Raw genomic sequence first — 72,089 nt, 5'->3', positions numbered from 1 at the left:
AATGACGCTCCAGCATCTATGGCTCCTTTAACAGAATTTTCAAGCCATTCTAAGCTCTTCAATGAGGCATTCGCCTCGTCTATCAAACTCTTAATTATCTCTTAGCCATATTCTGTTTTTGCTTGATGATCCATTTCTCTTCCTTCCATTCGTCGTTTCATTCTTCTATCCTGAATTAAATTTGCGGCTTCCCTATCCTCGGGAAATTTGTGCAGATACGGTCCTAGAGTAGCCATACCAACTATCTCAGCCCTAAGCCACTCGTAGTAGTTTTCATCATGACTTTGATTGTTTGGATCTTCATCCAACTCATCTTCCCTTATCACATTCTTCCAATCTTTCTGAGCATCTTTTATACTTTCGATATGACCTTCTTCATAATCTCGTACAAACTCTCCTATATTACTCATATCCGGAATAACCTGTCTCATGCCAAACTGTCTAAGTACTCTCAATGGTACGTAGGGTCTAATTCCCCTAATGCCCATAAGCGGTAGATATGGACGCCTATGGCTCTTAACACAAACAGTCTTGGAATGAAAATCAGGTACCCTCCACCTGATATGTTCTTCTCTTAGTCTGGAAAATATGTGAGCCCATCCTCTTTTATCTTGAACCCCACAAGCCATAGCAGCGACTCCCAAATCATCCTCTCTCAGGACCGGATCTCGGCAGGTAGATAAAATGCTCTTATCTAAATGCTTAAGTATCCACCATTGGACTAAGAGGTTGCAACCCTGGAAATAATAATAATGGTTGCGGTACTTTCCCAAAGCTCGGTATATATCTAATACGATAATAGGGATGATGTTAAAATATTTGGTTAGCCTATTCGTTGTAACTCCCGTAGGAACAGCATGGGCAACAAAGACAACTCGGGTGTCAATAGTTAGGGAAGCATTTAGTGGAAATACCATGGTTCCCAATAGGCATGTGATAAAGGCTAGTGTTTGGTTAGCTTCCCAGGACTAGAGTTAAGAAAACTCAAGAATGTGATTTGTGCACCCCTGTTTGGATGAATACCTCCCATATAATTCTCTAAAGGCTATAGTGAGTCCCTGTGCCCAATCGGCTTTGTTGATAGCAAACATGTCTTTGATTTCTTTTGGGGTGTGTTTGTGAGGGATAAGGATATTTTGAGCTAACTTCTTTTTGGATATGTTAGCACTTCCTACGCTTTCCGAGACATCTCTAATCTCTTCTAAAGTGGGAGTCATCTCTATTTCTCCAAATCTGAACATCATTCTATCATTGTCCCAATAACCAGTAACAATCTCTAGCAGACCCGGATCCCCAGTCATACCCATCAACGAAGTAGATGCCTTATACAACCCTTTATCTTTTTTTTCTAATCATTAGTCAAACCTTCCCACCACATCACTAAACCTGGTGGTGGACCCACAACCATATCAAACTACACATCAGGAGGCATCTGTAAGACAGAACACTGTTAGTTCCCCGCCCCCAGGAACAGTAATTTATTTCACTCATGGCACAATAATGCTTCCAAATAGAAAATAGTAGGATACATTGTCTTCAGGTTTTGACACCATCTGAACACAGTAAGGTGTCTTTCCTGTCCGATTCAGGTAGGTCTGAAATACTCAAACTGGTCCATGGTCAGCATGTGCTATATCAGTAAGGATTTGGCTTCGCTTTATGCTAATTATTCTAAAGTGATTTTTCAAGCAAATGACACAGGTTACCCAAGCGGACAAGCTGGGGGTGGGCTCTCTAAGGATGTGGGATGACCGCATGCCCACTCGACCTTAGAGAACTCCAAAGAGTATAGCAAAAGGTTGTTTAGTGAAGGTATGACCGCAGCTCATCCTGCGTCATCACCCTTAGAAAAAATGTAAAATAAATGCCAGGAGTGGCGAAGTATGCATGCATGAATGACACTTATACATTGCGAAAAATTAAACACATAAACAATTTATATCACTTAGATAATTTATATCATACAAGACACACAAATTATTGAAAACCTTATGGTTAGAACCTTAAATTGTCCCCAAAAGAGTCGCCATCTGTAGCGGGTCGTATTTTTTCCGATTCATTTTTGCACTTGCCTCATTTAAAAAGGAAAGTGTCCCGGGAAAATACGGTTGTCAATCGTATCGGAAAAAGGGAAAAAATATACTTCTACGTGGATGGTGCTCTAAGTGGACTTTATTTTAGAGTCGCCACCTAATTTTTAGGAAATTTGGAAAACCAGTTCGAAAAGGGTTAATTCAAAACGGTTCAATTTTAAAAGAATCCTAATCTAACCAAAGTTCGAGTAAGGGTTCTGGTGATCTCCCGGGGAAGGTGTTAGGCACCCCGGTATTAAGGATCCGTACAATATTGTTACACCCCGTACTTGTGGAGAAGCACTTATCAAATTTGAGCGTAAGTATGTTGGACTATGGCTAAGTAAAACAACTTTAGAGTATAAGAGACGAAGCATTATTAAGTATATTTTATAAGTAAAGGATGCATGTGAGGAATTCCGGGAGGTCCTATAAGGAATTGAGTGGAAGGAGATGAGTTAGTATGACTTTGGAAAAAGATGAGCGTTACTTTGAACAACAAAGTATGAGCCAACTTGGGGAAAGAATATCTTTTAGTATATGAGGAGTTTTGAAGTAAAGTAAAATCCTAAATTGAAGTTCATGAAGTCTAGTTTCCAACGCAACAAATCGCGCATCAATCCGGCAACAGAATCAAACGTTATGAACATTTTAAGACAGGCTGCCAGAGTAGAGATTAACTCTGCGCGAACGCACAAAGGAGGCAGGGGCTAACTCAACGCGAACCCGCCTCAAGGTGGCGCGAACGCACTGAGCAAATCCTAGGTCGGTGCAAACCGACTCTAGAATGATATAAAAGGGGGCTTACCCCCCTTATTTCCTCCAAACCACCCGTGAAAAACTTTCCAAATTCTCTGGAATGTTCTTCCAACTTCCATTTATAAAATTTTAGCGCGAATTAAGCGGAATTCTCCGGATTTAGGTTCTGACAGCGTATAGTTGCGATTGTAATATCATCTTGCGAGAGATATTGGCTTGAATTCAAGGCGGATATTGAAGATATTGCGGTTATAGCGGGAGTAAGGTATGAATCTTCCCTTATTGATATTAATTTAGGTTATTTATGGAGGTAAAGCTACTAAATGATTGTATATTGAATTTGTTGGTTGAGAAATTAGATAAACATCGTGTGGGATGTTTTATGGAATATTTTGGTGAGAATGATGATGTTGTTGGCGTTAGAGTTATTGTTGTTGTGTTGGTTGTCGGTATTGTGATTTCGGGCTAGGGATATAAACAGGGGAGATGCTGCCCGAATTTTAACAGATTTTTAAGGGGATTTAATTTGAAAGCTTAGGATAAGTATATGACAATAGGTCTAACCATAGTATGAATGGTCTTATATGTAGATTGCGAGACCGGAAGTAGGTGGGAAAGTCGATAAGTGAACTTCCAGGTATGTTAAGGCTAGTCCCTTTCTTTCAAAAGGCATGATTCCTATGTTATGATTCCATACATGTTTTCCAGAATGTCCTTATTTCCCAAAAGTTAAAGTTTCATGATTTTTAGAGTTTCTTATGATGTTAAAGATAAGATGTTTTCTATGATGACAGTGATGATGATGATGATTCCATTCTAGAAACTCTAAAAGCTTATGGTCTTGATGCTATCATGAGATTATTGAGTTTATTTCATGAATTTCTTGACTTTATTCATTGTTGTTGATCTCACCTTATGATAATTGTTCCTTCAAGGTGAGATATAGCGATGATGATTGTTCCATAATATAAATCAGAGGTTACCGACCTTACGTCACTCCGATAGAGTTGTATCTTTAATTGGGCTCTCATGTATGCTTGATGTATTTCAATAACACCATGCCTATATGGCCGGGCAGACACCACTACGGTAGGGGGCTATGGATAATGATAATAACACCGTGCCTACATGGCCAGGCAGACACCACTAGTGGGCGGCGTGAGATGATTACCACAGCACTATTATGTTATATATGTATGAGAAATGTTTTTTCTTAAGGAAAGCTAAGCATGCATGATATATGCCTTATGAGGCAATGAGATGTACAGGTTATCTTTATCTCATATTATGTTCTGTATCTCTTGTTATGTTGTTATTCATGCCTTACATACTCAGTACATTATTCATACTGACGTCCTTTCTTGTGGACGCTGCGTTCATGCCCGCAGGTTCAGGTAGTCAGCCAGATGATCCAGCCCAGTAGGACCTCCACTCAGCTGCAGTCAGTGCGCTCCATTTGGTTCGGAGCTGCAACCCTTTTTTGGTACGCTATTTTGACATGTAAGTATAAGGGTATGACGGGGCCTTGTCTTGTCTTTTCTACAGTTCATATTTCATAGAGGTCTGTAGACAGTCATGTATAGTTGGGATGTTGTGTAGTCTTGTCAGCTCTTATTTTTGCTATATAGCATATGTAGCGGCCTAGCCGGCGTGCACTCTTATCCTTAGCACGTATGATTACATATATATATATTTACGCATGGGTTATGAGTTTTCGATGCAGAGTTTATTGTATTAAATTTACAGAAGATGGTATAGCTCAGTTATAAGCTATATATGGGCCAGCAGGTTACTCAGTGAGATACAAGTACGAGTTTAGGGGTGCTTGGTCAGTAGTGGTCGGGCACTCGTCACGGCTCATCGAATTGGGTCGTGACAAATATAGTTGACCTACGGGTTCTAATAGTATATCTTTGTAGATATGAATTGTTTATAGTGAAAAAATTGTTTCGGCTTATATTTCCACAACAAAGAATTTAGTCATTCATGTGAAATATATCACGTTTCAAGAAACGAAAGTGGTAAAATTTTGCCAAAAATTGGGTGTTTGGGTGTCGGACTAGAGCACTTAGGCTAATACCCGAAGGCTCTTAACCTTAAGTAGGACTCTACATAAGTCCACCCAAAATAGTTTTAAAAAATATTTTTTAAGAATAGAAAATAGTTTTTTAGAAAAAATAATTTTTAGGCATACTGTTATAGTCCGTATATTAATCGTATTCTATAAAGTCTGTTTTATTCTATATTTTTCAAGTTTTATTTTTTAGTCTAAGTCTAAATAATCACGATTAGCCCCACAAGCTCTGAACATTAATCCAAATCAGTCCATATGCCACAAGTCCATAGGTTTCATAAATGTTCAATTTGGTCCTTAATTTCACAAAATCGGCAGTTTTCGTCCTTCTATCCAAATCCGCCCCAAGTTTGCATTAACGCCTCAAAATTAGTCTTAAATTTGTAGCGAATTCATTTTTGGCGACTTTAAAATACGACAATCTCATAAGAGCTCCAATTGACACAATAATTACGCAAATAAATATTTAAAGTACATAATTAATGGAGATAAAGAGTTTGGGCCGACCAAGCCCAAAGGTAAAGTATTTATACAATCGGGTTCGCCTTAAATCCAACGTATGCTCCATCTTTCTCCAAGAGAAAGGTTGACTCGATCTAGATATGTTAGTGGGCCTCGTTGGGACCCACCAACGGGTTTGGATGGACAAAGATACAAACGAGTAAAAAAATCCATTAGAATACACTCATAAATTAAACTAACTACAAAAATTAAAGCCTAGAATAATTATTACACAGCCAAAAATGAATTACAACATTATTGGGTCGAGCCCATCTATTATAACTGTCAGCAGTAGATAATCAGACGGCCCAAGTAAAAATAGACCCAAAATAGTAGTAATACTAAGTCAACCATGGAAACGTGGATAACTGGCCCAAGACCAAACCATTTTCCTCTTAAAAAATTTCCTAAGTGTCATACCATTTGTATACAACCCCCATTTTACTCAAATTTTTTCTATGTGTCAAAAAGCCATGATATACACTCGATATCATCAAGTATACATTCAATGGAGAGCAAAACCTTATTGGCATATCCCCAAATATACTTGATATACATCCCACTTAATCATTTCAATTCCCAGAAATCAAAACTAGAACAGGACCCCAAGAAATTTCATTTTTTAACCCAAATTTTGGATTTCTGAAGGTTAACAAGACTAATCAGTGGTCCACAACATTCAAAGAAGCTACTATAATTCATTTGGATTCAATCTAAGGTCTCAGCACTGATCCCAGGATGCAAACATAGGTTGAGGGAGGTGTCAAGCTATAAACCAAGTAGGGTAAAGTATCAGGAAGTTGCAAGTAACACAGAAGACACAACAGTAGGAACATAGAAACCATAGAGGATTTACGGTGATAAAAGGGGCAAACAACAACAATGCAGAGAAAGGATAGGGGAAGATCATGTCACACCAAGTCAAAGAAGCAAACAAGAAAAGGCGTAGGTCCTACACTGGTTCCCAGAAATGAAGCCAACAAATGCACACAAAATCTAGGCCACTTGAACTCTTCTAGGATCAAAATAGACTACAAATCTCACAGTTTTCATGATTTAACTAAATTTTCCCCTAGACAGTCTCAAATTCATTAAACAGGTTTAGGACAGATCATTTTTTATCTTCCTACGCCTAGCAAAGTTCAAAAATGACAAGGCAAGGCAAACAAGTAAACAAACAAGTGACTAGGCTAGTCTTAATCAAAGCATGTAATGTCAAATGGTTTCCAGGAATCCATCTTCTAGATCATTCTTAAGTTAACTAATGGCAAAAATAATTTTTGAGTTTCATTCATGCCAAAATAAAGGGGCACAGAATCAAGTAGCAGGTCTAAAGCGGCTTCTCCTAAACTAATGTTATCTTTAAGCAAGTATGGGCCATATCACAGAGTTGTGCTATTTTTCCAGGCTCCTAAGTTCTAGTTTTAATCCCTTATTAAGTTGCAAAGGTCATAAATAATCACTTAAGATCACTTCAGCACATATCCAGTCTTATAGGAAACATTGAAGAGCTTTAACATGACAGTTTTAACTTAGTTTCAATCCCAGAATTAAACAAATAGGTCCAAACACCAATGCAGGATCAAGCAGGGTTCTTATTGAACACACAGAGTAATCAAGAAAGGAATCAACAACAAAGTTTGAGCCATTTTAAACTAGTTGTAACCTTAAGCAAGCTCAAACACTAGGTAAACAGGTCTGCAAGTTCAGCCAGCATTCCAGATTTTAGTCAAGGTTTATGATGATCAACTTCTAACCATTTCAATTCTCTAAAATCACCCTAGCACATAACATGTATAACAAGCTATCAACAGTCTCCAAGACCCTATAAGCTGATTCTATTTCCTGAATTTACACAAAAAAGAACCACATATACAAGTGAAAGTCTATGAAGATTCACCATAGGTGCATGAATGTTGTCCTAAGTCTTTGACAGTATCAGACATAGTTCAAGAAAATAGGTGGGGGGGGGGGGGGGGGGTTAAGAACACATATGAGGCAATCTCGGATTTCACAAAAAAATAAATAGAGGGAGATATGTTTCAAAAGCAAGTGTCACACTCAGTCCTTTAGAACAACTTTAGTCCTAGTTTAGAGTTCCTATACTTAGTCTATTAGGTGATAATGTTAGGCAAAGAGAACCAAGAAAACTGTAAGCAATACAACTATCAAATGCAAATCACAAGCAAGTCAAGAAAACAAACTTCTCACACCTCTTAGTCCTTATTCCTCTTAACAGGTTAACAGGAAGAGCAGCATCAAAAATCATACAATGTTCAGACTTCTGGATTCTCTAAAAAAAAACTAACAGGACAAGTCACAGGTCTTTGAGGCCCTTATTTTAAACAAGTATCCAACTCATCAGTTTCATAATCCAACTAGGCAAGTTCAAAGGAGTAATTTTTGGATTTCAAATAACTAGTAGGATTCAAAAGGGCAATTCACTGTACAAGCCAAACAAATAGTAGTCACAAGACAATAAATTCCTCTCCTAAATATTTTAAAGTCACAGAGTCAAGAACGAGGGGGTCAAAATACATTTTAGAGATTCTCAGAACTAGTAAAGTTCTCATATCAACACCCATAGTCCAAACAAAACAGCTTTTAGGAAAAATCTTCAACATACCAGTTTTAAAAGAGTTTGAAAGCCATTTTTCCTAGTTCATACGACAAATATTGAAAACAACAACCTCATATTATGAAGATGGGTTCAACATGAACATGACAGGCAGAGGTTTAGATTTATTCCAGTTCCCAACAGACAAGACAACACAGAATCACACAGGACATAATTCCAAGTTTTAAATCATTTTTTTAAGTTTACTCAACCTTTAAAGAATACATCAAATTCCCAACCTTGGTCTTAAAAAACCAACAAAAGACTCATAGAAATACTCAAACAGACCCAGGCACAGACTACTTATGTTTTGAAAGTCATTTTTTATCTAGTTGCTTCCTAAAGATTCTTAAATCTTTTCAAAAGAAAGAAACATCTCATGCCATTTTCAAACCTAATTTCAATTATCTACAACAAACAAAAAAGAGAGTCAATCCATTTTGGATCCAACAGTTTTCAAACCAGGGTGGTTATCCTTCACATACCAAGAACTTTAAACAAAAGCTAAAAGACTAATGAAATAGCAGCAAAATCTAGGAAAAACACACTCCAACAGCTTCAACACAACACAGAACCTCTCAAGAGTCACCTCTCATATTCATAACTTAAATCTCAATGTAACAGTAATCACAAACTAAAACAGACCCTTCCCTACATGTTCCAACTATTTTTCCAACACTAATATCAACTAACAACACCGTAAACCTCATAATATCATCATTATAACATAGATAATCTATTCAACAGTTGATAACACAAGAAAAATACCAAACATAATCCAAACTTCCACAAACAAATTTCAACACATAAAAACCAACTTAAAAATAGAATAAATAAAATGAAATAGGAATATTACCTTATTGAAGGGCAACCTAAAGATCAAAAAGGGATTGATTCAACATTCCAAGCTACAAAACCTTTCCCAATAGTTAAAATCACTTTTTTTGTATCTTATCTCTTTATCTTCTTCTATATATGTTGTATATATTTTGTTTGTATTGCTAATGTAGCTGAGACATAGGTTTTGTTTAGGGAATAAAATCTGGACCCTTTTCTTCTTTTTTACTTGCTATTTATAGCACATATTATATGGGAATCCTAGGACAAACAACAAAGGACAAAATCAAATGCTAACTAATTGTACGCTAAATTTCAAATAAAATCCACAAAAATCAGATAAATATTAGGATAGTACAAATGCCAGCATACACTACGTCTATTGTACAATCTAAATGGTATAACTATACCAACTTAGTACCAAGGGGATAAAAACCCTCAAATTCGTACCCAAAACCAACGGACCCACGTGGAAATTACCCTAGGCACCCATGTAATCGCGTGTGGTGCACAAGCTGGCAAGGGACTCGAGGTCCCGCCCATGGCAACCACACGCATGGGTAACTTGAGCAACATCCATAAAAAAATGGTATAACTAATGCAATTTCATGAAAAATTAAACGCAATTGAACCTGGAGTCGACATAAACAAGTGAAATGACATAAAAGCCCTTTCAATTTCAGTCAAAAACCACCGTGAAACCACCGTATTGCGGTGGCAAAACCCCAACCCTAAAAATGGCCTTTGACGAAGAGAGAAAGACGGGTAAACAAATGAAAAAATTGGGGGGATGGGGGGGAGGGGAGGGAGAGGGGGTTTAAAGTTTATTTCATTAAACTTCCCCACCCCACCCCCACCCCCCCTCCTTTTGTTTCAAATATAACCCCCTCCCCCCCTCCCCTTTTTATTTAAAATATCAAAAGACCCCTTCCTATCCAATTTGAATTAAATAAGACTAAGTATTATAAATACACATATAACTAAATAAAATAGTTATTTAGGCTAATTAAAATTTAAAACTCGTAAAAAAAATATTAGCTTCAAAACAAGCCTAATATTGATATAGTTCCGAGGAATATTTAAAAATGTGAAAAATGCGGTAAAAAATGAGTCGTAATTCATACGTCATCTTGATTAACAATTTTTCGAGTTAAGCAGAGCGGGATATGTATTTCCTTTTGAATTATATTTATGGAAGTAAATATCTCGTAATTTTCTTACAATTGTCAATTTCTACAGAATAATAATTAAATGTCAATTTTTGCAATTTTCTCGGGATCTTGAAATTTTAAATTTTTTGAGGGTGCATCCTTGCTCCTTCTTTGACTCAGGAATTTTAAAAATTAAAATACGCGTCTTATGATGTGAAAATTAGATGTCAACAGTGAGTATGAATACGATGCAATGTGATATCAACAACCAATTCAATCCCAAAAAGTAACACACATGGCACACAAGTAGTATCAATAAATCAGGCTACACAATAAGCCACAGTGGAATCACAATTCTCATCTCAATATCAAATCAAAGTAAAGTCTCGCAATATCATAATCATGATATATCAGTAATCACCAATACCGAATGTCTCAACGTGAAAACGAGCCAATAAGTAAATAGATCAAGATAAGTCAACAACACAACGGGGTGGCTAGCTCCCAAATCATTCAACAAGGCCCAACCTAAGGCAATGTCCAATAAAAATTCATACCTGAAGGTTTACATGCATTCTTCGACAATATCATCTAGACATACGTTTCGCTAATTGAAGTCCCATCATAAGGTAAACCATAACCTACCTGGAAGGCTGAACAGCAAACTCGAAGTGTTAATCATGCGCCTTGCCCTTTTGTTGCACCTCAAAGTGATGAAATTCTAGCCATATCCGAATATGGAATTAGAATCAAGAAGAAGGCACCCAAATAACCAAACTCCTATTTAACCCCCAAATCTTAACCCAAGGAATGGGATTTATGAACTAACAAGATGAATTTAGGAATTTATAAGTCTCAACATGAAATTAGCACTCTAGGTGATCAATTCCAATCAACAATTAACTTATTTAATTCATAGATTAGAGAAATTCAGATTCTAGAAGAAACCCCCAAATTTGGGTATAAACCCTACCCTTAAATCCACAAATTTATCACTTACAACAAAAGATGTAAGCTTATCAACAATGATTTCATCCAATCCTATGGTTACATTATCCAACTTCATCATCAATTTGTACTTAGGAATTCTAGAACTCATTTTAAGAAATTATCATAAAACCCATCTTCCCTCTGTAATTCATCAACAAGTAATGGGTGATTCAAGTCTATTAATCATTATCTCAACAACTTTCATGCTTAAAGAAGGTAAACCCACAATGATTCTCACTTTGAAAGACTTTTTTATTATTATTATTTTTATGTAATTTACGCCTTAAGGAGGCGTGGTCCTTTTATTTCATAACCAAGAATATACATGAGTCATAGATTACAGCAAAGAGCTAAACCTTTGACGAGTTTACAACAACCAATCTACTTGGCTACATTATACAGAGAGGTAAAAATCTCAAAGTAAAACATTTAGCTCCCAAAAGTTATACATAGATATTTTTCCTTTGCTTATGTCTTATGGATGCCATGTTATCCTTATCCGAGATATATGCCCCGATTGCTTCCTTGGGAAGATCCTTGACTTCATAGAATAGTTCTTCTTGTCCCTCCATAATTCATTTGGCCAAAGCATCCGCAATTTGATTTGCTTCTCTAAAACATTGTTAAGCAATGTAGTTTGTTTGCGAGAGCATCTAATTAATCTTGTCAATCGACTCTTGAAGCTGCCATGCAATGTTGGATTTGCCTTTGGCCATGTTGATGATGATGAGTGAATCACTCTCCAAAATAATATTTTGGAAGCCATTAGACAAACACCATTGTAGACCAAATATAACAGCTTTAGCTTCTGCTAAGTTGCTGCTCCCTCTGCCTAGGAATTTTGCAAATGCCATTATAATTTCCCATTCTTATCCCTGACAATGCCTCCGGCTCCAATCAAGTCCTTTCTATTATAACTACCATCAGTGTTTAATTTGATCCAGTTCAAAGGTGGTTTAATCCACCTTACAATCAAGCAATCAATTTTGTGAGAAATAAACATGATTTCCTTGCTAAGCTCCTGCCAAGTCCATTTCCATAAAATGTTTGAATTAGTCTTAGAAACTATCCATCTGATGTGGTAGTTTACTTGGTATATAATTCTAGCTTTAGAAATTTTTTATTTTCCATATCTATTTGAACACCTAGCTTTCCATATTTCCCAGAAAATGACAATGGGAATAACTTTTAACAGGTCCTTGTGTAAACTGTTTCTTGCCTTAGTAGACCACCACTTAGAGATCATTGTTCTGATAGTGCCATGCTCCCAGGGAATTCCTAGGGGAGCTCCAAACACATTCCATATTATTCTTGCAAGATCACCATCCAAGAAAGTGTGGTGGATAGTCTCATCCTTAGCAACTGAGCAGCAACAACACTTTGTGTGGACTTCAATCCCCAATCTGCTAATAATGTTATCAAAAGGTAGTTTTTTCTTTAGCATTTTCCAACCCATTTAGAGAAGAAACCATAAAAACCCCATTTTATCCTTCAAGTTCTAAAGATTTCCTACCATGGATTCTTACTCAGGGAAGGTAAATGAAAGAGATTAAGATTAGGGAACTTACTCTCATGAGAAATCTGACCAAACCCTCCTCAAATCGCCTCCAAGATGCTAAGGAAATGTAATTTAGGAATGGGAGGAAGAGGGTTTTCATAAGGCATTTAAATAAAAATCTGGTCTCTCAGCCGCTTCCGCGGTCAGGCCACCGCTTCCGCAGGTAGGCCACCGTTTTCACACACTGCTTCCTCGCCAAAGCGGTTACCAGACACCAGAAAATTCTGGTGTCTTCCAAACTTGAAATCGACCCCCAAAACCATCCCGGAACCTCCCGGACACAAACCAAATATGCAAATATACATAAAAACGCTCTACGAAAACACTCGTGGCCTCATAATTCTTAACAGTGGTCTTGTTAACCAAGTCAACTCCCACAACCCCAAATTCAACTTCCCAACCCAAGTCCCAAAAGGCACCCGAGCGCATTGGGAACCGAACCAAATGTACAACTATGTTCTAAATGAATATCCGGACCTCTCGGAATTGATGAATTCACGAAAAAGGTCCGTTTACCCAAAAGTCAACTTTGAGTCAACTATTTTTCGGTTTAAGCTAATTGTTTCCAAAATCTCACCCAAATCATGTCCAATAACCTCGGGAAGAGTGTCAACTATCCCTGCGGGTCAAATATGAGCGAATAAAGCTCTAGAAAAGGTCAACACAACGTCCAAAGAAAACGGACGTCAGTACGAATATTGTACTGAGTATGTAAGGCATGAATGAAATGAACATATTAGAGAAATCATATGGCACAAGATGAAGATATAACCTGCGTAACTTTTAAGAGTGGATACCTTTCATGCCTATCTCATATACAAACATAATACATATATCATCATAGCGTATACGTCATCATACCATATGTATATCATAGTACCGTATCTGCGCATACACATTAAACATTATCCGTATTCAGCCACGTAGTGGCTCGACAATATCACATACATGTCTTTCGGGCTTTTCATACATTTAAATATATAGTAATATCGTACCCGACTATATAGGTTCGGTATCTTATGTGCCCTGCTATAATAAAGCTTGGTGTTATACGTGCCTGGCCCTACCAAGGCTCAGTGTTGTCCGTGCCTGGCCCTACCAAGGCTCAGTGATATCCGTGCCTGGCCCTACCAAGGCTCAGTGGTATCCGTACCCAACTGCAGTGGTGCGCGCGCATCATCATATATATATATATATATATATATATATATATATTCTACCCGGCCATATAAGCTCGAGGTTTCACAATAGCCATACATAGGCACATATACATAAAAGCCCATAAATATCTTTAGCGTGATCACTATTATCATCGTCATCATTATCATCATCACTATTCCCACATTCAAGACCCATTTTCTATGTCCCTCTACAATCCAAGTGTTTCAACTTCTCAATACCTTATACAACATAGAAATACCATAAAACTTACCTTAGAAGGTGTAGGAATAAGCCTTGGGTGGAAATACTTCTTTTGAGCAAAACCCTAGTTCCACTTCCAAAGAGATTTCTTGTCTTGGATGAACCCTAGTGAGCTTCTTACACTTAATTCTCTTGGATTTATGATATGAACCTTTGATTTGTCTTGAATTTGTGTTGATGAAATATTTAGAACTCTCTAGAAGTCTTGAGAGAGATGGAGAAGTGGAAAGAATGAGAAAATAAAAGTGGGAACATGTATTTATACTTGCAACTAAATCAGTCCGTCGGGCATTATACGGACCACTTATACGGCCCGTATAAAATTGTATGGTCCGTATAAGTGTCCGTGGTTCACCACCATGGAAAAAAATATTTCTGTTGGGTGTTATACGGACCCTTATATGGTACGTACAAAATTCCACGGTCCGTGTAAGGTGGCCGTGTAATCCACTACTTTTCCGAAGTTGTCCTCGTCGCTTCATTTGATCTCCAATCCTTATATAACCTTCTTAACACTTGTTTAATACTTCATTAAAAATATAAGAGACATTATAACTCTTCTCCAAAACATCATTAATCCATCATTAATTTGATACTCGTAAATCTTTCCAAAACACAACATATGCTTTTCCTTTCTTAACATCTTCCGTCTCCCACCTCACATATCTTTGAAATCTCATTTAGAATCATCAGATGTTATTTCTTACTCATCAAAACATCGTATACATCATGCCCTTCGTCAGTCTATTCACTGTGCATGAACGAAAATTTTTTTGAGGTGTAACATTCTTCCCCCCTTGGGAACATTCATCCTCGAATGTTAAGCTATTCGGAATTCTACGAAAATTTTGCCATATATTTTCCTTCAACTGACCCGGAGTATCATGAACACACTATTCTTACTTACCTCTTACTCCTCTTTTTAACTACCCACTTGGTTTCATTGGCGACGTACAAATACTTGCAAGTTACATAATCGTTCCTGCGTGATTCCTGTACATACACATCTATACATATACATGTATCCATATCCGTATCTGTATTCCTAATCGGACTCATCTACATATCGTATCCATAGTCATATTCATATACACATCATTTACATAGCATCCCCGACCACGAAGGTTCGGTGTTTCGCGTACCCGACCATGGCTAGGCTCGGTGATTATATATATACCTAAACTCTTTGGTCTATCTGTAGTAACTTATCTCATCATGCTCTCTTCCTTCCTTTATTTTTCCCTTGATTATCATATCTTAGGTTCTACTATAGAAAACCTTAGGTCTCTTTCTTAATTGTCGCTTACAAATCGCAATATCATTACTTACGACTTTACCTTTAGTGCCTTTGCCTCTTATTCTGGTTTAACCTCGCCATCCTTTACAATACCCCTTGAGTTATTTTCTCTCAATGTCACGTGGTTCAAGGTCTTCAAGAATGATTTCCCGTACAGTCTCAGATGCTTGCTCAATTCGTGTTCGTTTATTTACTAGTTATTAGACTCATTTATACGTAACCCTCACTCTTTGTTTTAGAGTCTATATCTGTCACATCTTAGGGTCCATCTCTTTAATCTCTACACTTGTATTCTCTTTACTCGTTTCCCCCTTTTAAGGGTTTTACTTGTACTATTCTCAAATCCGTTGCCTCACCTTCAAATCTTGAATTCATATATCCCTTACTATACTATTTCTTATTCATGCCGTTTCCCATAATTTATAGCTACGATAATTCATGTGTGAAGTCTTAACATACTTATCTTGCAGCTTTGTAATCAAGTAATACAACCGACATAGCAATCCGAACAAGAATGTGTTATGAGTCAATGTCTAAATCCGCTCCAATTAACAACTTTTTGCCCCATAGGGATGCTCACAATAGTAGTATGTCTAGTTATTCATACCATCCATATAATGTCACTTGCCCTCTTCTTCGGTGCTCAAAGTTCACTTGTAACGTCATCTTTGTTTTCCAGGGCCTAAGTCTTATGCGCAACTAATACCCTTTATGCCTCATACTCTTTTACTCTTGTGTTGCACTCAACATTGGTTTCAAAACCAATCATAATCATATTGTATTTGTCGTTGATGATAGCTTTACCCTATCGCTTTATCGTTGTACGGTAAACTCATAACTCATGGCCACCTTTTTCTTTTCCAACTCATTACTTCATATACCTTACTCATTCTAACTTGGTATAGGATATTTGGAGGAGATGCATCTTTCTTTAGCCACAACACGACTACTTCTTAAGCGCGTATACTTTGCAGCGCATTTTCCTTTTCTTTCTATTCTCATTCTTATTTCTTTACATTCCTTCCCCCTCAATTTATCTTATTTCCTCCTGTTTTATGATCAATCCTTTATTCTTCGCACGAGGAACCCTATTCTTAACTTAGTACCGCTTTACCCTTTAGAATATACTACCTTTGTACAATCCATTCTTCGCTTTCAAAACTTATTCTGTTCATTCTGATCATCCCCGCGCATCCTGATTGTGCTGATCCTTTTTCTAACAATCGTCCTATTTCGTTATTCATCTTTCTGTAGTCTTGGTATTTTACATCTAGCTAAAGATATCACTTATACTCTTGATTATATCAATCACAAACTACTACTACTCTGCCATATCACTTTTCTCTAGTTTCTTTTTCAAATTCGCTTGCTATCATTTCTATCATTGCGAAACCTCTATGCTGGATTTTTCTAACAAGATCGTATAAGATTTCTCATCTATTGCCCCATGGCTCGCTTGCTGGTTTCACACTTGCATTCATTCTTTATTCATATAAAACAGGTCACATCTTGAGTCGTTCCCTCACTATACTTTACTTATATTGTATTACAGTTCTTGCCATGTTCTCATTATGTCTTGGTCATAGTCAACGCTATAGAGTGTCACTTCTTTACCTCGTTCGCAAGCCTGCTTGTAAAATAGAATAAACCTTGCGAAGTAAGCATATTCAACCTGTTACTCTTTTCTAATCAGCCCTATTACACTCACCATATAAGTCATCTTTTCAAGGTATCTTCATTCGTTATACCCTTTTGTACTTCACACCCCTGTCTCAATCATGTTGTTACTCTATTTTGCTAATAAACTTGTCGTATTTTACTTGTACTTATCCATCTAATCAATACTTCAGTATCACACTCTATTGGGGTTACCCTTTCTCTTCTATGTCACGTTTTAGTACTACCAAGCATTTCTCTTTACCGTATCAATGTCGATCTTATAACTATTGTTACTATCAATTCAATAGTATTTAACTTATCTCTTGTAGTTGTTAACGAAACTCCTAACTTAATCTCGTCCTGCCATTACTTTTTGCACAACATCTTTTCCCGTTTAGGACATATCACAAGCTTATATCTTATCTCCTTTTGATTCTAGGAAAATTTCGGCAGAGTTTCCTCTATATTTCTTACTATCTCAAAACCTGCACACAGAAAAAACCAACAATGCCTCACAGGGCCAATATATATATATGCGACATATCTCAGCCACACAGGGCTCCCACTTTCAAGTAAAGCACAAAGATGTCGAAACTTACCTCATATATCACGCTTCGAGATGTACCTGATCCTTTAGCAATCTGCCTTGTTATCTATTTCTATTTACTTTCTTTTTCATCCTTCAGCTTTACATTTCAATCATATCTCAATATTTTTACTTTATTCGACACACATCTTTCGTACCGTCGCTTACCTTTGTTCTGATTCATTCAATTTGCTTAGTCTTCAACTTATAACTGAACTTATCATCAAGAGACACATTTAATCAATTTCTCTGTCATATGAACACTAACTTGCCTCTATGACAATCAATTCATTATCATATAAATACATATTCCGATAATGTAGTCTCAGTGAAGTGACTTACCTCTGTAACTTCAACATCATCAATCACTTTCTTCGGTCAATACCGTTCTTCTGCTGCAATCAGGGGTTAGTATAAGGAATCTCATTTCCTATGGCTTAGCTCTATCGCACGATCTTATAGATGAAAGAAGAGTAACCGTCCTAAATGCCCTGTAGCCTCCTGTTTAAAGATATGATGCGCAACACACCATAAACAAGACTCTACTAGACACGGCTCGTAGACACTTCCTAGGACTGAACCTGGCTCTGATACCACTTTTGTCACGACCCGACTAGGGGCCATGACGGGTACCCGAGGCTAACCACCGAGCACCACTCATTCTACTACTCATCATACTTATTAAGCGTACATTCATTAATCTCATACTTCTATACATAGGAAAACCATTTTCATTGGGGACATATTTACCTTTATATACATAAGCCATTTGGCTATCCACATAATACATATATCTACATAATACATATATACACGTGGAAAATCGTGAGACCATACTACCCACACATACGTATCTCGAGCCTCTACTAGAGTACTAGACATATGGACGGGACAGGACCCCGTCGTGCCCAAAACATATATGTACACCAATAGTAAATCAGTGGCACCTCCGGAATAATGGAGTGCTCCCAAAAGTCTGCTTATCGGCCTCTATAAATCTGGGTCGCCTCCCTGCCTACCTGTGAGCATGAACACAGCGTCCAAAGAAAACGGACATCAGTACGAATATTGTACTGAGTATGTAAGGCACGAATGAAATGAACATATTAGAGAAATCATAAGGCACAAGATGAAGATATAACCTGCGTAACTTTTAAGGGTGGATAGCTTTCATGCCTATCTCATATACAAACATAATACATGTATCATCATAGCGTATACGTCATCACACCATATGTATATCATAGTACCATATCTGCGCATACACATTAAACATTATCCGTATTCGGCCATGTAGTGGCTCGACAATATCACATACATGTCTTTCGAGCTTTTCATATATTTAAATACATAGTAATATCGTACCCGACTATATAGGTTCGGTATCTTACGTGCCCAGCTATAATAAAGCTTGGTGTTATACGTGCTTGGCCCTACCAAGGCTCAGTGTTGTCCGTGCCTGGCCCTACCAAGGCTCAGCGATATCCGTACCCAACTGCAGTGGTGCGCGCGCATCATATATATATATATATATATATATATATATATATATATATATATATATATTCTGCCCGGCCATATAAGCTCGAGGTTTCACAAAAGCCATACATAGGCACATATACATAAAAGCCCATAAATATCTTTAGCGTCATCACTATTATCATCGTCATCATTATCATCATCACTATCAACATCGTCATCATTATCATCACATATATCTCATAAACTTATCATAACTTTTCATAGAGCATGCATTTGAATTTAAAGACAATTTATGAAAATCGTATCATATTCGTAGCATGAACTTCGTAAACATATCGCATGATAGACTTTATAATATCTAACTTAGGCTCATCATTACCATCATCGTATCTATGTCATATCTCTTACCTTTATCTCATATGGAACCCCCTATGAACATAGACTCGTAACGTTTTCGGAACATTGGTCATAGGACATGCATTAGAGCTTATAGACAATCTATAACAATGTCGGGGTGACATAAGGTCGAGAGCCCCCGATTCCATTATGGAGTAATCATATTCATCATATCTAACCTTGAAGGAACAAACATTTTAAGGTGAGTGTACACCATGAACAACATCAAGGGATCGTAAATAGGGTCATCGACTTCATAGACATCATTTCTTGCTTTAGAATATCTAGGCTTAAACTTATCATCATTATTATCATATTCATGCCATATTCTTCATCTTTATCTCATATGAAGCTCTTTATCAATGTTGACTCATAGTTCCCGAAATGTAAGAAAGTCGTAGAAAGGTAGGGAAATAATATCATAGGAATCATATAAGGATCATTAGCTTCGTAGGAATATCGTATCATGAGCTTTAGGATTTCTAGACTTAGATTCATCATTAGTATTGTCATGCTCGTAACGTATCTCTTTTCTTTATCTCGTATGAAGCTCTTTATACTCGTAGATTCATAATTTCCGATATGTAGGAAAATCATGGAAAGATAGGAGGATTCATACCATAAGAGTCATGCCTTAGAAAGAAAGGACTAGCCTTACATACCTCTTTCGTTTAACAATTCCATCGCTTGATTGTACTCCTTCAATGCTCACGTTTCTACCTTCAAAAGAATTCGCATTACCATTAGCTAATCGATTATATGAATGTGCTTACTAAAGCTAGAGAAAATTGGGCAGCATTTCCTTTATTTATACGACTTTCCCCATATCATCTATCAACTCCCAAACATCTATAATAACATTCTCAACATTATAACCAACAATCTTCATTCATTTACATTATCCACATTTCACAACTTCACTTCAATTCCTCCATAATCATGGTCATGGTACACTACTACATTTTCTTACATATAATTCTTATCCTATGTCCTTAATATCATTTATAGCATAATCATAATCACAATATATCAAGAATCAATACTCAATCCAAGCTACTACTCACCAACATCACTATTCTCAAATTCAAGACCCATTTTCTATATCCTTCTACAATCCAAGTGTTTCAACTTCTCAATACCTTATACAACATAGAAATACCATAAAACTTACCTTGGATGGTGTAGGAATAAGCCTTGGGTGAAAATACCTCTTTTGAGCAAAACCCTAGTTCCACTTCCAAAGAGATTTCTTGTCTTGGATGAACCCTAGTGAGCTTCTTACACTTGATTCTCTTGGATTTATGATATGACCTTTGATTTATCTTGAATTTGTGTTGATGAAATATTTAGAACTCTCTAGAAGTCTTGAGAGAGATGGAGAAGTGGAAAGAATGAGAAAATAAAAGTGGGAACATGTATTTATACTTGCAACTAAATCAGTCCGTCGGGCATTATACGGACCACTTATACGGTCCGTATAAGTGTCTGTGGTTCACCACCATGGAAAAAAATATTTTTGTTGGGTATTATACGGACCCTTATACGGTACGTACAAAATTCCACGATCCGTGTAAGGTGGCCGTGTAATCCACTGCTTTTCCGAAGTTGTCCTCGTCGCTTCGTTTGATCTCCAATCCTTATATAACCTTCTTAACACTTGTTTAATACTTTATTAACAATCTAAGGGACATTATAACTCTTTTCCAAAACATCATTAAGCCATCATTAATTCGATACTCGTAAATCTTTCAAAAACACAACATATGCTTGTCCTTCCTTAACATCTTCCGTCTCCCACCTCACATGTCTTTGAAATCTCATTTAGAATCATCAGATGTTATTTCTTACTCATCAAAACATCGTATACGTCGTGCCCTTCGTCAGTCTATTCACTGTGCATGAACGGAAAATTTTTCGAGGTGTAAAAGTTCCAATTTCATTTCTCACCACTCTCAGACCCTAGATACCCCTATAAACTCTCCCTAATCAATCCCAAGTAAACCCAAGGTTATTCAAAGGTTAAGAGTGCAAGTAAGGTGTTGGAAGCTTCGGATTGTGTATCGGATTCAAGTATTGCTTCTTGTGGTGGATTTCAAAGGTACTTCTGTGTTGAGGTGTTCTTGAGTGATTAAGGTAAGTTACCATCTCATCTCCATGTTTATAGTATTGTTTAGTCTTTAAACAACTTTATTGAAGGACTAAAGTATGAATGGAGGTTCAAATATGAGTTAGAGACTACATTGAGTTCATGGACTATTTTGACCATGTGGTTGCTGCGTTATTGAGATGATTTCCTTGTAGTTGGATAGTAGTTGATGTTTTTATCATGTTGTTATGATTTACTAGATGGTTAAGTAAGGAAGAAGTGTAGAAAGTGTCATATACGAAGCGTATATTGGATTGTTTGATGTATATCTTGGAATACTTGTGAAGTGAGTATAAGGGACTTATATGACCTTCTTGTTGTTGTTGTTGTTGGTTGCTGAATATGTTATGGATGTTGAAGAATAAGGGGAAATGTTATCCGTTTCACTTTAGAGTCGAGTTATTGTTTGGTATACATGATATACTAGTGTATACCAAACAATAACTCGACTCTAAAGAGCTAAAGGCACAGTTGAAAGATTTGCTTGAGAAGGGGTTTATTAGACCCAGTTCGTCACCGTGGGGAGCACCAGTCTTGTTCGTGAGAAAGAAAGACGGTTCCCTACGAATGTGTATTGATTATAGGCAATTGAACGAGGTGACAATAAAGAATAAATATCCTCTCCCAAGGATAGATGATTTATTTGATCAACTACAGGGTGCCAAATGGTTTTCTAAAATAGACTTGAGGTCGGGTTATAATCAAGTGAGAATTAGAGAAGAAGATATTCCCAAAACAGCTTTCAGAACGAGATATGGCCACTACGAATTCCGAGTAATGTCGTTCGGGTTGACTAATGCTCCGGCAGTGTTCATGAATTTGATGAATAATGTATTCAGGCCACTCTTGGATTTATTCGTGATAATATTCATTGATGATATTCTGGTATACTCTCGCACGGAATCAGATTATGCAGATCATTTACGTATTGTTCTTGGAATTCTTCGAGCCCGAGAATTATATGCAAAATTTTCAAAGTATGAGTTTTGGCTGAATTCTGTAACATTTATGGGCCATTTATTTCAGATGATGGCATTCGAGTCGACACTCAAAAAATTGAAGCCGTGAAGACTTGGCCAAGGCCTACGACGCCTACAGAAGTCCGTAGTTTTCTGGGATTGGCAGGGTACTATAGAAGATTCGTAGAGGGATTTTTCTCTATTTCAGCCCCATTGACGAAGCTAACCCAGAAGTCAGCTAAATTTCAATGGAATGATGCTTGTGAACGCAGTTTCCAAGAGTTGAAGGATAGATTAACCTCATCTCCAGTCTTGACACTCCCAGAAGGGCCAGATGGTTATGTCGTGTATTGTGATGCTTCTGGCGTTGGGTTAGGGTGTGTATTGATGCAGCATGGTAGAGTTATTGCTTATGCTTCGAGACAGCTACGGAAACATGAAAAGAACTATCCAACTCATGATCTCGAATTGGCTACAGTCATCCATGCGTTAAAAATGTGGAGACATTACTTGTATGGTGTACATGTTGACATCTATACCGATCATAAAAGCCTTCAGTACATTTTCAAACAGAAGGAGTTAAATCTGCGGCAGAGGCGGTGGTTAGAATTATTGAAAGACTATGATGTGGATATTTTATACCACCCCGGAAAATCAAATGTAGTAGCTGATGCGCTTAGCCGCCGATCTATGGGCAGCTTATGCGAAGTCCCTCTGGAAAAGAAAGAGATGGTTCACGAGCTCCGTCAATTAGCTAATCTTGGAGTACGTGTGATTGATTCAGATAGTGCAAGGATTAGTATTAAGGATCCCACAGTTTCATCCCTGAATGTAGAAGTGAAAGAGCGTCAGCATGAAGATCCTCAATTATGCCATTACAAAGACATATCTTATGAGAAAGAGAATTCCCCATTTGAAGTCTCCGCGGATGGAATTCTTAGATACCGAGGCAGGCTATGTGTGCCGAATGTGGCAGAATTACGCCGACGAATCCTAGAAGAAGCCCATTATTCTCGGTATTCTATTCACCCGGGTGCAACCAAGATGTATCATGATCTCAAGATGATATATTGGTGGGATGGAATGATAAGAGACATAGCAGAATTCGTAGCTCAATGTCCAAATTTCCAACAAGTGAAAATCGAACATCAAAAGCCAGGAGGATTATTGCAAGCAATGGAAATCCCTACTTGGAAATGGGAAGTAATCAACATGGATTTTATTATGGGGCTACCTCGTTCTCGAGGCAAGTATGATTCCATATGGGTGATTATGGACAGGTTAACGAAAGCAGCTCATTTTCTTCCAGTCAGAACCACATACTCGGCTGAAGATTATGCAAGGTTGTATATCAAGGAGATTGTGCGACTCCATGGTACACCACTATCCATTATCATATATTATCACAGATAGAGGAGCACAGTTTACAACCAAGTTCTGGAGGTCCTTCCAAGAAGGTCTAGGTACCCAGGTGAAGCTTAGCACAGCATTTCATCCGCAAACTGATGGACAAGTCGAACGTACTATACAGACCTTGGAAGATATGCTCCGAGCATGTGTGCTAGATTTCGGTGGTAGTTGGGATGATCATTTGCCTCTAATTTAATTTGCATACAACAATAGTTATCATTCCAGTATCCAGATGGCTCCATATGAGGCTCTGTATGGAAGGAAGTGTAGATCCCCAATCGGATGGTTTGAAATAGGAGAAGTACAGTTAATAGGCCCTGAATTGATTCAGCAAGCGGTAGAAAAAGTCAAGGTGATCCGAGATCGATTGTTGACAGCCGAAAGTCGCCAAAAATCTTATGCGGACAATCGCCGGCGAGACTTGGAATTTTAGGTTGATGATTGGGTATTCTTGAAAGTGTCGCCAATGAAAGGGGTGATGACATTTGGAAAGAAAGGGAAGTTAAGTCCTAGATACATTGGACCCTATAAAATTATCCGCAAGGTGGGTCATGTAGACTATGAATTGGACTTGCCTTCGGAGCTTGAATCAGTCCATCCAGTCTTTCATGTCTCAATGCTCCACAAGTGTGTTGGAGATCCCACGAAGATTGTCCCAATTGATGATGTGAAAGTGATAGAAAAGCTAACGTATGAAGAAGTACCCATTGCCATCTTGGATAGACAAGTGCGAAGACTTCGAAACAAGGAAGTAGCTTCAGAAAAAGTCTTGTGGCGAAACAACAACCTAGAAGAGATGACTTGGGAGGCGGAACAGAAAATGAAATCCACATACCCGCATTTATTCCAACCCCCAGGAGAGATTCAAGATGAAATGCCAACAAAATAAGGTATGTATGCTTACTTTTCATGTTTTTGGTCATGTGTGGCCAATTTATAGTTGTATTGTGTTGTGGCCCTGTAAGGCAATGTCATTATGGGTTGTTGTGACAGGATGGTCGTGCCATATTACAGGGGAAATTCTGGCGAAATTTTCGTAGAATTCCCGAGTGTTTAACATTCGAGGACGAATGTTCCGAAAGGGGGGAAGAATGTTACACCTTGGAAAATTCCCCGTTAGCATATAGTGAATAGGATAGCAAAGAGCACGAGGTATACGATGTTTTGATAGGTGAGAAATAACCTTTGATGATCCTAATTGAGATTTAAGGACATATGACGCAAAGGAATAAAGTTGACAAGGAAAGCAAAGGATATGTTGCGTATCAGGTAAGAAATATAAGCGACGAGTTAATGACGATTTAATGATGCCCTATAGAAGAGGGATAACGTCCCTTATATTGGTATTGAGGTGTTAAACAAATGTCAAGAAGGTTCCATAAGGATTGGAGATCAAACGAGTCGACGAGAACGAGAACGGAACAGCTGGGCACTATACGGCCCAACATACAGATCGTATAAAATATACTGGTCGTATGTTAGGCCGTATATTTAGCCAAGAGGGACACCATCCACTGGACCAAAGATAGGGTCCAGACATACGGTCAGTGAAAAATATACGGACCGTATGTTGGTCTGTATGTTCTGGTCGGGACAGATTTTGAATTAATATAAGGGACCTCTCTCTCATTTCATTTTCATTTCATTTTCACTCCACAAGTCAAGAAACCTCTAGAATATTCTCTCCACTCTTCATCCACAAGAATCCAAAGGAAATTGATGATCAACTTCATCAAACCAACAAGAATCAAGAGTGTGAAACCTATTAAAGTCATCCAAGCCAAGAAATCCCAAGAGAAGTGAAATAGGGTTTTGGTGCTAGAAGAGTATTTCCATTCAAGGCTTGTTTCTACACTATCTAAGGTAAGTTTTATGGTATTTTCATGATGTTTGAATATTGATAAGTTGAAACACTTGGATTGTAGAAGAGAATAGAAAATGGGTCATAAATGTGTGAATAGTATCATTGTTGAGTAGTAGTTGGAATGAATCATGAATATGGATATGTGGAGATTGTAAATATGTTATGAATGACATTTAGAACATGGGATGAGTATTATATATGAAAGAACGTAATAGTAAAAGATGACCATGATTATGGAGAATTTAAAGTGAAATGGTGAAATGCGGGCAATGCAACTGAATGATGATTGTTGTTGCTATATTGTGAATGTTGTTAGTAACGTTTGGGAGTTGATATAGAATATGGGGAAAGTAGTATAAACAAAGGAAATGCTGCCCAATTTTCCCTAGAAATAGTGACACGTTCTTATAGTCGATTAACTAATGATAATGTGAATTCTCTCTTGAAGGTAGAAACGTGGATATTGAAGGAGAACAAGCAAGCAATAGATTAGTTAAGCGTAAAAGGTATGTGAGGCTAGTCCTTTCTTTCTAATGGCATGAATTTCCTCCTTCTTCACGAATTTCCTATCTTCAAGAAAACTAAGAGCCCTTGTTCATGAATATTCATATGAAATAAGAGATACACTATGAGTACGATAACGATGATGAGAAGTTGAGTCTAAAGAATCTAGAATCCACGATATGATGATCCTATAAAGCTAATGATGCTATCTATAACCCATTGATGTCATTATGGTATACACTCACCTTATATGCTAATTCCTTCAAGGTGAGGCAGAATGTCAATAAATGCTCCATAATGAAGTCGGGGGATCACGACCTTACGTCAACCATATAGAGTATAGTTTTCCTTGAGTCTTTATGCATGTATTATGATGATGATATAACACCGCGCCTGTATGGCCTGACAGTCACCGCTACGGCGGGCAGCGCATACACCATTTCCAGATGACATGGGCAGACACACCACTAGTGGGCGGCATGAGATGGTACCCCGAACACGGGAGGCCTGGACGCAGGCTAATGATTATCACACCGATCCGATATGGACGGGCAGCTTATACATTATCACACCGATCCGATATGGACGGGCAGCTTATACATTTATGCATATATGACATGATGATGATTATGAGTAAGCCAGCATGCATTATTTCTACTATGATTGACAGTCAGATACAAATGTTTCTTATTGTTGCTCTTCTATTTCATTGACGTATCATTCTTGTTTATGCCTCTCATACTCAGTACAATGTTCGTACTGACGTCCGTTTTCTTTGGACGTTGTGTTCATGCCCACAGGTAGACAGGGAGGTGAGCTTGATCCAGACTCGTAGTAGCTGTCAGCTGATTTGATAGCACTCCATTGTTCCGGAGGTGCTTATGGTTATTCTTTTGTGTACATGTATATTTTGGGCATGACGGGGTCTTGTCCCATCCATATATCTAGTACTCTAGTAGAGGCTCATAGATACGCAGTGTGGGTTATATGGTCTCACGAAGTTGCTATTATGTATGTGTATATATATTGTTTTGATAGCCGAGAGGCCATTGTATATAAAAGTATTTATGTTTCCAAATGAAATATTATTTGAATATGAATTTGATAAAAGTGCATTAAATGAGTATGATGAGTAATAGAACGAGCAGTGCTCGGTGGTTAGCCCCGGGTACCCGTCGCGGCCCCTAGTTGGGTCGTGACAATGTCGGCCTTGTCGGCCCTTGTATATATATATATATATATATATATATATATATATATATATATATATATATATATATATATCTTTTATGGATTTTCTGCCTACAAAGATGATGTTATGTTTATAGGGCCTCCTTGGCCTAATTTGTCTTTCGAGAGATAGAGGATATGAGTTACATCTTAATTCGCTTGGGCCTAGCAAGGCACCGGGTGCCAGTCACGCCTCTCCAGATTTAGGGTGTGACACTTGTATACTCTAAGCCTTTGAATGTGGTGAACTGCACAACCAAGGGTAAGAGTTTGCACAGACATGCTTCCCAAAAGACTTTGAATGTCTCGTCGTCCGATTTTATAAATTATTTCGGTATGAACCTGACCAGCTGCGGGATTTCAAAACAAGTTTACTTCCTTAAAAGAAAGCAAAAAATAAAAAAATAAAAAAACAAATGTGGCTGAGTGTGGTGTGACGTGATCCCAACTCTTGTCCAGAGAGCTTAACTCTCGTTAGGGCTTTATCTCGATTCGCTGCCTAATAAAAAGTTTCACGTTTGCTCTGCATTGACCTGGATTTGATCTTGATTGGCATATGTTTCACCTTCTTGATGGCTCCAAGACCTGTCCTTTGTATGTTTGGTAGTAAAAATGGTCACCATCTTGGTCGATGTCGTCATCCCTCTGGGATGTTCAATATTTACTCTGCATAGTTGTTTGATTGTTTATCCCTTTCGCTTTAAATTGTCGTGGATGACCCTCTTGGCATCATTTGACTTGGATGACCCTCCCGGCATCGCTTCATATGGTCCTCTTGGCATTTGTTCGATTGTGAATATGTATTTGGTATGCACGCTAGTTTGATGTGGTTGAATGTTTGTATGATTTAAATGCACATTTGTTTGATATGACCACTTTTGATATGAATGACCCTCTTGGTATGCTTGTATGAATGGCCCTTTCGGCACGTTTGTATGAATGGCCCTCTCGGCAATGTTTGTATGGGTGGCCCTCTCGGCAATGTTTGTATGAGTGGCACTGTCGGCATGTTTGTATGAATGGCCATCTCGGAAATGTTTGTATGAATAAATGGCCCTCTTGGCATGTTTGTATGAATGAACGACCCTCTTAGCATGTTTGTATGAATGGCCCTCTTGGAAATGTTTGAATGAATGGCGGTCTCTGCAATGTTTGTATGAATGAATGACCCTCTCGACAATGTTTGTATGAATGAACGGCCCTCTCGGCGTGTTTGTATGAATGACCCTCTCGGCAATGTTTGTAACAATGGTCTTCTCGGCAGTGTTTGTATGAATGAATGGCCCTCTTGACAATGTTTATATGAATGAATGGCCCTCTTGGCATGTTTGTATGAATGAAGGCCCTCTTGGCATATTTGTGCATGTTTGTATGAATGGCTCTCTCGGCATGTTTGTATGAATGGCCCACTCGGCATGCAGATGAATGAATGATATGAGAGTCTTGATGTCTTTAACAGATATGGCCCTTTTGGCTAGATCATCTTTCTTTCATACTTTGTGTCGGCTATGGCCCTCTTGGCTAGATGTGCCGCTTCATTCATTATGTAGCCCTCTTGGCTAGATCATACCGTCATTATGATGCTTTGTCCATTATATAGCCCTCTTGGCTAGTTTTTCGTGCTTATGACGATTTGTCCATTATATAGCCCCCTTGGCTAAAAAAAATTAAGGATGATAGATATAAATAAATGTACGGTGGAGACTACAAGATTGCTAAATAAAGGAGCCGTCCAGATCAATTCCTATGCAACTAAATAACAGTTCAACTGAAACGAAATTGCAGCTATTCCTCTCTCTCCCGTACTAAAGTCTCTTCCTTATTCATTCTTTCACCATTGAAGTTACCCATTCGAGCTGAGCTTAGGAATTGTAATTACAATTGGATCTGTATTGAAATTTCTTCCGTGAATATTAATAAAATCCCCAGTTTCACCCAATTTCTACTTTTACAGTCCGTTACATTATAGTACTGATTTTCGGAAATTCTTTTTTATTTGTAATCGCCCTAACCCAATTCAGTAGTCCTTCATTGTTGCATTCATTTCTTTTTGCCAATTGTATATGCATAACAAAGGGATGAACGCATAATACGACTGAAAATAAGTTTAACATTGCAGGACCAATAAATAAAAGTGGTCAGTAGCGGGAGTACTGACAATAAAAAATAGGGATCATGGTCGATTCAAAAATTGGGGAGTGCGGAATGGAGATATAGAAGTAGAAACAAGAAAAGAGAACTGCATAAGAAAAGAATGACCAAACAAAAGTGATAAATTGACCTGAATGATTTATACTGTCAAAGTGCAATCAAAACCATTAGGATTACGAGTCTTAAAAGTACATCAATGTGTATGACCTGAGTATTTCATTAACCAAATGGTGCAAAGCCTACTACGAAGAGAAAGGATAACACACAACGAACAGGGCTTAACAAAAGTTAACAATTACATCCAGATAAGTTATCTGATTTTAAATGTTGCATAATAGCACTATTCTCTCTTTCGACTCCATCCGCTTCCTCACACATTTTTCACAAGATACCCCAAAAGAGTGTTAAATTCAGGATTTATGGGGTAATACATTAAATCCAGCATATGAAGCAGTGCCTACGAAGCTAATGGACATCTTTTGAAAAACTGTTCTGTTTGCATCAGGTTTATCCAATAAACATACCCCTTCTTTGCAAAGTGGGGGAGTGGTGGAAGGAATAAATAAAGTTGGTGAATTTCACTTAATTAACTTGAAATAAGCTTTATTAGGAGCCACGGAAATGTTAAACACATTATACATGCACTGCTACACGCATGACACCTTTCTATATTTCAATTACATCCTGTTTCCAACACTAGGTGCACACTGCTTACATGCGTGACCTTGAAGCTGAAGACGTAGAAGCAGGTGCACTCTGCAGCACAAGAAATGATACCAATCAGTAATGATTCTAACATATACACACAACAAAACAGCAGGCAATCCGAGTTAAAATGCACGTAATTGCAAGCGGACAGCGGCAACTTTTTGTCCCATATTGACCGCATCGATAATGTTGACAGATAGTGGCAGTGCAATAGCTACATCATCATGTCCTTTTCCTATAGTTCATTCTCCCTCCAAAACATGATTACTACCCTTTTTATTTTGTTTGGTTTGCCAACAGAGGGAGCTCAGAACTGTGATTTCTAACTAGTTATTGACACTTATGGTAATCTGATAATACCAAAATCATCAATTATTGAAATTCAACTGCATATGCATATTGATTTTTAAAATTAATAGACAGAATGATCAAATACCAATACAGTGGACAGCTAGAAAGATCTTAAAATGCTAATGGTGATGAGATCTAGCTCTTACCAAGGGGATGCCCTTTGTTGCTCTCTCTTCCAAAAACCTTGAGGGCTTGAAGAAATTACCATATAGTTCTGACCACTTCTTAAGACTTCTATAGATATAGCCAGCACCAACAGTGTCAGCCCAGAAAACGATACCACCTCTGCCAAAAACAGAATCATTGTCCAAATCACTTTGTAGAAAAATGTTTAAAATTTTAACAGAGATAATATTACCAGATACGAAATGTTAGCACGACGGTTAGAAAATCAGGTCATGATTTCTCATATTTAAGTGTAGGGGAATTAAGGATAAATAGTAGCTATTTAAGTTTTCAAGTAGACTCTTCTTTCATCCTTCCCACTCTACCTCCTCCTTTTCCTTTTTTTTTTTTTTTTGGTAATTATCTTCATGTCTTTTGGTTAGCAGTTCTATCTTAAGGATGCACAACTACTCTCATCATATTGAAAGCTTTAGTAATTAGCCCATGAAAACATTGCCTGCCCAACCCGTCCAAATTTGGCCCGCCCATTTATTAATTTAGTCCATTTTGAGCTGCTCAATTCAGGCGATCTAAAAGTTGGGCTGATGTGTAGCCCAAATTGACCCATGAGAAACCTTGTCAAAATAATTTTTAAAAGACTTTTTTGTTTGATAAGTTATATCTCGCCCCAATAAAGAATAAAAATTTATTAGGTACTTAAACAAATTATAACAAAACAAAGACAGAAATTAAAACTTAATAAAACTTGGGCAGGTTGGGTTATAACCCGTTTCTTAGCCCATTTCAGCCAAGTACCTTTTGGGCGGGTCATTCACACATTTATTAACTCAGCCTATTTTGACCCGCCCAAATTTAGCCCAACCTACCCATTTGACACCCCTAATAGCAGGACGGACCCACGTAGTCCCGTTTGGGTGCTTAAGCACCCATTACTTCCGACGCGGAATCCATCAATATACATAGACATTTGAAGAAAAAAAAAACAGTACAAATGAAGAAGCGAGCACCCACAGGCACAAAGACGCGCTGGGTGCTCTGGTTTGAGCTACAGTAGATGAATCTCTTTAGCGTCTTTGACGCTAGATCGAATCCTATAGTTAGTATTTTAGTAGCCTTTTCATCGATTTTCCTTTCCCTTTTCTTCTGTTTTTCTCCTCTTTATTTGGCTTCTTTTTCTTTTTCTTTTATTTTTATTCCTAATACTAGAATCCACCGTGTTAGGCTCTCAAAACATTTGAGGTAATTTTCCTTTCCTTTATGTTTTCTCTTATGAATTTCAATTTAAGACTGTTTTTTGTTAAAAATTTATTTCTTATTTTTTGTAGATAAATCAAATTATACAATTTATGTTCAATTTAATACCAATTTTGTAAATAGTTGATTTGCAAATAAAATTGGTGTAAGCAATGATGTTTAAAAAATAGTTATGCACTTATACTTGATAGTCGTAGTGATTGTGCCTTATCAATCGGATATAAGCTTTAAATTTGATATAAAAAAAATGTAGGATTCAGTTGAACCCATTGATTATATGCTACAATACGCCATGTGTTTTAAATATAGCGAGCACCCATTACTTTAAAATCCTGGATCCGCCACTGCCTGGTAGTAATCAATTGGCACAAATTTCAAGAAGTAATTTGACTTTAATATGGAGGGTGACTTCAATATGTGGGGGTTGTTGTGGGGGGGGGGGGGGGGGGGTAACAAATGGGTGCTGATTTCCAAAAGAGCTTAGACAAACTAACCGGTAAGATGGGAAACTCATTCCAAGTACAGATGCGACATCAAGATCAGAGGCTCGGACTACTATCCCTTCATCCAAAACACGACATGCCTCATTCACAACTGGAAAGAGTATCATCTCAACAATTTCTTGGTCAGTGACAGATATTGGCTGCAAAACAAATTCCAAATGAGACAAAACTGGTTATTCTCATAAAGTTAGAACTCAACAGGCCCCTCTGAACAAATAGTTAATTCCTGCATCTTTAAACCCATTTTTACTTTCATAGAGATTTTTCTTTGCAAGTATTTATCTTAGATAGAGATACCTTTCCTCCAGGCATTATGTTGGTGAGCCTTCTTGATTCCTCAATAATTGGAAGCACTGAAAAATCGGGTCTTGGTTTCCTTCCCTTCTCGTAAATATAGTAGCCTTTTCCATTGTTTTTACCTGCAAAAGCAGTGTCAATGGTGGAACCGTGGAAAGCAAGACAATGAAGCAACAACACAAAGGATTCAAACTTGCAACATTACCATTTCTACCACTTTTTATAAGAAGGTCGATCAATGGAGACTTAAATATGCGATCAGAAAAAGCTGAACCAAATTCTTTCCCCACAGCAACAGCCACTCCATATCCTGTTAAATCCTGAAGCCTGCAAGATCCTCAAGCAAGTTAGTTTCATTCCTAACGAACTTAACTTTGGATAGGAGTACCAGGCATGCCATGTGAGCCAACAAACACCTTAATACAGTGACTAACAAAGAAGTTGATTGTTTCCCTCTGTGTACCTTCCAAATTTCTAAGCAAGCAAATGCAGTATATTATAGCAATCATCAAATGCCAACTAAACTAAAGGGACAGGAGACTTTGCACGTATTCAATTTCTCAACCTATAATATATAATAGAATGCAACTATTGCGCTCTCTAAATTTTTCTTGTGTTTTGTGGTAGCATGGGAAGAACTATTCTCCGAGATACTCTGAATCTTTTTTTTTTTTTTTGTTAATAACTGTGGTGCCCATTGTGTGCATCTCGACTAATTTGACGGGGTACCTATTGCCTCCCGCCAACACAGGTACTGGGTAGCTCTATCCATCAAGGCTTAGACAGATGAAAGAAATCACCCGGTATTTTTGCCTCCGCTTAGATTTGAACCTGAGACCTCATGATTCTCAACCCACTTCATTGACCACTAGGCCATACCCTTGGGTGATCTTACATAAATCAGTAAAACCCTCTTAGCAATCCAAAATACCTGCACAACCTTTTTACTACGTTGATGTATAGAAAACTGGATTTGAACAATATTGTCACTTATATTTTACTTATTTTCAGTCAATGGATGCATTTGGGAATTTGTACCATTGAAATATAATATTCCCTTCATTCCATTTTATATGACGGTGTTTCACTGAGTACGAAGTTTAAAGAAAGAAGATTTTTGACACATAAGCTAAATGAATATAACCTACCAAAAATACCTTAAAATCTTGTGATATTTGTCATACCGTGTCATTCCTTATAAGACCATGACATTAAAGGTAAGATGGAAATGTGCAAATTAAAGCATATCCAAATAGAGAGATGTCAATCTTTTTTAACCAAAGCAAAAGGATGGAGTAGCGTCATATAAAATGGAGCAGAAGTACTAGTCATCTTAAAGCTGTTATAAGATAAAGAATTGCATCTGCAGATATTAGGTGCCCAGTTTGTTTTAGATATGTTTCCTCTTGTATTAAATAAATATTGCAGCGACATCTGATAATTTAATAAGGAAGAGAATTACTGGAAGGGACCCATAGGGAGACCAAAGCTGGTGATTTGCGCATCAATTCTGTAGACATCCACTCCTAGATTGACCAGAACATGTGCACCCTGGGAGTAGGGAAAGAAGGTTCTATTGACAGCAAAACCAGTACAATTTCCCACCACAACAGGTACTTTCTTTATTGCTTTGCCAACAACCATAAGGTCAAGAATTGCTTGGGCGGATGTCTTCTCTGTTCGTACTATCTCCAGTAAAGGCATAATGTGAGCAGGACTGACCACAGAAAAACCAAGTTAGCAGTTGGAATAGAAAAAGATGTTATCATTGTAAATTAGAAACTGCCTGCACTTATATCTCAAGGATATGTTACATAACTTAAAGATAAGAATTACCCTCTTCTAGAAGGATCAATTACGTTGCTATTCATTTTATCGATATTCAGACCCAGTAATATGCTTCCTAGGTGTCAGTGTAAATTAGCTTTTACTTTAAAAATCCCCATTTCCCACATCCGGTAAGTGCAAATGATAAAGAGTAAGGGAAGTAGAAGATACATGAAAAACACTCTTGTTCCTCCAAGCAAGTTTCACGAGTAAGTATACAATATCACATTGTTATATTTTATTTTTGAAATTGTATGTACGTCCTCCTCTTTTAGTGGTCATATTTGTCAGATTAGTCACTACTATACAAAAAATTTCCATGCATGACTTCGTACCTGAAAAAGTGGGCCCCGATAATCCGATCCTTGGATATGGTATTTTCTCCAATAATGTTGAGGTCGATAGTAGATGTGTTAGTTGCCAAAATACAATGTGGAGGGCACAACTTCTCAATCTCGCTAAATATTTTCTGTTTTAGTGAAACATTTTCAATAACAGCCTGCAAAAACAAGACGAGACCACCACAAGTAAAACAAATTAAGAATAAATGCTGTTACAGTAGTAGTAGATATTAGATAGTCATACTGAGTGTCCCACATTGGTATCTTAGATAGGCATTATGTATTGTGTAAAATTTGTATATAAATAGGATTCAGTGTAAGACAATTGTTTTACGCATCTAATAATATTTTTCCTGAGTATTTATTTCTCACATGGAATCAGAGCATTGGTAAGAAAATGCCGTTGTGCAATATACCAGCGACATCCGCGACGAACTAGTTACCGTGCAATTTTCCAGTGAAATAAGTGCATGTTTGCGTCAAAAACCAATACCACCACAAGATTCCTTGGCCTTCGGCAAGAAAACCCCAAAAAACCGCTCCGGCAGATCCACCGTCACACACTCTCGTGCGCCACCTGAAGCTGCAGCCCTGGCGAGGTTTCAGATCCACGCGCCAACGCGTGAAGTCTTCTCTGACCTCCCTTCAAAAGCAGACTGGTTCCTTGGAGGTTTCCTAGCTGTTCGGAGCCAAAATATCTCGTTTTCATCGAATTCTGCTCACCCGAACCTAATACGTCCACTCCAGTCAGCTTTTCTGGTGAGTTTTTCATTTTTCCCGCCACGTTCGTGTTTTCCGGCAGTCTTTCAGAGAATCTATTGCACTTTGGAATTCGGTTGAGGTTTTTAGAGCTCTCTTCACTATTTTTAGAATATTTTCAGGTGACTTTCCGGCCAACCTCTGTCAACCAGCAACTTCTCAATCACTTTCTTCTAAGCTATGTTTTGTGATTATTTACTTAGAACTCTCTTCAATCCAACCATGTCTTTCGGAATTGATGCGTTTAATTCAAAAGATATAGGAGTTGAAATTTCAAGCCTTATGATTACTTCAGAACCCTTAATGGGAAGTTCAAATTATTTAGCTTGGGCTTCCTCAATCGAGTTGTGGTGCAAGGGTCAAGGTATTCAAGATTACTTAATCAAAAAGGCTAGTGAGGGAGAAGAAAAGGCCCAAGCATAGTGAGAGAAGGTTGATGTCCAACTATGTAGTCTATTGTAGCGATCAATCGATTCCAAATTGATGGCTTTGTCTCGTCCATTCCAGATATGTTATTCAGTTTGAGAATACACTCGCACTTTATAAACCTCATTATACCAGCCATTCGTTATAACAGCATTTCACTATAACAGCCTGATTTTCAGAACCGATTTTTCATGTTATATTTTTACATATCTATAACATCATTCTACCTATAACAGCAGTGACATTCATTATAGCGATACACTCTTTGTAAAATTACCGAGTTTATCTGCATGAATCATGGTGAAGTTGGTGACTTTGTGTTTATCGACATATTGCTCCAAATCTGTGTATTTATTAGGTAGCTTAAGTTGACCATATCGTTATTATTAGCAATGATAAGGATGGTATCACTAATTTGAAGAAACATCTCTTTCAGCACTTCTAGACTAAGGATTTGGGCAGATTGATGTATTTTCTAGCTATTGAGGTCACTCAGTCTAGATCAGGTATTGTTATTTCACAACAGAAGTATGTTTTAGACATTCTTGAAAAGACAGGAATGACAGATTGTAGACCATTGAAAGTCCATGGATCTGAATGCTAAGCTTCTGCAAGGACAGCGGAAGCCTCTTCGCAATCCTGCAAGATATAGGCGCTTAGCCAGTAAATTGAGTTACCTCATATTGATTAGACCTTGACATTTCCTTTCCTATGAGTGTTTTAAGTAAGTTTATGGACTCTCCCTATGTTAGTCATTGGGATGCGATTGTCCGCATTCTTCGGTATATAAAATCAGCCCCACGCTAAAGACTATTATTCGAGGATTGAGGCCATGAGTAGATCGTTGGATACACAAATGCCGATTGGGCAAGATCACCCTCTGATAGACGTTCTACGACTGGATATTGTTTAAGTAGGACGTAATTGGGTGGTTACTCGATCTAGTGCAGGAGAACAATATTGAGCAATGGCTGAGGCAACAAGTGAGCTAGTTTGGATCAAACAGTTTCTCAAGGAATCGAAATTTGGAAAAAATCACTTAGATGGAACCTATGTGTGATAATCAAAATGCCCTTCATATTGCATCAAATCTGGTATTCCAAGAGAGAACTTAACACATTGAGATTGATTGTCACTCAGGAGATATTGTTACAAAGTTTGCGAAGTTAAATGATTAGCTTGCAGATATTTCCATCAAGTCCCCTACGGGTGCTCGTATAAATTACATTTGTAACAAGCTCGGTACATGTGACTTATATGAACCGACTTGAGGGGGAGCATTAGATAGTTATACTGACTATCCCACATTGGTAGATAGGTATTATGTATTGTGTAACGTCTCTATATAATACGGCTCAGCGTAAGACAATTGTTTTAGGCATCTGAATAATATCTTTCCCGAGTCTTTATTTCTCACAGTAGGGTGGTAAAGAAGCCTAGTGAAGAGAAATGAGAAAAGAAGAAAAAATTATGAACATTTAACAGCAAAACATAAGTTCAGCAGCTCACCTCTATGACCATATCCACATCCTTAAAATCTGAATAATCCAGAGCACCTTTAACCATTGAAAGGGCTTTATCTGCTTTGTCCTGTGGCAATTTCTTTCTAGTTACCAGCCCGCTGACATTTGCTGTCATATAAGATACATCCCCATAAGTTTCTACATTTCAAGACAACTAAAGGACTGTCAATAACAAACTGGGCAAGACCATTACGATCTCGTGATCCTCACAGTCATTGACTAAATGACTAGAGGTATGTAATTTAACTGTAGTCAAAGCATGTATCAACAACCTTCAATAGCTTTCATCCCCTTCTGAAGATACTCAGAAGTAATTTCCTTAAGTACGACAAACGTGTTGCTAAGAGCAAGGGCTGTTGCTATGCCAGAACCCATTAAACCTCCACCTATTACAGCAACTTTCTTGACTGTCCTAGGTTTGAGGCCAATATCAGTGACGTTAGGTACCTGGCCAATTATGAAACCAAAGGTCATCCAGAAGGAAGAAAGAATTGATCAACTCACAGGGACTGCAGATATCAAATTACATATTTCAAAAAGTCAAAAGTTGGGAGAGGATCAAAAACAAAAAGAACACAAAATTAATGAAGCTGGTATAAAATATATATATATATATAAAAGTAACTGTACAGTTCAAAACGTAAAAAAACCCTACAATTAAGGCACATCATGAAGATTCATTCCAACGTCAAACCTCAAGAACTAACCCAACTAAATCAGCAAAAGAAAAGGATCAACGAACTATAGCTTAATCACATATATAATCATTCTTTATAGAGACTTTTTACATAAGCAGATAGTTATGCATGTCACAGCTAATGCATTAACCTCTTGAGCATGCAATTACTGATAGATAAGAAATTTTTGACAATCTGCAATCAAGAATACAGTTTAATAATAAATAGTAATTTCATGACAATGAGTCAACTCTAAGGGTGTGTTTGGTATGAAGGAAAATGTTTTCTCAGAAAATAAGTGGTTTTGCTACTCATTTTCTTGTGTTTGGTATGCAGTTGGAAAATGTCTTTTTAAGAGCATTTGCATATACTCAAAGCAAAACCACTATGAAGTTTTTGAATAAGGAGTGCGACTTTTGGGGGTGGGGAGTACGGGTTGGGAGGTGGGGTAGGCAGGTGGGGGTGCGGGGTGGTGCAAAAAACCAAAAAATAAAAAGAAAAAATTTTAAAAACTTTTTTAAAAATGAAAACTAATTTTTTTATTGGGTGGGGGGGGGGGGGGGGGGGCAGGGGTGGTAGTGGGGGGTAAGAAATTGTTTTCCATTTCTTATAAACTTTATATGGTCACTACCCAGTGTAATCCCACAATAGTGGGGTCTGGGGAGGGTAAGATGTAGGCAGCCTTATAAACTTTATATAAAAGTAAAATAAAATATATAAAAAGAAAATTCGAAGGGGGTGGGGTGGAAGGTAGGGGTGGATGGGGTTTGGGATGGGTGGGTGGTGGAAGGTGGGGTGCTTGGGGTGGGGTGTTGGGGTTGGTGGGTTTTGGGGTGTGGTTTGGGGTGGTGGGGAGGGAGGGGTGGGGTTGGGGTTTTTGGTGGAGCGGTGGAGTTGGGGATTGTGGGGGTGGGGCGTGCAGGGTGGTTGGGGAATGCATTGGTGTGTTTTTGTTAATCCGGAAAATGTTTTCCCTCAAATTTTTATGGAGAACATTTTCACCTATTTAGAGGAAAACATTTTCCAAGATCTTAATTGCCACTAAATAAGAGAAAATAGGAAAACATTTTCTGTCATACCAAACACACCCTAAAGCAGTTAACTAGAGGATAGGCAAGACTGAGAGGGTGCATAAGTTGTTCTCATCTCGGCAATTTTCCTGTTCATCATCCCTACTCAAATAAAGATGCTTACAAAGAACTCCAAGCTTCAAGCTAGCATAACAAAATCACATAGTATAGATTCATACCGTTCACGGTTCAGGATTTGCCAACCATACCTTCGATGTTGCCCGTTGGGCAAAAAAAACATGAACAAGGCCCTTTGATGTATCTGACAATACAAGGTCCTTGAATACCTTAGCTTCCTGAAAAACATCCAAAAAGAGTTGTTATGCCATCTGGAGAGAAACGTGTTTAGGACACAAAGCTATTGTTGACTGAGAAATAATACTTTGAGAACCCCACTATATCCTCCATGGATGATGCCTTCTTCAATTACATCAATGCATGCCAAGTGCTGAGGCATATTCTTAGCTGTCTGTTTCACTTGTTCCCTAGCCACCTTCAGTACTTCACGCGCATCTGGCAGGGAACCAATCTTGTCTGTCTTGTGAAGGGAACGCATCCAAGGCTTGCGCCTTTCGGCAATATCAAGTGCCCACTGTCTAGATACTTTTAACAACTCTGATGAAGGGACAATCGCATCAATAAGGCCAAGCTTCTTCCCTTCCTCCGACATTAATGGTTTAGATGTCTGCAAAAATTGTTTGTAATATTAAGGCATTACAATGATTCATTTGATTGATAATAAAATTTAAGTAAGAACAGAAGCAAGCTAATAAATTGAGCACATAGTGGAAACTAAAAAGATGTCATTGCCAGGTTAAGCCGATAAACTTTAGAACCCAGAGATCAGCAAGCAACCAGAAGTTGAACAATGCTCACTTCTAAGGAGGACATTACGTCATAATCTCTCTCTTATGTTTAGGAGTTTCTATAACAAAGAGAACTCCAATAACTATATAATGACAAGAATAACTGTAAACATTTCTATGTAACATGGTCCACGCAGGACATGCATTGATTCCCCAACAGTTACTTTGGAAATGAATTGATAGATCAAATAGACTAGCCTGGGGATCTAACAGAGTCTAGAACACAAGTTTCAGCTTGTTTACTGATAAGAAGATAAATGACTTACCATCATCATTTCAACAGCTTTAGACAACCCTATAAGCCTTGGAAGACGCTGTGTACCTTAAGAAGAAGTATTATCTCTATGCTTAGTTGGTAACAGAAGAGAATTCAAAACCTACACTCAAACGCAACAAGAATTATATGGCAGAGTTACCTCCGAAGCCAGGCATGACTCCAAGACTGAGCTCTGGCAACCCCAGTTGTGCTCGTGGTGCAGCAATTCGTGCATGGCATCCCTGCAAAAAGCATACAACAACAACAACATACATTACTTAATTGACTCACCAATAAAAGAGATATAAAGACAGCACAAGTTATAGAGATGACAAACCAATGCCAATTCTAAACCACCTCCGAGTGCAAGTCCTTCTATGGCAGCAACTGCAGGCTTTTTACCATCTGAAATTACAAAAACAACAGGATTGATAGATTTGTAAATAACAATTGACTACGGAATGATACAGGGGAGAAAAGAGCTCTATAACGGATCAGAAATTGTGATTTAAATAGTGTCAACCACCTTCCATCGTGTTGACCACAAGATCAACAGAAACATCAGGCATTTGAGAAATATCCCCTGCAAAAATAAAATTCCATTTTCAACAAGGAGCTTCATTGAGACACAACCTTGAAATGTACAAGATGAAACCAAAGTAATCCTACCAGTCCCATGAACCTTCTGAAAAACATTGATATCAAAACCACCAGAAAATCTCCCTCCATTTCCTGAATAAAAATATAGAGAACATAAACATGAGATGCAAGGGAAGACTCACATAACAATTACGCAAAACACACATACGCAACTAGAACTCCTATATCATTCATCAAATTATAATATTTTAATCTAACCGCCAACCTCCTTTATCCAGCCTGGCCTTGGACAGGCTATGCAAAGCTCACCACTGGCGGAGTTAAGGAAAACAACAAACGTGTCAAATAATTGAACATTTACAAGAAAAAAATCCATAAAGCAACAGATCACTAACACTTGATGACACATCCTGTAGAAAGTTAAATTTCATTTAAAGAATCAACTCTACTCGCGAAGCCTTTGATAGAATTGGCTAAAAATGGTGAGTGAAGTTTGGACCATATTCCCACTACTCCCTAAAATTCTGGCAATAACTACCCATGTTGTCAACTGCCAATTTCAGCAACTTCCAATTATAAGTATGGCATTTTTGTTCAAGGGTCCCCAAGCACATTACTGAACTTGATACCATCTAAGAATGAGGTTTTAGTGCTTAGAAGATCCTTGGGGTAGAAAAGCAACACCAAAACTATGGCCGGAGGTATGTATGTGTATGCTTTAGTTTAGAGATGCTTAAATTTGTATAAAATGTCTAGCAGTCTTGCACCCAAAGGTGTGGCCTAGTGGTCAATGAAATGAGTCGAGCACCGTGACTTCCCAGCACAGACAAAAAAACACTAGTTGATTTATTCCCATCCGTTCTAACCACAGGTACCTGTTGCTGGCCCAGACTCCACGGTTATAAAAGAAAATGTCCAACAGCCTGTTCATAAAACTGAAAAGATCTAACTAAATTACGAAACAGCTAATTACTGACCAGTCAAAACAATAGCTTTAACATCGTTTCTCGTCGTGGCTTCAGTCCACCTGTCCTTCAATCCAGCAATAACTGAAACCAAACCACAAGTTCAAATCAAAATTCAAAATAAATCTAAACACATGAATTGAAATGGGTAAAGAAACGAATAAGCTTACTTGGAATAGCTAAAGCGTTCACCGGAGGATTAAAGATGGTGATGACAGCCACGCCGTCGGTTCCCACCTCCATCGTCACCTTAACTCCCCCCATTTTCTACAAATGAAGTGTTTTCGCGATCTCTAAGAGAAAAGAGCAAGGCAATTTAAATAAGCAAGATGTGTTTTCGGGATCTCTAAAGAGAAAGGAGCAAGGCAATTTAAATAAGCAAGTTTGATAGTAGGGGTAATTTATATACACCCTCCTTTTGACATATAATTAAGACACATAATTTAAATCGGAGAGAGTTATGTTGATTGATGTAGAGGTGTGTGTGAGGAAAGAAAATGTCTGAAAATGTGTACACGGAGTTGGTAAGTAATTTGTAATTTACACAGCAATTTCATAGTGGGAACTGAGCAAGTTGTTAAGGCACTAACCGAATAAAAGGACAAAAGTCATGTATAGTTGATTAGAAGACTAATTTTGCATGAGTCGTCGCTTGAAATTTATTTTAATGCTGTGTCACGTTTTATACGTAGAAATTTCATTGGATGCTCCCATTTAATTTATATTTTCACTATTTCAATTATTTGATACATTTTTCTTTCTAGTCTATGTCAAAAAGAATTATACATTTCTATATTTAGAAATATTTTATCTTAAATTTCTCATTTTATCCTTTAATAAAATGATTTACAGCCACACAAATATAGGATATATGTTTTAGATTACAAGTTTTAAAAGTTTTCATTTTTTTCTTAAATTATGTGTCTGGTCAAATAATATCACATAAATTGAGACGGAAGGAGTAGCTAACGTTTTAAAACTATTTAACTCATCTATATTATATCAAAAGTACGAATGGTCTTAGAAATGTTGGTTGTACTTTTTTTCCTTCGTTAAAAGACTGTACAATAGACAAAATAGTCATTTACTATTTTTCTTAAATTATTATTTAACTATTTTTACAATATTTCACTAGGTTTAGAATTTCCAGACCAATAAATGTCAACGTTATGTCTTCCTTTGTTTTGGTTAGGTTTAGGATTAAGGTTAGGCTTGGAATTCTTGTAGACCAATAAATGTTAATAACATTCCTTTCATTGTTTAGGTTTGTATCACTTTAGGCTTCCGACCTTCTACAAAGGAAAAAAAAATAGGTTTAGAATTCAGCAATTAATTTCACTTTAGGTTTAGAATTCTTTTATCAATTAATGTTATTTATATTTATTTTCTTCAGTTTGAAAACCAAAACTATTTTTTTTTATGACATGGAAACTCGCAGCCGCTACCCTTCGGATACACACAAGGTAAAGCTCCTATGCAATAGTTCGCAAACCACACAGGAGAGGTAATCGAACCAAAACTGTCGAGGTTAACTTTCAATACCTTTAATTTGTTCTTGAATTTATGTAAATCAATGATCATGTATTTTTTATAGACAATTGCAAATTGAAAGGTTGTCAATTGTGAATTTTATTTACAATATCTCATATACGATTATCAATTTAAAATTGACTTATTTTTAAATTTGTACCTATTATTTGAATTATCATATTCCATCACGAAAACTTAATTTTATCTACAGCCCTTTTCTCTCCGGTGAGGGTGCTCCTCCACTACCTTCGGTCTTCTCCGATCAGGTAACACCTTGCCTTCTTTCCTTACATAGTACAGATTAATTTGAGTGATTTCTGTGTGGTAAGAGTTTTGAGTTGTATCAAAGAGTCGGTGTTAATTCTTTTGTTCTATTAAATAATGCATGTTTTCTTCTTTATTAACCTTCACCACTAAAGATCTCGGATTCATAGCTGAATTACAAACCTCTAAATTACAAATCATCATGATAAACTCGAAATATTAATCAGCAAAGTTTACAAAGGATGATTGAGCTGCTCTAGCATCACTATCTGCAAAAGAATTTGTGGGTTAACTCTTAAAAAAGATTATGCAAGATACATATGAATTTTCTTCGTTAGCTTTATACTTTCTATCCAATATCTTTAGTTTAATGTATCATTTGTAATGTTCATCTGTACTTAACGTGTTCGTTTTCTCTTTGTTTCTCGATGTTCTCAAATTATTGTTTGTTATTTAGTATTTGTTTTAATTCTTCTATTGTTATTTATAATATCTAAGTCACAGAATGTAAGATATATTATGTGTTGAGGGAAAAGTTCTTCAAACACTTAGGCCTGTTTGGAAAGCCACCTGGTAATTGGAATTGATGTAATTACTAGGGAAATAATTACACAGTAATATAATTACAACGACCTGTTTGTTTGTCATAACGTAATTACAGCGTAATTGCAAGCGTGTTGTTTGGTGGCACAAGTGTAATTACACAGTTAGTTTAATTTAAAAATAAAAATTAATTATAAAAATTTAAAAATTAATATTTAAAAAATATTTGCATTTATAAATGATATTAAATTAGTTATTTAATAACACATTGTTTCTTGAAAATATATTAATTAATTAATAATCACATAATTGTAACTAATATTGTAAAAAATATTTGTTATATATTTTTTAAATTAATAAAATTTAATTTTAATTAATTATAAAACTTAAAAGAAGAATTTTTTTTGTGAGTGCGTCATGGATTGGATGTTTGCCAAAAAATAATATTTATAAATATAATGTCATAACATTATTCAAATGTTTGACACAAAAAATCCATCAAATGTAAATGGAAAAAAAAAACATGCAATGTGAAAATAAATAACTTAAAATTGAAAATATAGCCTAAATTCTAAATCCAAAATAAAAAGCTTAACACAATACTCTTATGTCAAATTCCAACATTACATAAGTAAGTTTTTTTTTTTTTTGAGACTGGTAACATCATTACATAAGTAAGTTCCAACATAACTTAAGTAAATAATTCAAAAAAAATGAAACATATAAGTCCAGAACCTCATCCACAACGAAATTCTACTTTAATAACGTCATTCGTTATAAGCCAAGTTTGTTAAGGACTCAATCTTTCCAATATTAAGAGGTGTAGTGTCAAAAATAAAGGTGTCAACCGGTTAAACTGTAACCGGTTTAACCGGTAACCGGAACCGGTTAAACCGGAACCGGAACCGGAACCGGTTATACCGGTTAACCGGTTCCGGTTAACCGGATATTAATTTACCGGTCCGGTTCCAAATTTTTTTTAACCGGAACCGGTTAAACCGGTTAAACCGGTTAAAATTAAAAAAAAAAATAGTATATATATTAAGTATATATTGTATATATAGTAGATATGTATACATAGTATATATATTAAGTTATACTTATATATATATATATTAAGTTATGCATATATTTAGTATATATATTAAGTTATACATATATATAGTATATATATTAAGTATATATTGTATATATAGTATATATATTAAGTATATATTGTATATATAGTATATATATTAAGTATATATTGTATATATAGTAGATATGTATATATATATATATTAAGCTATACCTATATATAGTATATAGTACATATATATAGTATATATATTAAGTTATACATATATTTAGTATATATATTAAGTTATACATATATATAAGTATATAGAGTATATAGTACATATATATTAAGTAGTATATATATTAAGTTATACATATATATATTATATATATTAAGTTATACATATATTTAGTATATATATTAAGTTATACATATATATAGTATATATAATAAGTTATACATATATATATAAGTATATAGAGTATATAGTACATATATATTAAGTAGTATATATATTAAGTTATACATATATATAGTATATATATTAAGTTATACATATATTTAGTATATATATTAAGTTATACATATATATAGTATATATAATAAGTTATACATATATATATAAGTATATATAGTATATAGTACATATATATAAGTATGTATAGTATATATATTAAGTTATACATATATATAAGTATATATAGTATATAGTACATATTTATATATAAGTATATGTAAGTTATACATATATATGTATACGAAAAGCACTATTCTGTATTGGTGACTTGCTGTTAGGCTGTTAGTCAGTAAATATTTAAACTTTAATTATAAAGTTGTATAACATATGAAAATATAGCTACAATATACAAATAAATACTATAATATACATATATAATACAAAAAACAAAAAAAAAAATAGATTTTAATCACTCCAAACCGGACCGGTTCCGGTTTGAGGTTTACAACCGGTAAACCGGAACCGGTTAAACCGGAACCGGTTAGGCGGTTCCGGTTTTGGAACCGGAACCGGCCGGTTTTCTAACCGGTTCCATAACCGGTTCCGGTTCCAACCGGTTGACAGTACTAGTCAAAAATTAGAATAATAACATGGTTATGCTAAATGAATAAAATTAAAAATATGAGCAATTACATGGAACCACAAGAAGTAAAGGTTGGGAATAAGAAGAAAGGAAATGAAAAAAAAAAACATTTTAAAAAATAAAAATAATTAAAAAGTAAAAATAAAAAAGAAATTAAAATAATAGAAATAAAAAAGAAATCAAAAATCAAAAGAAATTAAAATAATGGAAATAAAAAATAAATTAAAATAAACAAACTAAAAACTAACCCTGTAATTACAAAATGTAATTACGTCCAATTCTCAACGCCGTCCCCCCCCCCCCCCCCCCCCCACCCCCGAGAATTAGATAGTGTAATTATACTTTCTCAATTACACCCAATTCTCAGCTAACTGTGTGATTACTTGGTCAAACAAACAGGCCAAGCTGTGTAATTACACTCAATTCCAATTACTTGGGTGGCTTTCCAAATAGGCCCTTAGGGGTCGTTTAGTACGCAGATTAAGTTATCCTCGGATTATAATCCTGGAATTATTATCCCTCGACTAATTTATCTTACTTAGGAGATGGGATAAAATAATTCCAAGCTTGATGGGATAAGGTGGGATATCCAGAATTAAGTTTGGGATTAATTTTATAAACAGTTTGGTAGAAGGTATACCTCCTTCTACCAAACAGGGTATAAAATTAATCCCAAATTTAATCATGGGATATCCATCTTATCCAGTGTACCAAACGACCCCTTATTCTTCAGGCCACTAGCTTCAAGCAATTCTTAAAATACTAATTAACTTGAAGGTACTAATTTTCTTTTCATTCTATTTGGACGAATACTTTTAATACATGATTTAATTTTAAGGCATAATACAATTTAGTTTGGGATGACTAATAAATTACTGGAGCTTTATGTTTAGACATATCCGCTCCTCAAAGAGAAAGTGTACACGGTCATATGTGTACACGGTCATATGCAATATAATTACCCAACTATGAGTCGGGATCGAATCCCACAGAGAACAATATAAAGGCGATCAAGCAAGTAAGAAATTTTCACTTTCTACACTAAGCCAAACACTTGATATATTTTGATTTTGAGAAAATTACAACTAATGCGAAAATGTAAACTAACCTGGAAAGCAAGTAAAATGATCAATGGCCACAAGCATGGAAACAAGGGAATTTACACTCAAGTAACGATCCAATGTATTTCACGATTTTACAACTAAGAGCGAGTTTATATTAATAGATAATGATTTCTAAAATCTCATTGAAAGTCTTCCAACCAAATCAATGAATTTGACTTTAAGCTTTTCCAAACCTTAGAGTATGATATTAGGCACTATCAATTTAACCTCAAGTTAACTATCCTATTCCTAACTCAATCCTTTTTGCAGGATCTGGTGTCACATTTGTGGTGTTGGAATCTGGTTTCTTAGAGGAATTAAAGACTACCAGATGTTCATGCATAGATGAAGAAATTTGCATAATTGAGTCCTTTGTTGAGGAAGTGGAGCAAATTATCACCAAGACTAGTTTTTGTTATTGTCCTATTGATCCTAAGAGCACAGGATATGAGATGGGATGGCATTTTTCTGTGCTTAACAAAGTTGTAAAAGGAGCAGTTCAAAGATGTTGAACTGATGGCTTAGGAAGTATGCAGCTGGGGGTAGTAGAGGCTGAGTGTGGATGATGGAATATCTATTCATTGACATTCTATCAGGGTGTAGTATTGGCACTAGTTGCTCAGCCTGCTGATGGATTGACAATGAATAGGAGGGGGGCAGGTTGGTCTGAGCTATCTGATGGGAGTTGGTGCTGTCTGAGAGGAGTTGCATTGCTTGTGAAGGAAGATGTTGGTGCTGGTTTTAAGGAACTCTTTCACCATGTTCAAATCTTTTGGGAGGAGAACTTGGTGAGTCACTTTTACACTAACATTATTTTCTTTTTTGCAGGAACTTCTTATGCATAGGTTGACATAAAATATCCTGGATTTTCTACCATGGTCTGTAACATTGATCGTATGCAATTAGGAGATGATATGCTACAATCATGGTTTAGTTACATTCTATGCAAGGTTATTCAAATACCTTGCACCATATATCCTATTTACATAGGAAATGATATGGTCTCACATTGCTTAAACACCAATAGTTCATATTGTCTGAATATAAGGAGGAACTTAGGAGGAACTTTGACCTGTCTAAAAGGTTGATAGTCTTCAGGAGGTTAGCAGATTTGGTATCATGGAACTCAGATGTACATAAGGGCTCAAACAGGATCTGTGTATTAGCAAATCCTTATGCAGTGGTATTAGCACTTTGTGCTCAGCCTACAAAGGAAAAGACAATATATGGAAAATGGTTTGATCTCAAGGAGGGTACGACAAGCATCAGAGTGGTAATTATTTGGAAAGGAAGGCTGATCCAAAGGTGCATCAAGGGTACAAACTTGGGACACCTACTGATTTCAGCAGGATCACAGTGGATAGCTGGTTTTTCTCATAGAACATGCAGATATCTGTATATTGTAGTATATCCATTGTATACTGTGGTATAACAGCTGTAAATTGCATCAGGATTCAAGCTAGTTTGGAAATACATGACTACAACAACATGGATGAGGGATTCTACATGCATATAGGAGCTGATATACATAAATATACATCAGATTTGCATGAGTATACTTATGGTATAGTTGGTACAGTTCCCATGTGCAAACCTATAGGATTTAATCAAGATTTGTGCAAGGCTCATACAAGGATACATGGAGTGGATTCAAGCAATATCAACTTTAGTTTTTATGTTACAATTTTCATTTTGGTTTTGGGATTACTTTTAACATCTAGTAGTATAAGCTTGGGATCTTTATGTCTCAAGTTGTTCACTAGTTTATTTCTACAAGTTTTATTAGCCATTTTGGCTACATATGTAAAGACAATTTATTTGCTTTGCTTTGAGAAAAATATATAAAATCAGCCCTAGGTCAAAAGCCTAGTGGACTTTCTTAAAAAAATAAAAAAAAATTCCTAGCTCAAATTATTAGATGAGGTTTAAAGCCCCAAATCCTTGTTAATTAATCTTTCCCAACCTCAATTTTCCTCTTCTGGCTCAAATCGAAGTAAATGGGTGAGTCCTAGGGTTAGCTAATCCTTTAAGAAACATTAAAGATCAAGATTAATTAAAGAAACAAAGACCCACTTCATTAGCAATAAAAATTGTTCAGTACATAAGCAAAACAAGAGATTTAATTCAACACTTGATAATGAATCTTCTCATAAGAATCAAATGACATAATGAAATACAACACACTTAAATAGGCAATACATAACAAGGAATTAAAGAAAGGGTTAAGAGTTTGCTCATTAAAGTGCTCCAATCTTCTCTTCCAAAGTGTTAGTCGAAGAACCCCAGCTTCCAAGGCTTGGAAATATGGCCAAAGATGAGAATAATGTCTCTCATGTCTTCCTTTTGTAGTTCCCTAACTTTTCCAATTAAAAAATGACAAGAATAACCTTAAGCTTTTCAACGTTTCATATTTACAATATCTGGCTAGTTTTTGCGCATATAGCCAATTTTCTCATTTTCTTCATTTAAGCTTCTTTTTGACTTGTTTTCATTTGGTTTCTTTCAATGCTCTTCTCAACCATATAAAACCTGTAAAACACCAAGAAAACATTATAAGTGCGCTAATTTTCTCACTATTATTCACAAAAGTCTAAGTAAAAAGAAGAGATTATGTTACACCTTGGAAATTTCATGTCGTCATGCAGTGAATGAACCATTGCGAGCTTAAGGATAACAGAAAGTTCTTAAGACTATAAGACGGATAATTATTGGCCCTAGAATGCATACGTTAAGATTTTGAAGTCATATGAATTGACAAGAATAAGGATTAGTAAGGGCAAGTGGAGTATAAGTGGGGTTTAGGAAAGGTTTCAAAATTATTGCGTTAAGAATTGTTTGGCAAGGCCTTGAGGGCGAGTATAGGGATGTTTAGATCATTAATAAAGTATTAAACAAGTGTTAAGAAGGTTGTATAAGGATTGGAGATCAAACGAAACGACGAGGACAACTTCGGAAAAACTGTGAGTTACACGACCACATTATACGGCCCGTGGAACTTGTTACGGATCGTATAATGGTCCGTATAACCCAACATCAACAATGTGTTCCATGGTGGTGAACCATGGACACTTATACGGACCGTATAAGTGGTCCGTATAAGTCCCGACGGGCTGAGTTATTCCAAGTATTTAAATGTGATCCCACTTCATTATATTCGTTCTCCTCACTTCTCCACTTATCTCCAAGCTTCTAGAGGGTTCCACACACACTTCATATACAAGAATACAAAGGAAAGCAAAGATCAATATCAAGAATTCAAGTGAATCAAGTGCAAGAAGCTCACTAGGGTTCCTCCAAGTTAAGAATTCTCTTGGGAGTGAAGCTAGGGTTTTCTCCAAGTGAAGTATTGCCAACCAAAACCCATTCCTACGCATTCAAAGGTGAGTTACATGATTATTCCATGTTTTTTAAGGTAAGGAAAAGTTGAAACACTTGGATTATGGAAGAAAATGGAAAATGGATTACAAAAGATGAGATTAGTGGCAATTGTGAGTAGTAACTTAATATGAATCATGAATCTTGATATGTTGAGATTGTAATCACGTTATGAATGATGTTAGGAGTATAAGAGAAACATTAGATGAGAATGAATGTACCATTGTAGTATGATTATGACTATGGATGACCGTGAGAGGAAATTGTAGGAATTGGATAATGATGAATTTGACTAAAGTCATTGATGATGATATTATGAATGTTATTATTGACGTTTGGGAGTTGAAATATGACATGGGGAAAGTAGTAGAAACAAAGGGAATGCTGCCCAATTTTCTTTAGCTTTAGTAAGCACGTTTAAGTAATCGATTAGCTAATGTTCATGCGACTTCTCTTGAAGGTAGAAACGTGGGCATTGAAGGAGAACAAGCAAGCGATAGACTAGTTAAATGAAAAAGGTATGTGAGGCTAGTCCTTTCTTTCTATGGCATGAATCCGATGGCATGATTTTCCTTCTTCTCTATGAATCCTCTAAATCCCGAAAAGCAAAGAGTCCATGTTCATGAATAGCCATATGAGATAAGAGATACATTACGAGCCCAATAATGATGATGATGAGTTAAGTATAGAGATTCTAGAGTTCATGATATGATGTTCCTATAAAGTTAATGATGTTGTCCATTGTATACACTCACCTTATATACTATTTCCTTCAAGGTGAGGCAGAATGCTTATAAATGCTCCATAATGGAATTGGGGGTTCACGACCTTATGTCACCCCGATAGAGTATGATTGCCTTAAGTTTTCCAGTCATGCATTATGGTAATAGTACAATGAGAATATGATATGTACGTGATGCTATCACACCGCGCCTATATGGCCGGGCAGACATCACTAAGGCGGGCAGCGTATACATCATGTCCAGATGGCATGGGCAGACACTACTAGTGGGCGGCATGAGATGATACCCCGGACGCGGGAGGCCTGGACGCAGGCTAATAATTATCACACCGTACCTATATGGACGGGCAGCTTATACATTTATGCATATATGATATGATAACGATTATAAAGTAAGCTAGCATGTGTTATTTCTTTTATAAGTGACAGTCAGATACAGTTGCTCCTTATTTGATGCTTCCTTTATATCATTGACATATTATTATTATTTATGCCTCTCATACTCATTACAATGTTCGTACTGACGTCCGTTTTCTTTGGACGCTGTGTTCATGCCCACAGGTAGACAGGGAGGTGATCTTGATCCAGACTCGTAGGAGCTAGTAGCTGATTTGAGAGCACTCCATTATTCCGGAGGTGCCTTTTATTATTATTTTGTGTACATATGTATATTTTGGGCACGACGGGGTCCTGTCCCGTCCCTATGTCTAATAATCTAGTAGAGGCTCGTAGATAAACAAGTGTGGGTTATATGGTCTCACGATGTTACTAATATATATATATATATATATTATCATTTTGATAGCTGAAGGGCTTATGTATATAAAAGTATTATATTTCTAAATGAAAAATGATTTTTTTTCTTATGATTTGAGTATGAGGAGTGATAGAATGAGTGGTGCTCGGTGGTTAGCCTCGAGTACCCGTCATGGCCCTAGCCGGGTCGTGACAGATAAGTTGGTAAAATATCAACTTATCAAACCCCCGAAACTTAAAATATTGCTTGTCATCAAGCAAATCAAAACTCACAATCCCTTCAAACGAATCCACACTTAAGCTCAATAGTGCACCAACATACCAAGTCAAAAATGTCCACTTTAAGCACAAATACATGACTTTGATTGGTACCAACAATTAATCCAAGACATATGAATAACCAACAAAAAAAATTCATTTAATTTCAAGTGCTTAAAAACCAAGTTAATCAAAGTAGCAATCAAGTCATGACACTAAAGCTTCAAAATTTGCCTCATTATCACAAAATAACTTTCTTTTATTCATCCCTCTCAATTGAAAAATGGAACAAATTCACAACTTAAATTTTTATGTGCCCTCACAATCAAGAGAGAATCCCAAACTCATAAAATGTAATTCAAAATAGAACTGGGATATCAAATGGAAAGAATTAATTCTCTCTCTCTCACAAAGATGTTCAAATGCACACAAGTAGTACCATAGGCTTGCCTTTTATGTATTTATCCACTAATGTAGACACACTTGGCTCAAAATCAATTAGGACTTAAAGGTTTGTAATGTAGGCTTTTGGTTAAGGTAGGGGCATAATTTGGAAATAGTGACTCAAAATGTTACACCCCGGAAAATTTCGTGTTACCAAGACTGTAGACGGCTTAGTATGAGCTCAAGGGAGAGCAAAGTTATACAAAGATCAGGGATGAAGATTATATGATCTGAGTATAAGAATATATATATATATATATATATATATATATATATATATATATATATATATATATATATATATATATATATGGCATTTAGAGACCGTATGGAGTAAATCAGTTAACACGTTACTTGATGAATAACCCTCGTAACCGTAAGTTAAGGTGGGGCCCACATGTCGGGATTTTATAAAAGACATATGAAAAGTGATATGAGTAGTACATGGGAAGTTGAGCAAATCTTAAGAAGGACCCTTAAGCCAAATATGGGCATAAGCCCTCCAAAAGGATGATTTAAGGATACGTTTTCAGATGATCTGACTTGAAGGGGACAAAACGCTATTATAAGTTTGGAATTTGGAAACACACCAAAAATGAAAGTTGTAGATCATTGAAATAGATTTCCAACCATAGGTCGTGGGCCTTCATACAATATCAGCATCAAGAATTATGACCATTTTATGATAAAGACTCTAAGTTGCCAAATGGCTTCCGCGGGTCCCACTTGAGAAGGTCGGTTATGAGGGGTATAAATACCCAATTAAATCCATTTTTTTAGAATTTTACATTCTCAATAGTCCTAGAAACTTCCCAACACAACCCCCAAACATTTATAGCCCATTAAATCAAGGATTTCACAAGATTACACCAAACTAGTCCATGAAAGGTGATTGTTCTTGCTTCTACTTGATGTTGTGGTAAGTTTGGTCTTGAAGAAAGTTGTTGTGGCTGAATTATTCAAGTATAAGGTATGTTCTTCATCCTATCTCTTATGTTGAGTTGATTTAAAGGTTTAGCAAGTCTTAAAAGTGAAAATAGTTATGGAGGAAAGGTTATAAAGTGTCGTGTTGTAGTTGTTGTGTTTATAGACTGTTTTGAGCATGTTGTGGTCATGTGGCTGGGCTGATTTACATGTATAGAGATGGTATCTAATGTTGTTGGTGTGTTGATGAGATTATGCTCCTTGATTGGGAAGAAAGGAAGTGTATATTGTTGTTGTATGTTGAAAAAAATCGGGTGGGATGTTTTATGGAATTTATTGGTATTGATAATATTGTTGTTGATGTTGGTATTGTTGTTGTTGTTGGTTTCTGGATTGTGATTTCGGGCTAGGCATATAAACAGGAGAGATGCTGCCCGAATTTTGACAGATTCTATAGGAGTTTGGTTTAAGGACTTGAGATAGGCATATGACGATAAGTCTAATGGTAGTATAATTTCTCTTGAGTGTAGATTTGCAAGTTCGGGAGAATAAGCGTTAATTCATAGGAGATCAATCAGGTATGTAAGGCTAAACCTTTTCTTTCTAAAGGCATGATTCTTATGTTATGAAACCATACATGTTTTCCATAACATCCTTATTCCCCAAAAAAAAAGCTACAAGTTCATGATTCTCAAAGTTCTTATGATGCCAAAGATAGATGTTTTCTATGATGATAAAAATGATGATGATCCCATTTTAGAAATTCCAAAGCTTATGATTTTAATGCTATTATGAGATTATTGAGGTTATTTCATGACTTTCTTGATTTTATTCATTGTTGTTGATCGCACCTTATAATAATTGTTCCTTCAAGGTTAGATATAGCGATGATGACAGTTCCATAATATAAATCGGAGGTTACCGACCTTACGTTACTCCGCTAAAGTAGTAGCTTTTATTTGAACTCTCATGCATGCTATGAGTATAATATATGTATATAGCTATTTTGTGACATTACCGAGTTCTATTATTCCATTTTACTTATGCACTGAACTCATTCTCATTCTTCATGTACATATAAAAGGCATAGTTGACAGGGGGTGACGCTGTGGCCTTTGTTGTGATGTATATATATAAGGCACAGTTGACAGGGGGTGACGCTGTGGCCTTTGTTGTGATGTATATATATAAGGCACAGTTGACAGAGGGTGACACTGTGGCCATTGTTGTGATGTATATGTATAAGGCACAGTTGACAGGGGGTGACGCTGTGACCTTTGTTGTGATATATATATAAGGCACAGTTGACAGGGGGTGACGCTGTGACCTTTGTTGTGATGTATATATAAGGGACAGTTGACAGGGGGTGACGCTGTGACCTTTGTTGTGATGTATATATATATATATATATATATATATATAAGGCACAGTTGACAGGGGGGTGACGCTGTGGCTTATGATATGATGTTTATCTATAAGAGGCACAGTTGACAGGGGGTGACGCTGTGGCCTATGTGGTGATGTTTTAGAGGTGACGATGTGGATTATGTTGTGGCATTTCTATAGATATATGTGTTTCCTTGACATAGATGTACTGATTCATTTATCTTGCCCATTCATTGATATGTCTCAAATGTCTTCCAGGATTTTATGTACATGTTGATTTCATGCCTTACATACTCAGTACACTATTCGTACTGACCCCTTTTCTTCGGGGGCTGTGTTTCATGCCACGCAGGTGTATACAGATGAGTAGAAGACATTGGCTATAGGATGTTCCCAGGCTATCAGCTGGATTGGTGAGCTCCATTTCAGTTCAGAGTGTTGCCGAGTCAGAGTACTTATATTATGGCATCTCGTGTATGTTAGAGACTTTTGCAGACAGTGTCCAGTGGATAGTGCGTTGAGATGTCGACAGTTGTGTAAAGCGACCATATAGGTCGATTTGTTTTTATGCTTTATTTTAAAAGATTTTAGTGTGACTAAAGGTTTTCTTTGAATTAACGATAAGAGAGAAGTCCCTGATTTGACGAAAGAGTTTTATTGAAAAGTTTTTTTTCTTGATGGAAGCGTCATTTCATAGATTAAAGGTTCACAAAAAGTTGTGACTCCTGGATGGAATAGTAGCATGGCACTCAGCCGAGTAGGGCCTTGGGTGTTAGTCGGGGCCCTCCGGTTTGGGTCGTGACACAAAACCTCCCTAAGCACTACAATTTGCAACAATCAAAACACACTTCCTTTAAAAAAAAAAAGATCCACCCTTTGCTTTCATTTTTCATTCCACCACCTAGTTAACCCTTTCTTCATAACTATTATTCTTCCTTCTCCTTTTTTTTTGTTCGTTTTCAAGCTAATAAGGAAGGTTCCACTATTTGTTTTTCTCTATTTTTGTTTTTTACCCTTTCACCTTTTAAGAAAATTCCACATCACAACTTTTCCAACCGTCACCCCCAAACTTAGGCTTTTAGCCTATGTTTACACTTTCAAAGCACTTAGGGGAGGTGGGATGCCAAAAGATAGATCAATAAAGAACAAAAGGTTAAAACTTGTAACATGGTTGCCAAAGAAAAGGTTAAAGGCTCAAAAGGGGTTGACTAGGGAAAATATGCAAGGGTACCAAATTTAAGGCAAAAACGATCCAAAGAAGGCTTAACATCATTTTTCAAACCAAGTGTAACCTAGAATTTCGCATTGAAATACATTCTGGCCAAGTTCTAGACCACAAGTAATGCAAAAGAACTCACAAAAAACCTTACCACACATGGCACATGCAAATTCAAGTGAAAGATGTATCCAAAACCCAATTGAAACAAATGAACTCAAAAAAGTCAGTCATAGCCTAAAGAGACTACTTAGTGAACTTAAGAGCCAAACATTGAATCTAAAAGTCACAACAAGAATCATTACTTCAATCTTTTTTTATTTTTCAAAAATCAAGAATTCATATGCCAAGGTTTAAATAAGTTGGTACCAAGCAAGCAAAAAATTAGCCAAGGGACAAAAAATCACATCCCGACACCATTTTTATCCCTAAACTACCTAAAACTCACTTCTACACCTAACCTACAAGGCTTATTTCCCTTAAGAAAGTGCCCAACTATCTATCATTGGGACAAACCTCTAACACCTCGTACCTTAAAGTAGGCTACATTCATGATTCGGGACTTAGAAACCAAAATGGAAGCGTTATAATTCGAAAATTCCTTCATCACGGTGAAGGAACGTTTTCCGACCAAGATACGGGCCGTACAATGATGTACGGACCCTACATTGGTGGGCGTACCTCCTTGGGAATTTATAAAAGCCTCTGGAAGTTGCCACCCCAAGTACGGGCAAAACGGTACGAGTCATACTTGATGTACGGGCCGTACTTCTAGCCCGTACATTGAGGTACGGGACGTACCTCTCCATCACGTACTTCCCCTGTCGAAATCATTGTCATTTGAAATTTAGCCTCACGTACGGCCAAAATGTACAGGCCGTACATTAAGGCCATAACCCGCGTCGGCCAGAATCTATAAATACCTGGGGATAGTTTTATTTCCCCACTTTTCAATCTTCAAGCCCTATGGACGAAGTTCTTCTCTCCCAACCTTCAAGATATTCTAAGGTAAGCGTATTCCGATTATTCCAAGTGAATTCTAACATGTATCCATGATCTCTAAATAGAATTCAATGCTTCTAAACTGGGGTTTTCAAGAAAACCCATTTAAAAGATTCAAGACTAAGGCTCTAGGGATTCTTCTTCAAGTACAGATTACTGATACAAGTTTTGGAGCATTACCAGGTATGTAGGGTTTCTATCTACGTATGGGAACATCATTTGTCTTCCCCACACCATGTTCTTCCATGATTATATGAAATTTCACCAAAACTAGGGTTTCCAGCTATGGTCATGATAACCCTAAGTACATGTACCATGATATACCATGTTGTATTAACAATTCGTTATTGTGTTCTTAATATTCCATTTCGGTTATTGAGAATCTGTCTGTAATCCATAAAAATATACTTTGCATTCCATAGGTTCTTACATGCAAGTTATTAAATACTCCCTCTGTTTCAATTTGTTTGAACCTATTTCCTTTTTAGTCCGTGCCAAAATGAATGACCTCCTTCCTAATTTGGAAACAAATTCACTTTATGAATGATTTACAGCCACACAATTTTTCAAGGCTTATTTTGAACCACAAGTTTCAAAAGTCTTCCCTCTTTCTTAAATGTCGTGCCCAGTCAAATGGGTTCATATAAATTGAAAGGAGGGAGTATTATGCTTATTTTCATGAATATCCTACATGTCTACACGTTTTCATGCAGGTATATTATGTAACAATATCCATGTTATAATACAAGTCATGTTTTATAAAACCCATGAGCTTCTAAGCCAATTATATCCATGTTCATGTTTTAGAAGTTGCACGAATTACCGAGAAGGCTCAAGTAGCCTCAAACTACGTTAGCCACCGTAGGATAAGGATCGCTCCACCCAGTTAGGACGATTCCTTCATGTTATATTGACTGGATGCTTTCAGGCCATGTTCATATCTCATATCCTTGGCAAGGTATGAGAGCTCTGCTAGTCGGGTCAGGTACCAGACTCAATGTACCCAGGTGGTGATTTATGTTGTCGGTTACATTTATGCTCTCCCTACTTAAAATGTTTTCTTGCTCATGACCAGGTTTCAGTTTTAGCTCTTATCATGTTATTTCATATGGCATATTAATTCATTCAGTTGCTTTACATACCAGTACATTCAATGTGCTGACATCCCTGTTACACCCTAGAAAATTCCCCGTTAATGTACAATGACTAGGATAGTGAGGAACACGAGGTATACAGTGATTTGGATAAGTAAGAAATAGCATTTGATGATCTTAATCGAGATTCAAAGACATTTGACTAAAAGGAAGAAGTTTGGCAAAGAAAGTAAAGGATATGTTATGTGTCGGGTAGGAATTATGGACGACGAGTTAATGATGGCATAATGATGTCTTAGAGACGAGTAATGACGTCCCTTAGATTGGTATTGAGGTGTTAAACGAGTGTCAAAAAGGTTCCATAAGGATCGGAGATCAAACGAATCGACGAGAACAAGTCCCGGATAGCTGGACATTATACGGCCAGACATACTGGCCGTATAAAATACACGGACCGTATGTCCAGCCGTAGGTTCAGCCCAGAATGGCACACTTTACTGGACCAAACATACGGTCCAAACATACGGTCAGTGAAAAATATACGGACCGTATGTTGGTCCGTATGTTCTGGTCGGGATAGATTTTGAATTAACATAAGGGACCTCTCTCTCATTTCCTTTTCATTTCATTTTCACTCCACAAGTCAAGAAACCTCTAGAATATTCTCTCCACTCTTCATCCACAAGAATACAAAGGAAATTGATGATCAACTTCATCAAACCAACAAGAATCAAGAGTGTGCAACCCATTAAAGTCATCCAAGCCAAGAGATCCCAAGAGAAGTGAAATAGGGTTTTGGTGCTAGAAGAGTATTTCCATTGAAGGCTTGTTTCTACACTATCTAAGGTAAGTTTTATGGTGTTTTCATGATGTTTAAGGTATTGGAAGGCTAAGACACTTGAATTGTAGAAAGACATAGAAAATGGGTCATGAATGAGTGAATAGTATCATTGTTGAACAATAGTTTGGGATGAATTATGAATGTTGGTATGTTGTGATTGTGAATACATTATAAATGGCATTTAGAACATGGAATAAGTATTATATATGAGAAAACGCGATAGTATGGCTATAACCATAATTGTGAAGAAATTGAAAGGAAATGGTGGATTGTGAGAAATGTAGATGAAATATGATTGTTGTTTGTGATATTGTGAATGTTGTATGAACGTTTGGGAGTTGATATAGAATATGGGAAACGTAGTAGAAACAAAGGAAATGCTGCCCAATTTTCCCTAGAAATGCTAACACGTCCTTGTAGTCGATTAGCTAATGTTCATGCGAATTCTCTTGAAGGTAGAAACGTGGGCTTCAAAGGAGAACAAGCAAGCGATAAATTAGTTGAACGTGAAAGGTATGTGAGGCTAGTACTTTCTTTATAATGGCATGAATCTCATGGCATGAATTTCCTCCTTCTTCACGAATTTCCTATCTTCAAGAAAACTAAGAGCCCATGTTCATGAATATCCATGTGAAATAAGAGATACACTATGAGTACGATAACGATGATGATAAGTTGAGTCTAAAGAATCTAGAATCCACGATATGATGATCCTATAAAGCTAATGATGCTATCTATAACCCATTGATGTTGTTACTGTATACACTCACCTTATATGTTAATTCCTTCAAGGTGAGGCAGAATGTCAATGAATGCTCCATAATGAAATTGGGGATCACGACCTTACGTCACCCCGATAGAGTATAGTTGTCTTTGAGTCTTTATGCATGTATTATGATAAGCATATTATGATGATGATATTATGATGAGTATATTATGATGATGATATAACACCGCGCCTAAATGGTCGGGCAGCCACTGCTAAGGTGGGCAGCGTATACACCATGGCCAGATGGCATGGGCAGACACCACTAGTGGGCAGCATGAGATGATACCCCGGACGCGGAAGGCCTGGACGCAGGATAATGCTAATGATTATCATACCGATCCGATATGGACGGGCAACTTATACATTTATGCATATATGACATGATGATGATTATGAGTAAGCCAGCATGCATTATTTCTTCTATGATTGACAGTCAGATACCATGTTCCTTATTGTTGCTCGTCTATTTCATTGACTTATCATTATTGTTTATGCCTCTCATACTCAGTACAATGTTCGTACTGACGTTCGTTTTCTTTGGACGCTGTGTTCATGCCCACAGGTAGACAGAGAGGTGAGCTTGATCCAGACTCGTAGTAGCTGTCAGTTGATTTGAGAGCACTCCATTGTTCCGGAGGTGCTTATGATTATTCTTTTGTGTACATATGTATATTTTGGGCATGACGGGGTCTTGTCCCGTCCTTATGTCTAGCACTCCAGTAGAGGCTCGTAGATATGCAGTGTGGGTTATATGGTGTCACGAAGTTGCTATTATGTATATGTATATATATTGTTTGATAGCCGAGAGGCCATTGTATAGAAAGTAATTTTGTTCCCAAATGAAATATTATTTTCTTGTGATTTGAATATGAATTTGATAAAAGGGCGTTAAATGAGTATGATGAGTAGTAGAATGAGCGGTGCTCGGTGGTTAGCCCCGGGTACCCGTCACAGCCCCTAGTCGGGTCGTGAAAAAAGTGGTATCAGTGTAGTTCAGTCCTAGGAAGTGTTTACGAGCCGTATCTAGTAGGGTATTTAGGAAAAATGACCATCTTTCATCTTAAGAGATCGTGCGATAGAGCTGTGTTATAAGATTTTCCTCTCTTAATAGTGTGTTATGATTTCAGAAATGCCGCCAAAAGGAAAAGCTATAGCCGCCTAGAAGGGCAAGACTACGGTAAAAAGACGGGTGGAAAGAGGGCCTCCGATGAATGTAGAAGAGGGCGAGTCACATAATGAGGCCCTATCTAATACTTCCTCTACCCCGCCTAATGTGGAAGAACAAGGAGGAGCTTCAGCTTCAATTCCTCCACCGGTTGCTTCGGGTCAACAAGTGACCGAGGCCATTCATTTACTGACACAATTGGTTGCCGCCCAGGCACAACGGCATAATATGAGTTCAAGTGATCGGGCAACTAGTACCAGAGCCCGTGACTTTATGAGTTTGAATCCTCCGGAGTTTGTCGGGTCAAAGCCGAATGAAGACTCGGAAGGTTTCATTGATGAGATGTTGAGGACATTGAAGATTATTCATGCCTCCGATACTGAATCCGTGGAGTTAGCATCGTATAGACTCCGAGATGTGGCGGTGTTGTGGTACAATAATTGGTTAGCATCAAGACAAGAAAATGCGCCTCTTCTCGTATAGCAAGAATTTGTAGATGCTGTCATCCGTCATTATTTGCCACCCGAGGTCCGCCGATCTAGAGAGGATAGATTTCTAAATTTGAAGCAAGGAAATATGAGTGCCCGGGAGTATAACCTGCAGTTTAATTCTTTGGCCAGATATGCCCCGACTATGGTGGCCGACATGGGAGATCGGGTACGTATATTTGTGAGTGGCTTAGGGCCACATTTGTTCAAAGATAGTTTGACGGCTTCGTTGCAAGACGGGATAGACATTTCCCGAATACAAGCCCATGGCCAGAACATAGAAGGACGAGAGCAACCACAAAGAGGTGATCGTGATAGTGATAGAAGACAAAGCAAAAGGGCCAGATCTATAGAGGCAGGTAGTGAGTATAGAGGGGGATCGAGGCAGATTTATTCCAGACATTCGGGCCAGTCAATGACTAGTGCACCTCCTCGATTTACGGGTAGGAGATTTGACCACTCCTTTCGTTCAGGACAGGGCCAGAGTTCGAGGGCCTCAGATTCTCAGTTCAGGGAAGATTATAGTCAGAGGAGACCCCCAGTACCGCGGTGCAGCCAGTGCGGTAGACTATATTCTGGACAGTGTCGCCAAGGTTCGGATGCTTGCTATGCCTGCGGTCAGGTTGGGCATATGATGAGAGATTGCCCATCGATGAGCGGTAGAGTTGGGCTTCAGCCCACAAGATCAGTGGCTGGTTCATGTTCTGTGCACCCGGTAGGGCAGATTCCTCAGATATCAGCAGGCCGAGGTAGAGGCAGAGGGGTAGCATCTACTTTAGGTTCCACTCAGCCCTGTGTGTATGCTTTAGCCGGACGACAGGATCTTGAGTCCTCCCCGGATGTGGTTACAGGTATATTGTCTGTATTTTCCCATGATGTATATGCATTGATAGATCCGGGTTCTACTTTCTCCTATATTACTCAGTATGTTGCTGGTCGTATTGGGGTGAAACTTGAGCCAATCAAACCTTTTGAGGTATCTACTCCGGTTGGTGATCTTGTGATAGCTAGACAAGTGTATAAAAATTGTGTAATTGTGATATGTGATCGCCAGACCGAAGCTGATTTAATTGAGCTGGAAATGTTAGACTTCAATGTGATTATGGGTATGGATCGGTTGGCATCGTGTTATGCTAGTGTTGATTGCCGAATGAAAGTAGTTTGATTTCAATTTCCGGGAGAGCCCGTGCTTGAATAGAAGGGTAATACAGCATCTCCAAAAGGTAGGTTTATTTCCTACCATAAGGCAAGAAAGATGATAGCTAAAGGCTATATTTATCATCTAGTTCAAGTTCATGACACCGAAGCAAAGTCGCCAACTTTCCAATCCGTTCCGGTAGTGAATGAATTTTCGGATGTATTCCCAGATGAACTTCCAGGTCTTCCTCCAGAAAGAGAGATTGACTTCGCCATAGATGTGTTGCCGGACACCAAGCCTATTTCTATTCCTCCGTATCGAATGGCTCCGGCAGAATTGAAAGAGCTAAAGGCACAGTTGAAAGATTTGCTTGAGAAAGGGTTTATTAGACCCAGTTCATCGCCATGGGGAGCACCAGTCTTGTTCGTGAGGAAGAAAGATGGTTCTCTACGAATGTGCATTGATTATAGGCAGTTGAACAGGGTGACAATAAAGAATAGATATCCTCTTCCAAGGATTGATGATTTATTTGATCAGCTACAGGGTGCCAAATGGTTTTCTAAAATAGACTTGAGGTCGGGTTATCATCAAGTGAGAATTAGAGAGGAAGCTATTCCCAAAACAGCTTTCAGAACGAGATATGGCCACTATAAATTCCGGGTAATGTCGTTTGGGTTGACTAATGCTCCGGCAGTGTTCATGAACCTGATGACTAATGTATTCAGGCCACTCTTGGATTTGTTCGTGATAGTATTTATTGATGACATCTTGGTATACACAGAAGCAGAACATGCAGATCATTTACGTATTGTTCTTGGAATTCTTCGAATCCGAGAATTATATGCAAAATTTTCAAAGTGCGAGTTTTGGCTGAATTCTGTAACATTTTTGGGCCATGTTATTTCAGATGATGGCATTCGAGTCGACACTCAGAAAATTGAAGCTGTGAAGACTTGGCCAAGACCTACAACGCCTACAGAAGTCCGTAATTTTCTAGGATTGACAGGTTACTATAGAGGATTCATAGAGGGATTTTCCTCTATTTCAGCACCATTGACGAAGCTAACCCAGAAGTCAACTAAATTTCAGTGGAATAACGCTTGTGAACATAGTTCCCAGGAGTTGAAGGACAGATTAACCTCAGCTCCAGTCTTGACACTCCCAGAAGGGCCAGATGGTTATGTCGTGTATTGTGATGCTTCTGGCGTTGGGTTAGGGTGTGTATTGATGTAGCATGGTAGAGTTATTGCTTATGCTTCGAGGCAGCTACGGAAACATGAAAAGAACTATTCAACTCATGACCTCGAACTAGCTGCAGTTATTTATGCCTTAATGATGTGGAGACGTTACTTGTATAGTGTATATGTTGACATCCATACCGATCATAAAAGCCTTCAGTACATTTTAAAACAGAAGGAGTTAAATTTGCGGCAGAGGCGGTGGTTAGAATTGTTGAAAGATTATGATGTGAATATTTTATACCACCCCGGAAAAGTAAATGTAGTAGCTAATGCGCTTAGCCGCCGATCAATGTGCAGTTTAAGTGAAGTTCCTCCGGAAAAGAAAGAGATGGTTTACGAGCTCCGTCGATTAGCTAATCTTGGAGTACGTGTGATTGATTCGGATAGTGCAAGAATTAGTATTAAGGATCCCACAGTTTCGTCCTTGGATGTGGAAGTGAAAAAGCGGCAATATGAAGATCCTCAGTCGAGCCATTATAGAGACGCATCTCATAGAAAAGATAAGTCTCCATTTGAAGTTTCCATAGATGGAATTCTTAGATACCGAGGCAGGCTATATGTTCCAAATATTGCGGAATTGCGCCGGCGAATTCTAGATGAAGCTCATTATTCTCGGTATTCTATCCACCCAGGTGCAGCCATGATGTATCATGATCTTAAATTAATATATTGGTGGGATGGCATGAAAAGAGACATAGCAGGATTTGTAGCTCAATATCCAAATTGCCAGCAAGTGAAAATCGAGCATCAAAGGCCAGGAGGATTATTGAAAGCGATGGAAATTCCTACTTGGAAATGGGAAGTGATCAACATGGATTTCATTGTGGGGCTACCTCGTTCTCGAGGCAAATATTATTCTATATGGGTGATCCTGGAAAGACTCACGAAAGCAACTCATTTTCTTCCAGTCAGGACCACATATTCAGCGGAAGACTATGCAAGGCTGTATCTCAAAGAAATTGTGCGACTCCATGGTATTATACTATCCATTATCACAGATAGAGAAGCGCAGTTTACAGCTAAGTTCTGGAAGTCCTTCCAGAAGGTCTAGGTACCCAAGTGAAGCTTAGCACAGCATTTCATCCGCAGACTGATGGACAAGCCGAACGTACTATACAGACCTTGGAAGATATGCTCCGAGCATGTGTGCTGGATTTCGACGGTAGTTGGGATGATCACTTACCCCTTATCGAATTTGCATACAATAATAGCTATCATTCCAGTATTCAAATGGCTTCGTATGAAGCATTATATGGAAGAAAGTGTAGATCCCCAATCGGATGGTTTGAAATAGGGGAAGTACAGTTAATAGGCCCTGAATTGATTCAGCAAGCGGTAGAAAAAGTCAAGGTGATCCGAGACCAATTGTTGACAGCCCAAAGTAGCCATAAATCTTACGCGGACAAATATGTTGGAGATCCCACGAAAATTGTCCCAATAGATGATGTGCAAGTGACAGAAAAGCTAGTATATGAAGAAGTACCCATTGCCATCTTAGACCGGCAAGTGCGAAGACTTCGAAATAAAGAAGTAGCTTCAGTCAAAGTCTTATGGCGAAACAACAACCGGGAAGAAATGACCTGGGAAGCGGAAGAGAAAATGAAATCCACGTACCCGCATTTATTCCAACCCCCAGAAGAGGTTCATGATGAAAGACCAAGATTATGAGGTATGTATGCTTATGATGTTGATGATCCTATAAAGCTAATGATGCTATCTATAACCCATTGATGTTGTTACTGTATACACTCACCTTATATGCTAATTCCTTCAAGGTGAGGCCGAATGTCAATGAATGCTCTATAATGAAATTGGGGAATCACGACCTTACGTCACCCCGATAGAGTATAGTTGTCTTTGGGTCTTTATGCATGTATTATGGTGAGCATATTCTGATGATAATATTATGATGAGCATATTATGATGATGATATAACACCGCGCCTAAATGGCCGGGCAGTCACCGCTAAGGCGGGCAGCGTATACACCATGGCCAGATGGCAAGGGCAGACACCACTAGTGGGCGGCATGAGATGATACCCCGGACGCGGGAGGCCTGGACGCAGGCTAATGATAATGATTATCACACCAATCCGATATGGACGGGCAGCTTATACATTTATGCGTATATGATATGATGATGATTATGAGTAAACCAACATGCATTATTTCTTCTATGATTGACAGTCAGATACAGATGTTCCTTATTGTTGCTCTTTTATTTCATTGACGTATCATTATTGTTTATGCCTCTCATACTCAGTACAATGTTCGTACTGACGTCTGTTTTCTTTGGACGATGTGTTCATGCCCACAGGTAAACAGGGAGGTGAGCTTGATCCAGACTCGTAGTAGCTGTCAGTTGATTTGAGAGCACTCCATTGTTCCGGAGGTGCTTATGATTATTCTTTTGTGTACATATGTATATTTTGGGCATGACGGGGTCTTGTCCCGTCCTTATGTCTAGCACTCCAGTAGAGGCTCGTAGATATGCAGTGTGGGTTATATGGTGTCACGAAGTTGCTATTATGTATATGTATATATATTGTTTGATAGCCGAGAGGCCATTGTATATAAAGTAAGTATGTTCCCAAATGAAATATTATTTTCTTGTGATTTGAATATGAATTTGATAAAAGGGCGTTAAATGAGTATGATGAGTAGTAGAACGAGCGGTGCTCGGTGGTTAGCCCCGGGTACCCGTCACGGCCTCTAGTCAGGTCGTGACAATCCCCTTTTTATTGCCCAGGGGCCTGCATTTCATGATGCAGGTACGGGCTTACAGGACGACGGATCTGCTCAGAAGGATCATCCACGTATTGGCTTTGGTGAGCCCCATCTTCTTCGGGGTTTAGTCATGATTTACCTTCATGTTAGTTATGCGGTTAAGGTATGCTGGGGGCCTTGTCCCAGCAAGTATTGTTTTACAGCCCCGACTCTTGTTAGAGGTTTCATAGACTAGTCAGTCATGTTATGTCAGATTTAGAGTCGTATAGCCATCTTTGGCTCAGTATTTATGACAATCCACATATACGTTTTAAACAAGTACTTTATCTTATATTATGATATTTCATGCTATCCAGGCTCATCATGTTTTAAGTTATATTCCGCTCGTGTTTATGCCTCATGATGATTCAGCAAGCCATGTGGTTCACTCGGTCACATGCTATAAGGCACCGAGTGCCATGCTACGACCAAGCCATGGTTCGAGGCGAGACAAAACTTGGTATCAGCGCCTAGGTATTACACCTCAAAATTGTTTACGTCGTTCGCAAGCCAACGTAAGCTTGGAGAGGTCATGGGGCCCGTATAAGGTTAAGGAGTACTCTTAACAAGTGTTAAGCAAGTGTCTAAAGGTTCTGGGATCGAGCAAATCAAAGAAAATAAGTTTGTCAAAAATTTGGGAAAAATTTGGTAGAATTTTGGATAGAAAATTTGGGTCAACTTCAGAGAGTTATATCTCCTGGGATATCAGGAGTTTGGAGGTGTTTTAAGAGCCTAAAATGAAGCTCGTCGAGTGTAGTTTCCAATGCAACAAACCGTTCATCTATATGACATCTGAGTAGGGAGTTATGGGCGTTTCAAGACGGACTGCCAGAAGCCCGCGAATCTACAGGAATTCTCTAGAAACTCATTTAAGGCCCATTAATTCGGCCCAATGGAGCCTAACCCGACCCACACACCTATAAATTCCCCTCTAACTCATCATGTTTTCACCATTTCTTATCTTCACACCTCTCTAGAACTTTCCACAACATTCATCCAATATCCAAACCTCTCTAAACATATCCCATATCCTCTAGAATCTTCCTTCAACTTCCACAACATGCACATATATTCCTACAAGTCTATATGACAATTTTGGTCATTTTTAGCATAGCCTCAAGTCCTAGGAAGTTCTAGGAACTTCTCCAAACATATTCCAACATATTTCCAAGCCTAAACCAAGGATCAAAGTGAAGATTAAAGTGGTTAAGGGTTTCCAAGTGAGGTCTACACTTGTCTCCTCTTCTTGAAGATGTTTGGGTGAGTATTTTTAAGGAGAAGTAACCATAGAATTGAAGTGTTCTTGAATTTTGAGGTATGATTTCATATTAGTTTCATGTTTATGAGTTTGTTTGGTAATTATGTTAAGATTTGAGGAGAAGAAAATTGGAGGAAAAGTTCAAATATGCATTTAATGATATTTTGAGTTGTGAATTAACTTGAGTTATAATTATTAGTTTGTTTTGAGCATAATCTTGTTATGAGGGATAATAATGATATTAAGGAATTGTCGTATACGAGTGTATAAGGGGTTGTATGAAGTTGTTGTTATGGATTGATTATGAAAAGAAGTTTTGGGATTGAATTGAGTATAGTTTGAATGTAATCTTTTGATTATGGAATTGTTGATGTTTTATTGTGCTTTGGGAGTTGTTTTGAAGATTGGAGGGAGTAGAAGATATATGGGAGATGCTGCTCGAATTTCGGCAGATTCTAAAGGGGTTTAATTTGAAGGCATAAGATAAGCATATGACGATAAGCCTAACAATAATATAAATTCTCTTGAATGTAGATTTACGAGCTTGGAAGGATAAGCATTAAGTAGTTAAGAAGACCAAAAAAGCATGTTAAGGCTATCCCTTTCTTTCTAAAGGCATGATTCTTTTCCTATGAACACATAAATGAAGTCCATAATATCCTTATTTCCAAAAAAGCTAAAAGTTCATGACTCTTGAAGTTCTTATGATGCCAAAGATATGTTTGTTGCAATGCCTATGCTTTTGTCACGACCGAGCTAGGGGCCGCGACGAGTACCCGGGGCTAACCGCCGAGCACCGTTCATTCTTTCGCTCATGTTACTCATTTAAGGCTCTTTTTATCATCTTTATACTCATAGCGTAGAAAAATCATATTTCGTATGGAAACATAAAATACTTTCATGTACATCTTAGGCCATCAAAATAATATATATATATATATATATATATATACACAATAGCGATCTCGTGGGACCATTTAACCCGCACTGCGTATCTACGAGCCTCTACTGGAGTGCTGAACATGGGGACGGGACAAGACCCCGTCGTGCCCAAAAATACATACACATGGCTATATATACACAAAATAATAATCACAAGCACCTCCGGAACAATGGAGGGCTTCCAATCAGCTGACAGCTACTACGGATCTGGATCGAGCTCTCCTCCCTGTCTACCTGTGGGCATGAACACAGCGTCCAAAGAAAACGGACGTCAGTACGAATATTGTACTGAGTATGAGAGGCATAAATAACAAAATAAGGCAATGATGTAAAGAAGATACTCATATGGAACATCAGAATCTAACTGTCAAGTATAAGAAAAACAAGTCATGCTGTCTTACTCATGATCATCATCATATCATATATGTACCATGTATAAACTGCCCGTCCATATCGGATCGGTGTGATAATCATAGTATGAGCCTGCGTCCAGGCCTCCCGAGTCCGGGGTATCATCTCATGCCGCCTACTAGTGGTGTCTGCCCATGCCATTTGGCCACGGTGTATTATATAGCTGCCCGCCTTGGTGGTGACTGCCCGACCAAATAGGCGCGGTGTAATAGTAATATCATCATATGCTCATCACAATATGCTTAGCTTATCATAATACATACATAAGGCTCAAGATCAACCATACTCTATCGGGGTGACGTAAGGTCGTGATCCCCCGATTACATTGTGGAACAATCATGGACATTTTGCCTCACCTTGAAGGAATTAGCATATAAGGTGAGTGTAAGCGATAAATAACATCATTAGAATCCATATACTTTAACTCATTACCTTGTGTAGCTAATTATGGACATAGGCTCATGGCTAAGAAAGGAGTTACGCTATAAGATTCATGCCATTAGAAAGAAGGGACTAGCCTCACATACCATTGTCGTTTAGCTAGCTATCGTTCACTTGTTCTCCTTCAATGTCACGTCGCTACCTTCACGAGAGAATTCATATTAACATTAGTTAATCGACTATAAGAATGTATCGTTATTTCTAAGGAAAATTGGGCAGCATTCTCTTTGTTTCTACTACTTTTCCCATGTCCTATTTCAACTCCCAAACATTTACAACAACGCTTCACAATATTGCAATCAACAATCATCATTCATAGACATTTACCACAATCCACCATCTCTCTCTTATTTCTCCACACTTATACTTATAACTCATTATCGCGTTTTCTCATATATAACACTTATTTCATGGTCTAAATGTCATTTAGAACGTATTCATAGTCATAGCACATCAACATTCATGATTCCATTCAACTACCATTCAATTGAGACACTATTCATCCATGTAAGACCCATCTTCTATGTTTTCCTACCATTTAAGAATCTTAGCTTTCCAATACCTTAAACAACATAATGAAGTCATAAAACTTACCTTAGATAATGGTGGAACAAGCCTAGAGTCGAGTTTCTCCTCTAGCACCAAAACCCTATCTCCTCTCTTTTGGTTTTCTTTGAGGAAGATGAACTTTACTTGGGTTTCATACACTTTGATTCATGGATTATGTGTTGTTGATCTTGATTTGCCTTTGATTTCTCTTGTAGTTGAAGAGTATAGAGTATTCTAGGAGTTTCTAGAGAGAAATATCGTGAAGATGAAATGAATTGAATGAGCTTAGGTCTCTTTTTAATGACTTAAAATCTATTTCGGAATGAACAGTGACTGAAGTGCATAGTGGTCGTAAACCCACTTTACGGTCCGTATTCTAGTTTACAGGCCGTATATTGTGGTTGTATTTAAGCATATCAAAACCAGAGAGGCTTGCTGGAGATCATGGCGATTTACGACTCAGTTTACGGGCCGTATTTCGTTTTACGGTCCGTATTCCAAGTCGTTTTTAACCATTTGAAACATTTGACAGAAAGTTGAAATTTTGCAAGTTGGAATACGGTATGGCAGTATATAGGCCGTATATCACTTTACTGTCCATATTCCATTTTACGACCGACTGGCCAAAATGCAATTCTGCAACTTTTCACTGTACGTTCACGGGAAAATTTCCGAGGTGTAACATTCTTCCCTCCTTTTGGAACATTCGTCCTCGAATGTTAAACACTTGGGATTCTATGGATATTTCGCCAGAGTTTCTTCTGTAATTTGGCATTACCAACCTGTCACAGCAACCCATACTATCATCGCATCGCAGGGCTACATCACAATATCAACATTTCTATGGCCGCACACGACCAGAAGCATAAAATAAATATACATACCTTATATCGCTGGTGTTTCATCTTGAATTTCTCCTGGGGGTCGAAATAAATGCGGATACTCAGACTTCATACTCTCTTCCGCTTCCCAAGTCATTTCTTCCCGGTTATTGTTTTGCCACAAGACTTTAACTGAAACCACTTCTTTATTTCGGAGTTTTCGCACTTGCCTGTTGAGGATAGCAATAG

General features: G+C 37.4%; 1 protein-coding gene across 2 annotated transcripts; it reads right to left on the bottom strand.

The window, feature by feature from the left end:
- Positions 1-29,769: 29,769 nt before the first annotated feature.
- Positions 29,770-42,734, bottom strand: LOC132603400 (peroxisomal fatty acid beta-oxidation multifunctional protein AIM1-like). 2 transcript variants are annotated; one of them, XM_060316434.1, is made up of 18 exons: positions 42,385-42,734; positions 42,227-42,298; positions 41,319-41,381; positions 41,176-41,232; positions 40,987-41,054; positions 40,810-40,891; positions 40,660-40,715; positions 39,910-40,212; positions 39,737-39,823; positions 38,053-38,227; positions 37,767-37,918; positions 35,067-35,230; positions 34,367-34,621; positions 33,110-33,231; positions 32,905-33,026; positions 32,599-32,747; positions 30,871-31,009; positions 29,770-30,421 (listed from the first exon to the last, which is right to left on the bottom strand). In XM_060316434.1, exons 1-18 carry the CDS (start codon positions 42,476-42,478, stop codon positions 30,377-30,379), a joined length of 2,205 nt encoding a protein of 734 aa, XP_060172417.1. In that variant the 5' UTR covers positions 42,479-42,734; the 3' UTR covers positions 29,770-30,376. The 2 variants fall into 2 exon arrangements, with proteins under 2 accessions (XP_060172417.1, XP_060172418.1); XM_060316435.1 differs by having other exon boundaries at positions 37,767-37,888; positions 42,385-42,731.
- Between the last annotated feature and the right edge of the window lie 29,355 nt (positions 42,735-72,089).

The sequence above is a fragment of the Lycium barbarum genome, chromosome 7, assembly GCF_019175385.1.
Source record: "Lycium barbarum isolate Lr01 chromosome 7, ASM1917538v2, whole genome shotgun sequence".
NCBI classification, from domain to species: Eukaryota; Viridiplantae; Streptophyta; class Magnoliopsida; order Solanales; family Solanaceae; genus Lycium; species Lycium barbarum.
The sequence above is the reverse complement of the archived record's forward strand: the minus strand, read 5'-3'. Positions and strand labels throughout refer to the sequence as shown.

Bases quoted from the DNA above. Each gene is read 5' to 3' on its own strand.
- LOC132603400 (XM_060316434.1), bottom strand. From the start codon at position 42,478: ATGGGGGGAGTTAAGGTGACGATGGAGGTGGGAACCGACGGCGTGGCT. The intron at 40,716-40,809 runs GTAACTCTGCCA...CTTCTTCTTAAG, and splicing joins AGTCATGCCTGGCTTCGGAG to GTACACAGCGTCTTCCAAGG. The intron at 38,228-39,736 runs GTATGGTTGGCA...ATAATTGGCCAG, and splicing joins CCCAACGGGCAACATCGAAG to GTACCTAACGTCACTGATAT.